The sequence below is a fragment of the Triticum urartu genome, chromosome 1, assembly GCF_003073215.2.
Source record: "Triticum urartu cultivar G1812 chromosome 1, Tu2.1, whole genome shotgun sequence".
In the NCBI taxonomy this organism is placed as follows: Eukaryota; Viridiplantae; Streptophyta; class Magnoliopsida; order Poales; family Poaceae; genus Triticum; species Triticum urartu.
This window is the reverse complement of record NC_053022.1, coordinates 257050315-257122403: the sequence shown is the minus strand read 5'-3', so window position 1 is coordinate 257122403 and position 72089 is coordinate 257050315.

Here is a 72089-nt window from a genome sequence, read left to right as displayed (position 1 = left end):
TGTAATCGAGTCTGTGAGCTATATAATAAAGATTAGTGTTGAGTCAAGGGCTTGGTTATCTTGCTATGATCTTGAGTAAATAAAAGAAAAGAGAAAAATAATAAAAAGAAACAAAGAGATCATATTGATCTTATGGATAGTAATGACTTCACATAGAAAGAGTATGATGATTAAAAGTTGTTGAGAGTTGACAAACATAGCTTTGGTCATCTTTGCAATTAATAGGAAGTAATAAAGAAAGAGAGGTTCACATATAGATATACTATCTTGGACATCTTTTATGATTGTCAGCACCCATTAAAATATGACATGCTAAAGAGTTGATACTGGAAAAGGAAGACAACGTAATGGGTTATGTTTTCTTACATCTGAGATAAAGTATATTGTCATGGATCATCCAACATGTTAATCTTGCCTTTCCCCCTCATGCTAGCCAACTTCTTTGCACCAAGTAGAGATACTACTTGTGCTTCCAAATTCCCTTAAACCCAGTTTTGCCATGATTGAGTAAGATCCTTCAAGTAAGTTGTCATCGGTGCAAGCAATAAAAATTGCTCTCTAAATATGTATGATTGATTGGTGTGGAGGAAATAAGATTTATACGATCTTGTGATGTGGAAGAAATAAAAGCGACGGACTGCATAATAAAGGTCTATATCACAAGTGGCAATATAAAGTGATGTTCTTTCGCATTAAGATTTTGTGCATCCAACCCTGAAAGCGCATGGCAACCTCTGCTTCCCTCTGCCAAGGGCCTATCTTTTACTTTTATCTTCTACCTTATGCAAGAGTCATGGTGATGTTCACCTTTCCTTTTTTACATTTTATCCTTTGGCAAGCACAGTGTGTTGGAAAGATCCTGATATATATATATATATATATATATATATATAGTGTTACTATTCATCATTCAGGGTGCAGAATAAGTTATTCTTCACCCGAGGTAATCTTATGATCATTTCATAATTAAATTACGTTTAGAATTCAAATAGTTACATTCCTATTGATTCACTACGTAAAATTTGACATAAAAAAATAAAAATATAGGTCATAAGACAAGAAAATTTGTAGTTTATGTGTATTTTAAACTATGTTTTTACGTTTGTAATTTTACATAACATAAAATATTTTTTACGGCGATTATATATTTTCTTACGGTCTCTTTTTACGTCCGAAATAAGACAAAACTTACGGAATGTAAAATTACGATGCATTGATGGTAAAATAGAGGGGGGTGAAGAATAACTATTCCTCAACCAGGGTGACGAATAGCGCGACTATATATATATATATATACACACACATCTGGGCTATTCTGTTACTAGTAACAGAATATTATTCTGTTACCCTTTTTGAACTAACGGTTTCAGGTGGTTGAACTGATGTTTTCGAAGCGGTTGAACTGATGCTTTCAGTTGTGTTTAACACATCGTCTTTTTTAGTTCAAAAACTTTTTGTAATTTTTTTGTCGAAACGTGGCGTGTAATATATCGTTGGAAAGCTCTTGAAAACCATATACTAACGGTTTCAGGTGGTTGAACTGATGCTTTCAGTTGTGTTTAACACATCGTCTTCTTTAGTTCAAAAACTTTTTGTAATTTTTTTGTCGAAACGTGGCGTGTAATATATCGTTGGAAAGCTCTTGAAAACCATATTTCAAGTATATTGAACGTTTCTGCAAAATCATTATGGTTTAAGAGCAGTTTTGAAAAAACCATTTTTTTCAAAATCGAAAATGTGAATCGTATTTTGGACTCAATTTTCAAACGGTTTGTCGGAATTGAGCAAATAAGATGGCATTGAAAGCTGGTGAAAATCCGCATCTTCCATATATGTATTGTTTTTTCTAATTCTATATGATTTAAAAGTAATTTGAAAAACGGTTTAATTCTGGACGAAACGTATTTTCGCGATTTTTTGCAAACGGTTTGTCGGACTGACGCAAATGATACGGCGTTGGAAAGCTATGTAAAATGCGCAACGTTTTCGTATAGAATTTTTTTTCTAATTCCTTACGGTTTAAAAACGAATTCGAATACGGTCAAATTTGATTTTGAACGCGATTTTTTTAAGAATTTTATCGAAATATGGCAAATAATATACCGTTGGATAGCTATAGAAAATGCGAAACTTAGTCATGTTGAATGTTTTCTCTACTTCGCAACCGTTTAAGAGTAATTTTGAATACGGCATGACGGTTTCCTGCTGTTTTCTCGTGTGAAAAACATAGTCGTACTGATATATATATATATGTATGTTTGTACCGAGCTATTTTTTAAGATTAATTTTGAATGGTTCCGAAAAAAGGTATTTGTACTGATGCTTGCATGGGTTTGTACTAAGCGTGTTTTCACTAACTAGACTTTGCTCTGTTTTTTGTTAATATTTTTCTCGTAAGTTTTCAACGGTTTACTGTATCGTCGCCCCTGTACTTGTATGGTTTGTATCATCGAACTGAATGATATTTTATTTAAAAATAAAATGTGTTTGTTTTGTTTCCTTTTTTAACTCAACATTTTTTTGACAACGTTGTTCTGAACTTCTCTCATTTTACGACTTGTACTGAGGTACTTACTAAGCAGGATTTTCATGGGGTTTCTTTTTTTTTGCTTGAACTTTACAATTTGAATTTCTGTCATTTCTTTTATTCCGAACGGACCACCGTTTTTAACTCGTACTGAGGTACTTACTACGCCCAAACTGGGGTGGCTATCGCGTGTCTCGGCGTGTTTTGAACTCAATGATATTTTTTCATCAATTTACTGCCCATTTTTTTCATCACACTTGAGAGTGATTAATAGGTTTACTTACTGGCCAGTAACACATGAACTCCTCAGGCAATAATACATGAACTCCTCGGGGAGGGGGTGCGGGGCGGCACGCTGGAGGGAGGGACTGCGGGGCTGCGCGCTGGGGGGGGAGGGGGTGGCGGGGCTGCGCACTGGAGGAAGAAGAAAGGCGGCGTAAGTTGGGGTCGCCGTGGCATGGGTCTGATCCGGCGTCATCAGGGTGCGTCTGGCGGGGGTGTCGCACGGCGGGGAGGGAGGAGGTGGCGCGCTGGCGAGGAGGGGGCAGTGCACGGCGGGGGAGGGAGGAGGCGGCGCACAGTGGGGGAGGGAGGGTGCGGCGCACCGGCGGGGGAGGCGCACGACGGGGGAGGGAGGGGGTGGTGCACCGGCAGGGAGGTAGGGGGCGGCGCACGGTGGGGAAGGGAGGGGGCGGAGCGCCGGCAGGGTGGGAGGGGGCGGCGCGCTGGAGGAGGAGTTGGGGATCGGGAGGGAGGTGGTGGGTTCGGTCGCCGTCGCTCCTATATAGGGTCGGAGGGTAACGGAATATTATTCTGTTACTAGTAACAGAATGTAAGTTAGCATGAACTATTATTGTTGACATTACCCATGAGGTAAAAGGTTGGGAGGCAAAACTATAAGCCCCTATCTTTCTCTGTGTCCGATTAAAACTCCGTAACCACAAGTATTGCGTGAGTGTTAGCAATTGTGAAATACTAAATGATAGTTGAGTATGTGGACTTGCTGAAAAGCTCTGACATAGACTCTATCTAATGTTATGATAAATTGCAATTGCTTCAATGACTGAGATTATAGTTTGTTGGTTCTCAATGGAGTTTCTGATTCATACTTCACATTGTGGATTGATTATTACGTGGGCATAAGAAATCATATGATGTTATCCATATATGTTGCTGTTATAAGAATAATCATGATTCCCTCATGTTCGTATTTTATTTTATCGACACCTCTATCTCTAAACATGTGGACATATTTATCGTTATCGGCTTTCGCTTGAGGACAAGCGAGGTCTAAGCTTGGGGGAGTTGATACGTCCATTTTGCATCATGCTTTTATATCGATATTTATTGCATTATCGACTGTTATTACACGTTATGTCACAATACTTATGCCTATTCTCTCTTATTTTACAAGATTTACGTAAGGAGGGAGAATGCCGGCAGCTGGAATTCTGGGCTGGAAAAGAAGCAAATATTAGAGACCTATTCTGCACAACTCCAAAAGGCCTGAAACTCCATGAAAGTTGTTTTTGGAAATAATAAAAAATACTGAGCAGAAGAAATACCAAGGGGGCCCACACCCTGGCCACGAGGGTGGGGGCGCGCCCCCTGCCTCATGGGCCCCCTGTTGGTCCTCCGGTGGCCATCTTCTACTTTATGAAGTCTTTCGTCTGAAGAAAAATCATAAGCAAGCTTTTGGGACGAGACTCCGCCGCCACGAGGCGGAACCTTGGCGGAACCAATCTAGGGCTCTGGCAGAGCTGTTCTGCCGAGGACACTTCCCTCCGGGAGGGGGAAATCATCGCCATCGTCATCACCTATGCTCCTCTCATCGGGAGAGGGCAATCTCCATCAACATCTTCACCAGCACCATCTCCTCTCAAACCCTAGTTCATCTCTTGTATCCAATTCTTGTCTCTAAGTCTGGGATTGGTACCTGTAGGTTGCTAGTAGTGTTGATTACTCCTTGTAGTTGATGCTAGTTGGTTTATTTGGTGGAAGATCATATGTTCAGATCCTATATGCATATTAATACCCCTGTGATTATGAACATGAATATGCTTTGTGAGTAGTTACGTTTGTTCCTGAGGACATGGGAGAAGTCTTGCTATTAGTAGTCATGTGAATTTGGTATTCGTTCGATATTTTGATGAGATGTATGTTGTTTCTCCTCTAGTGGTGTTATGTGAACATCGACTACATGACACTTCACCATTGTTTGGGCCTAGAGGAAGGCATTGGGAAGTAATAAGTAGATGATGGATTGCTAGAGTGACAGAAGCTTAAACCCTAGTTTATGCGTTGCTTCGTAAGGGGCTGATTTGGATTCATATGTTTCATGCTATGGTTAGGTTTACCTTAATACTTGTTTTGTAGTTGCGGATGCTTGCAATAGGGGTTAATCATAATTGGGATGCTTGTTCAAGTAAGAACAGCACCCAAGCACCGGTCCACCCACATATCAAATTATCAAAGTACCGAACGTGAATCATATGAACGTGATGAAAACTAGCTTGACGATAATTCCCATGTGTCCTCGGGAGCGTTTTCTTTTATATAAGAAATTATCCAGGCTTGTCCTTTGCTAAAAAAAGGATTGGGCCACCTTGCTGCACCTTGTTTACTTTTATTACTTGTTGCTCGTTACCAATTATCTTATCACAAAACTATCTGTTACCTATTATTTCAGTGCTTGCAGAGAATACCTTGCTGAAAACCTCTTATCATTTCCTTTTGCTCCTCGTTGGGTTCGACACTCTTACTTATAGAAAGGACTACGATAGATCCCCTATACTTGTGGGTCATCAATATATCAGGGTCTTTTGAGTACTCACGATTCGGCCCGGGGCTTATCTCGGGGGCGCAGCTCTGGGCTGCTATCAACGTCCCACGCGGAGTTATCGGGGCGGGGGGCTTCCCTTTCTTGGACGCCTCTGCCTCCAGATTTGTGGAGGCCGCTCTCTTCTCCCTTCTCCCCTAAGGGGGGAGTTGCTTTCTTCATCCTCCTCGTCGTCGTCTTCGGCGGCGGAGGAGTGAGTCTCGTTGTCTTCGGACATCACGTCCGAAGCACCCTTGCGGCGGAGGCCACTTATGGCCCCCTTGGCCTTCTTCTCTGGCGCCTGGTAAGGCGCCAGGACCAGCATCTTCGTCAAAAGCGGGATGGATGGTTCCTCGGGCAGTGGAGCCGAACACCTAATCTGCTCCGCCTTCTTTGTCCAGCCCTGGAAAAAATAAATAAATGGTGATGCTTAGGTATCTTCCCTGAATAAGCAAGTAAGGATACACCTTGAAATGCGAAAGACTTACCACACTGGCGGGATGGGCCAGGGCATGCCCACGGTCCTCGGTCGTCTCCGGCGGCGTCTCGTTGCCCTTGAAGAGCACCTTCCAGATATCTTCGTGCGTAGTTCCGTAGAACTGCTGCAAGGTCCGGTGCTCGGCCGGATTGAACTCCCATAAATGGCAAGTCCGGCTCAGGCATGGAAGGATCCGGCGAACTAGCATCACCTGGATCACATTGACGAGCTTGATGTTCTTGTCCACCATGCTCTGGATGCGCGTTTGCAGCGCTGTCAGCTCCTCCGACGAAGACCAATTCAGGCCGTTCTCTAGCCAGGAGGCGAGCCGCATTGGGGCTCCGGACTTGAATTCAAGAGCCGCGGCCCATGAGGCATCGCGGGGCTCTGTGATATAGAACCATAGTTTCTGCCACTCTTTGACGGTCTCCACAAAGGTACCTTTGGGCCATGTGACATTGGGCATCTTGCTCACCATGGCACCTCTGCATGTTGGCCATCCACCACCTACGGCTTCACATTGAAGATTTTAAGCCACAGTCTGAAGTGGGGTGGAATGCGGAGGAAGTCCTCGCACACGACAATAAATGCCGAGATGTTGAGGAAAGAGTTTGGGGCTAGATCGTGGAAATCTAGCCCATAATAGAACATGAGTCCATGGACGAAAGGGTGGAGAGGAAACCCTAACCCGTGTACGAAGTGGGGGATGAACACCACCCTCTCATTGGGCTTCGGGGTGGGGAAGATCTGCCCCTTGGCCGGAAGCCGGTGGGTGATTTGTTTGGCCAGGTACCCGGCCTCCCGAAGCTTGGTGATGTCCTTCTCCTTGACGGAGGAGGCCATCCACTTGCCTTGCGCTCCAGATCCGGACATGGTGGAGTGCTTTCTTGAGGCAGAAAAGATGTGGACTTGGGTGCTGGAGCTCGAGAATGGGAGGGCAGAGAGAAAGAAGGCGTGGGTGAAGGAAAGGAATCCTTATCTCCTTATAAAGGCGATGAATATCAAGCGCCTCCCCACTCGCCTTAGAACTCACCTATTCCCAAGGGTTATGCAGACGACACGGTTGGGTTACCCACGCCCGTATTGATGAGAATCCCGCAATAAGGGGACACGATCTCTACTTCGACAAGACGTGTCAATAAAACTGCGTCTCGAAACATGGATCGGCTGGCCAAAAACGGTTCAAAATAATAACCAGGCTGAGGCGTGATGTCACGCTACAAAAAGTTGTTAGCAGATTGGACTCGTGAAAAATTATACTCTCTGCGGATGTGTGTGTGGTACTTGTTTTGCAGAGCCGGACACGTTCGTTGCGTTCGAAGACTGTTTTGAAGTAATCGGAGGAGGAACCCGCCTTGCAATGCCGAAGACAATCTGCGCGCCGGACACCTCGTCATTGAAGCCTGGTTCAGGGGCTACTGAGGGAGTCCTGGATTAAGGGGTCCTCGGTGTCCGGACTATGTAGCATGGGCCGGACTGATGGGCTGTAAAGATACAAAGACCGAAGACTCTCTCCCGTGTCCGAATGGGACTCTCCTTGGCGTGGAAGGCAAGCTTGGTGACCTGATATGAAGATTCCTTTCCCTGTAATCAACTTTGTACAACCCTAGTCCTCTCCGGTGTCTATATAAACCGGAGGGCTTAGTCCGTAGGGGCAATCATAATCATACAGGCTAGACTTCTAGGGTTTAGCCATTACGATCTCGTGGTAGATCAACTCTTGTAATACTCATATTCATCAAGATCAATCAAGCAGGAAGTAGGGTATTACCTCCATAGAGAGGGCCCGAACCTGGTTAAACATCGTGTCCCCTGTCTCCTGTTACCATCGACCTTAGACGCACAGTTCGGGACCGCCTACCCGAGATCTGCCAGTTTTGACACCGATAGTCTTTGCCTGCCAAAGGCTCTGGTGGTGATGCAGCTATGGGCTCCATGATGACCTCCGTCCTGCCGTCCTGCTGGTCTTGGTCTTGTTGCACCAATATGGAAACCTTTGCTTGATGCCTCGGGACTCCTCGCCTAAGCCTGCCTCTTTAGCACCAAAGAGGAAACCGGTACTCTCGCCCACTGGTGCCCGCCTGGCCTTGGTCGTCATGGCTCATGTCACGGGAACCTCACGAGGTGCCCCCTGCCTTGATATCTCCGCTCCTCACGAGCCAGCCTAGTGTGGCTGCCCCTGAGGAGGTCTTGTGTCATCCACCTCGTGAGGCTTGGCCCCTCGCGAGGGTCTTGAGTGGCTGCTGATGAAGATGGGCCGTACCAGGCCGTTGGCAGAGCCACGCCGCGGGCCGCAGGCAGGCAAGTCTGGGGACCCCCGTTTCCAGAACGCCGACAAATCTCGTTACCGGAAAGTCTCTTTACTCATTCTGTAATGCATCATTCCGCAACTAACTCATTAGTCACATTTCTTGCAAGGCTTATAGTGATGTGCATTACCGAGAGGGCCCAAAGATACCTCTCCGATACACGGAGTGACAAATCCTAATTTTGATCTATGCCAACCCAACAAACACCTTCGGAGACACCTGTAGAGTATCTTTATAATCACCCAGTTACGTTGTGACGTTTGATAGCACACAAGGTGTTCCTCCGGTAATCGGGAATTGCATAATGTCATAATCAGAGGAACATGTATAAGTCATGAAGAAAGCAATAGTAATAAAACTAAACGATCATAATGCTAAGCCAACGGATGGGTCTTGTCCATCACATCATTCTCTAATGATGTGATCCCGTTCATCAAATGACAACACATGTCTATGGTCAGGAAACTTGACCACCTTTGATTAACGAGCTAGTCAAGTAAAGGCATACTAGGGACACTTTGTTCTATCTATATATTCACACGTAATAAGTTTTCGGTTAATACAGTTCTAGCATGAATAATAAACATTTATCATGATATAAGGAAATATAAATAATAACTTTATTATTGCCTCTAGGGCATATTTCCTTCAGTCTCCCACTTGCACTAGAGTCAATAATCTAGATTACATAGTAATGATTATAACACCCATGGAGTCTTGGTGATGATCATGTTTTGCTCGTGGAAGAGGTTTAGTCAACGGGTCTGCAACATTCAGATCTATATGTATTTTGCAAATCTCCATGTCTCCCTACTTGACTTGATCACAGATGGAATTGAAGCGTCTCTTAATGTGTTTAGTTCTCTTGTGAAATTTGGATTCCTTCACCAAGGCAATTGCTCCAGTATTGTCACAAAAGGATTTTCATTGGACCCGATGCACTAGGTATTACACCTAGATCGGATATGGACTCCTTCATCCAGACTCCTTCATTTGCTGCTTCTAAAGCAGCTATGTACTCCGCTTCACGCGTAGATCCCGCCACAACGCTCTGCTTGGAACTGCACCAACTGATAGCTCCACCATTCCATATAAATACATATCCGGTTTGTGACTTAGATTCATCCGGATCAGTGTCAAAGCTTGCATCGACGTAACCATTTACGACAAGCTCTTTGTCACCTCCATACACGATAAACATATCCTTAGTCCTTTTTAGGTACTTCAGGATGTTTTTGACCTCTGTCTAGTGATCCACTCCTAGATTACTTTGGTACCTCCCTTCTAAACTTATAGCAAGGCACACAAGGTCTGGTACACAGCATTGCATACATGATAGAACCTATGGTTGAGGCATAGGGAATGACTTTCATTTTCTCTCTATCTTCTGCAGTGGTCGGGCATTGAGTCTGACTCAACTTCACACCTTGTAACACAGGAAAGAACCCTTTCTTTGACTGATCCATTTTGAAATTCTTCAAAACTTCATCAAGGTATGTGCTTTGTGGAAGTCCAATTAAGCGTCTTGATCTATCTCTATAGATCTTGATTCCTAATATATAAGCAGCTTCACCGAGGTCTTTCATTCAAAAATTCTTATTCAAGTATCCTTTTATGCTATCCAGAAATTATGTATTATTTCCAGTAAACAATATGTCATCCACATATAATATTAGAAATGCTACATAGCTCCCACTCACTTTCTTGTAAATACAGGCTTCTCCAAACGTCTTTATAAAACCATATGCTTTGATCACACTATCAAAGCGTATATTCCAACTCCGAGAGGTTTGCACCAGTCCATAAATGGATCGCTGGAGCTTGCACACTTTGTTAGCACCTTTAGGATCAACAAAACCTTCTCGTTGCATCATATACAACTCTTATTTAAGATATCCATAGGAATGCAGTTTTTACATCTATTTGCCAAATTTCATAATCATAAAATGCGGCAATTGCTAACATGATTCGGACAGACTTAAGCATCGCTACGGGTGAGAAGCTCTCATCGTAGTCAACTCCTTGAAGTTGTCGAAAACCTTTCGGAACAAGTCGAGCTTTGTAGACAGTAACACTACGTTAGTGTCAGTCTTCTTCTTGAAGATCCATTTATTTTCTATGGCTTGCCGATCATCGGGCAAGTCAACCAAAGTCCACACTTTGTTCTCATATATGGATCCCATCTCAGATTTCATGGCCTCAAGCCATTTTGCGGAATATGGGCTCATCATTGCTTCCTCATAGTTCATAGGTTCGTCATGCTCAAGTAACATGACCTCCAGAATAGGATTACCGTACCACTCTGGTGCGGACCGTACTCTGTTTGACCTATGAGGTTCGGTAGTAACTTGATCTGAAGTTTCATGATCATCGTCACTATCTTCCTCACTAATTGGTGTAGGAATCACTAGAACCGGTTTCTGTGATGAACTACTTTCCAATTCGGGAGAAGGTACAATTACCTCATCAAGTTCTACTTTCCTCCCACTCACTTCTTTCGAGAGAAACTCCTTCTCTAGAAAGGATCCGTTCTTACAATGAAAATCTTGCCTTCGGATCTGTGATAGAAGGTGTACCCAACAGTTTCCTTTGGGTATCCTATGAAAACACATTTCTCCGATTGGGGTTCAAGCTTATCAGGTTGAAGCTTTTTCACATAAGCATCGCAGCCCCAGACTTTAAGAAACGACAACTTAGGTTTCTTGCTAAACCACAGTTCATATGGTGTCGTCTCAATGGGTTTAGATGGTGCCCTATTTAACGTGAATGCAGTCGTCTCTAAAGCATAACCCCAGAACGGTAGTGGTAAATTGGTAAGAGACATCATAGATCGCACCATATCTAATAAAGTACGGTTATGACGTTCGGACACACCATATGCTATGGTGTTCCAGGTGGTGTGGGTTGTGAAACTATTTCACATTGTTTCAAATGAAGACCAAACTCATAACTCAAATATTCTCCTGCACAATCAGATCGTAGAAACTTTATTTTCTTGTTGCGATGATTTTCCACTTCACTTTGAAATTCTTTGAACTTTTCAAATGTTTCTGACTTATGTTTCATTAAGTAGATTTACCCATATCTGCTCAAATCATCTGTGAAGGTCAGAAAATAACGAGACCCACCGCGAGCCTTGACACTCATTGGACCGCATACATCAGTATGTATTATTTCCAATAAGTCAGTTGCTCGCTCCATTGTTCCGGAGAACGGAGTCTTAGTTATCTTGCCCATGAGGCATCGTTCACAAGCATCAAGTGATTCATGATCAAGTGATTCCAAAAGCCCATCAGCATGGAGTTTCTTCATGCGCTTTACACCAATATGACCTAAATGGCATTGCCACAAATAAGTTGCACTATCATTATTAACTTTGCATCTTTTGGCTTCAATATTATGAATATGTGTATCACTACAATCGAGATTCAACAAAAATAGACCACTCATCAAGGGTGCATGACCATAAAAGATATTACTCATATAAATAGAACAACCATTATTCTCTGATTTAAATGAATAACCATCTCGCATCAAACAAGATCCAGATATAATGTTCATGCTCAACGCTAGCACCAGATAACAATTATTCAGGTCTAAAACTAATCCCAGGGGTAGATGTAGAGGTAGCGTGCCGACAGCGCTCACATCGACTTTGGAACCATTTCCCACACGCATCGTCACGTCGTCCTTAGCCAATCTTAGTTTAATCCGTAGCCCCTGTTTTGAGTTGCAAATATGAGCAACAGAACTAGTATCAAATACCCAGGCGCTACTGCAAGCATTAGTAAGGTACACATCAGTAACATGTATATCAAATATACCTTTCACTTTGCCATCCTTCTTATCAGCCAAATACTTGGGGCAGTTCCGCTTCCAGTGACCAGTCCCTTTGCAGTAGAAGCACTCAGTTTTAGGCTTAGGTCCAGACTTGGGCTTCTTCCCGGGAGCAGCAACTTGCTTGCTGTTCTTCTTCAAGTTCCCCTTCTTCCCTTTGCCCTTTTTCTTGAAACTAGTGGTCTTGTTAACCATCAACACTTGATGGTCCTTCTTGATTTCTACCTCCGTGGCCTTTAGCATCATGAAGAGCTCGGGAATTGTCTTATCCATCCCTTGCATATTATAGTTCATCACGAAGCTTTTATAGCTTGGTGGTAGTGATTGAAGAACTCTGTCAATGACACTATCATAAGGAAGATTAACTCCCAGCTGAGTCAAGTCGTTGTGGTACCCAGAAATTCTGAGTATGTCTTCACTAACAGAACTGTTCTCCTCCATCTTGCAGCTATGGAACTTATTGGAGACTTCATATCTCTCAATTCGGGCATTTGCTTGAAATATTAACTTCAACTCCTGGAACATCTCATATGCTCCATGACGTTCAAAACATCTCTAAAGTCCCGATTCTAAGCCGTAAAGCATGGCACACTGAACTATCGAGTAGTCATCAGCTTTGCTCTGCCACACGTTCATAACGTCCGGAGTTGCTCCTGTAGCGGGCCTTGAACCTAGCAGTGCTTCTAGGACGTAATTCTTCTGTGCAGTAATGAGGATAATCCTCAAGTTACGGACCCAGTCCGTGTATTTGCTACCATCATCTTTCAACTTAGCTTTCTCTAGGAACGCAATAAAATTCAAGGGAATGGTAGCACGGGCCATTGATCCACAACAACATAGACATGCAAAAAACTATCAGGTACTAAGTTCATGATAAATTAAAGTTCAATTAATCATATTACTAAAGAACTCCCACTTACTAAATAACTCCCTCTAGTCATCTAAATGATCACGTGATCCATATCAACTAAACCATGTCCGATCATCACGTGAGATGGAGTAGTTTTCAATGGTGAACATCTCTGTGTTGATCATATCTACTATATGATTCACGTTCGACCTTTCGGTCTCAGTGTTCCGAGGCCATATCTGCATATGCTAGGCTCGTCAAGTTTAACCTGAGCATTCTGCACGTGCAAAACTGTCTTACACCTGTTGTATGTGAACGTAGAGCTTATCACACCCGATCATCATGTGGTGTCTCGGCACGACGAACTGTAGCAACGGTGCATACTTAGGGAGAACACTTATACCTTGAAATTTAGTGAGGGATCATCTTATAATGCTACCGCCATACTAAGCAAAATAAGATGCATAAAAGATAAACATCACATGCAATCAAAATATGTGACATGATATGGCCATCATCATCTTGTGCCTTTGGTCTCCATCTCCAAAGCACCGTCATGATCTGCATCGTCACCGGCTTGACACCTTGATCTCCATCGTAGTGTCGTTGTCGTCTTGCCAACTATTGCTTCCACGACTATCGCTACCGCTTAGTGATAAAGTAAAGGAATTACATGGCGATTGCATTTCATACAATAAAGCGACAACCATAAGGCTCCCGTCAGTTGCCGATAACTTTTACAAAACATGATCATCTCATACAACAATATATATCTCATCACTTCTTGACCATATCACATCACAACATACCCTGCAAAAACAAGTTAGACATCCTCTACTTTATTGTTGTAAGTTTTACGTGGCTGCTACGGGCTTCTAGTAAGAACCATTCTTACCTACGCATAAAAACCACAATGATTTTTCATCAAGTGTGTTGTTTTAACCTTCAACAAGGACCGGCCGTAGTCAAACTCGATTCAACTAAAGTTGGAGAAACAGACACTCGCCAGCCACCTATGTGCAAAGCACATCGGTAGAACCAGTTTCATGAACGCGGTCATGTAATGTCGGTCCGGGTCCCTTCATCCAACAATACCGCTGAATCAAAGTAAGATGTTGGTGGTAAGCAGTATGACTTTTATCGCCCACAACTCTTTGTGTTCTACTCGTGCATATCATCTACGCATAGACCTGGCTCTGATACCACTGATTGGGAACGTAGTATGCAATTTCAAAAAAATCCTAAGCTCACGCAAGATCTATCTTGGAGATGCATAGCAATGAGAGGGGAGAGTGTGTCCACGTACCCTCGTATACCGAAAGCGGAAGCGTTTAGTTAACGCGGTTGATGTAGTCAAACGTCTTCACGATCCAACCGATCCAAGTACCGAACGTACGGCTCCTCCGTGTTTAGCACACGTTCAGCTCAATGACGTCCCTCGAGCTCTTGATCCAGTAGAGTGTCGAGGGAGAGTTTCGTCAGCACGATGGCGTGGTGACGGTGATGGTGATGTGATCCGCGCAGGGCTTCGCCTAAGCACTACGATGCTATGACTGGAGGAGTAAACTGTGGAGGGGGCACCGCACACGGCTAAGAGTACAATTGATGTGTTATGGGGTGCCCCCTGACCTCGTATATAAAGGAGGAGAGGGAGGAGGCCGGCCAAGGGGCGCGCCATGGGGGGACCGACTAGGACTCCAAGTCCTATTCGCCCCCCTTCCTTCCAACAGTGGGGAAAGGGGGAAGGAGAGGAGAGGAAGAGGGAAAGGGGGCCCGCGCCCCTCCCCTTCCTATTCGGACTCCCCTTGCGGGGGTGCCTCCCCCTTGTGGGCTATCCCCTCTTCTCTCCCATGGCCCATGAGGCCCATGATATCCCCCGGGGGGTTCCGGTAACCCCTCGGTACTCTGGAAAAATACCCGAACCACTCGAAACCATTCCGATGTCTGATACTACCTTCCAATATATGAATCTTTACCTCTTGACCATTTCGAGACTCCTCGTCATGTCCGTGATCTTATCCAGGACTCCGAACAAACTTCAGTCACCAAAAGACATAACTCATAATACAAATCATCATCGAATGTTAAGCGTGCGGACCCTACGAGTTCGAGAACTATGTAGACATGACCGAGACAAATCTCCGGTCAATAACCAATAGCGGAAACTGGATGCTCATATTGGCTCCTACATATTCTAAGAAGATCTTTATCGGTCAAACCGCATAACAACATACGTCATTCCCTTTGTCATCGGTATGTTACTTGCCCGAGATTTGATCATCGGTATCATCATACCTCATTAAATCTCGTTACCGGCAAGTCTTTGTACTCGTTCCGTAATGCATCATCCCGCAACTAACTCATTAGTCACATTGCTTGCAAGGCTTATAGTGATGTGCATTACCGAGAGGGCCCAGAGATACCTCTCCGATACACAGAGTAACAAATCCTAATCTTGATCTATGCCAACCCAGCAAACACCTTCGGAGACACCTATAGAGCATCTTTATAATCACCCAGTTATGTTATGACGTTTGATAGCACACAAGGTGTTCCTCCTGTATTCGGGAGTTGCATAATCTCATAGTAGAGGAACATGTATAAGTCATGAAGAAAGCAATAGCAATAAAACTAAACGATCATAATGCTAAGCTAACGAATGGGTCTTGTCCATCACATCATTCTCTAATGATGTGATCATGTTCATCAAATGACAACACATGTCTGTGGTCAGGAAACTTGAGCATCTTTGATTAACGAGCTAGTCAAGTAAAGGTATACTAGGGACACTTTGTTTTGTCTATGTATTCACACATGTACTAAGTTTCCCGTTAATACAATTCTAGCATGAATAATAAACATTTATCATGATATAAGGAAATATAAATAACAACTTCATTATTGCCTCTAGGGCATATTTCCTTTAGTAAAGACTTCGATCAAAAGGTATACTGCTCCATGATTGGCTCTTTATTGTATCTATATGCATCTAGGCTAGATATTATGCTCCGTGTTTGCATGTGTGCCCGTTTTCAAGCTACACCGAAGGAATCACACCATAAGGCTGTGAAACATATTCTTTGATATCTAGCTCATACTCCAACACTTGGATTATGGTACCCCAAGGGCTTGGCTTTTGATCTTATTGGATATTCTGGCTCTGACTATGCTAGTGATCGAGTGGATCGCAAGTCAACAGCAGGCACATGCCATTTCCTCGGACGATCCTTAGTATGTTGATCCTTGAAGAAGAAGAACTGTGTATCACTATCTACTGTTGAAGCTGAGTATATTGCTGCTAGTTCTTGCTGTGCTCAATTGATGTGGATGAAGCAAACCCTCAAGGACTATGGTGTGACGCCCCGAGACCGATGTGCCAGGTGTCTTCCAGTTATTCGCAGTTGTTGCCTTGTTGTTTGCTTGCGTGTCATGCATCTCATATCATGTCATCATGTGCATCGCATTTGCATACATGTTCGTCTCATGCATCCGAGCATTTGCCCCGTTGTCCGTTTTGCAATCCGGCGCTCCTATGTCACCCGGTGTCCCTTTCTACCTCTTTTCGTGTGCGGGTGTTAAACGTTTTCGGATTGGACCGAGTCTTGTCATGCGGCCTTGGTTTACTACCGGTAGACCACCTGTCAAGTTTCGTGCCATTTGGACTACGTTTGATACTCCAACGGTTAACCGAGGAACCGAAAAGGCCTCGTGTGTGTTGCAGCCCAACACCCCTCCAAAGTGGCCCAAAACCCACCAAAACCCCCTCCATCTTCTCGGTCATTCGAACACGATCGCGTGGCCGAAAACCGCACCTCATTTGGACTCCCCTAGCTCCCTCTACCTATATATTTGTGTCTCCCTCCGAAATTCGCGGTCTAACCCTAGTCTACCTCCTCCACAGCGCATCCGAACGCGTCCTCGCCGCGCCGGACATGTCCACTGCGCCCTCCACGTCGCCCAGCCAAATAGCGGCCGCCTCGTCAGCTCGCGTCGCCGCCCCGGGCCACTCACAGCGCGCCACATCAGCCTTGCCCGCGCCCACTTCGCTGCGGCCCGCGGAGCCCATCGCGGGCCAGCGCAGGCCCGCGCGCCGCCGCCGCTCGCCCGCTGCGGCCCGAGTCCCCGCCGCCCGATCCGGTTTGTGTCGCCTCCTGAGGGCCTCGTCACCGGCCACCGTCTCCGGTGAGCTCTCGCCGGAGCTCTGCCGCCGCGTCGACCCTGCCGCTCCTCTGCCGAGCACCTCGCCTCCCTGCGCCTCCCCGCGCCACCGCCATCGCCTCATCGCGCCGCGCCCGCACCACCACGCAGCGCCCCGCCGCCGTCTGCTTCCACCGCCATTGCCACCTTCGTTCATCGGCGACCCTGCACCGCCCCGTCACCGAGCATGGCCGCAGCTCGCCCGGCCTCGTCGTTGCCGGATCCGGGGGCCCCATGCCCGGATCTACTTGTTTTCTGCTCGCGGTGGTCCTCCCCTCGCCGGAGAGCCGCCAGGTTCCTGTCGGTCGCGCCCGCAAACTCCGGCGGCGTCGTCCTGCTCGAGGAGGACGACGTCCCCCGTCGCTCGACCTCGTGGGCCCGCTTGGGCCAACGCATCAGCCTAACTCGCACGGCCCGCCTCGTTCTCCTCCGTCCTAGGCCACAGCCCGCTAGGTGAGCCCCGTCTAAACCCTGCTCAGGCGACTGATAGCTATCTAACGCTCAGTTTCAGATCTGGGATTTTGGCTAAGTCTTGTATCCCTGTACATTTTTTATGCATACTTCATCATGTCATAACTTCATCACCGTTGCTCCGATTCGTGCGTGTAGCATATCAAAATGTTCGTCTCGACGAGTACATCATTTCATCTCATTGCATCATTTTCATTTGAGCTCATATTGATGCCCGAAATGCTGTTGGAAGAGGGCTATGTGATGATAGTTTCAGATCTGTTTCAGCAAATGCACTTTTGTCATTTTTGCCATGATTAATGTGTGCATGCTATGATCCTGAGCTCTACATGTGTTTTGATGTATGCCATGCCATCTTTACAGGGGTGTATGTCATGTATTTTTGTGATCTTCGTGGTGACTAGCACAAGCATGCAAAGTAGCTTACTCAATGATGCTGATTTCAGGGACTTAGAATTTCACTAAGTCCTTGCCCTGTTATTATTTTTATGCCATATGTTCATGTTGTTTCCTAGTGATCCGTGCCTCTTTTGAGCATGATCAGTAAGGAGTTTTGTAGATAATTTTGTGCTCTATCTATCCATGTGTTTGTTTGCAATTATGGAGCACCCTAGCTTGAGTCAATCGAGCTCTACTTTTGCTATAAAATGTTCCTGGCAGATTGTTAACATGTTTAGCGATTTTGCCGAGCTTGTTGTTGTTGATCCATGCATGCTATGTTGTTGTTCTTGCCATGTCTAGCTTCTATGCCATGTCTACTTGCTGGGTGTATGCTTAGCTTGTCATGCCATGTTTTGTAGTGAGTACATTGAGCTCGTAAACATGCCTACTCGTTATTTGTTTTGCCATGCTCCAGTTTTTCACTAAGTCTGAATCTGTTTATGTTTTTGCTATGTTCACGTGCTTGCAATTGTATTTTTTGATCCCTTTTGGCTTATGGTCACTAAGGGACTTTTGTTGTATGCTTTGAGTAGCTTCAAGCCATGCCTTGCTTTGCCATGATATGTTCCGGTAGCATGTAGTTATCGTGCTCTAAACATTGCTTCCTGATGATAAATTCCTGACTTGCTGTTAATTTCACTAAGTCTGAAACCTGTTATCTTTTGCACTTTTGCCATGCTTGTTTGAGCTTGCTATTGAGTGAATTAGCCGTAGCTCATTGTTCATCTTTTGTAAAGCATCTTGAGTGGATCCCTACCATGTATTTTGTTACTATGTTGGAGTGTTGTAGCTTATTTATCTTGATGCATTTAGATGGTCTCTTGCTGTTAATCGCAGACCGGTGCCATATTTGTTTTGCTTGTCATTTCCAAACCGTGCATCCGATTCCGGTGATCTTCATATTGATTTCAACCGAAATCAGCTCCTCTTTCCAGTGGCACTCTTGTATTTCCAAGTTGAGGCCAGGTTCAATCATTCCTTTCCAAATCATGCATATGCATCACATACCGCATCCCGCATATCATGCCATGTTCATATGTTGGTTGTTTACTATGTTGTGTGCTTCTTTCCGGTGTTGCTTCTTCGGGTTGGTTCTGATAACGTCGCGTTTGTGAGGACCCGTTCGACTACGTCCGTTTGACTTCTTCATGGACTCGTTCTTCTTCCTTGCCAGATTTCAGGCAAGATGACCATACCCTCGAAATCACTTCTATCTTTGCTTGCTAGATGCTCGCTCTTTTGCTATGCCTATGCTGCGACACCTACCACTTGCTTATCATGCCTCCCATATTGTTAAGCCAAGCCTCTAACCCACCTTGTCCTAGCAAACTGTTGTTTGGCTATGTTACCGCTTTGCCCAGCCCCTCTTATAGCGTTGTTAGTTGCAGGTGAAGATTGGAGTTTGTTCCATGTTGGAACATGGATATTTTGTTGGGATATCACAATATCTCTTATTTAATTAATGCATCTATATACTTGGTAAAGGGTGGAAGTCTCGGCCTTATGCCTAGTGTTTTGTTCCACTCTTGCCGCCCTAGTTTCTGTCGTATCAGTGTTATGTTCCGGGATTTTGCGTTCCTTACACGGTTGGGTTATAATGGGAACCCCTTGACAGTTCGCTTTGAATAAAACACCTCCATCAAGGCCCAACCTTGGTTTTACCATTTGCACTAACAACTTAGCCTTTTCCCTTGGGTTTCGCGGACTCAAGGGTCATCTTTATTTTAACCCCCCCCCCCCCCCGGCTAGTGCTTCTCTAAGTGTTGGTTCGAACCGAGTAGACTGCGGGGCCACCTCGGGGCAACTTGAGGGTTGGTTTTACTCGTAGGATGTCTCATCTGAGTGTGTCCTGAGAATGAGATATGTGCAGCTCCTATCGGGATTTGTTGGCACATTTGGGCGGCTTTGCTGGACTTGTTTTACCATTGTCAAGGATGTCTTGTAACCGGGATGCCGAGTCTGATCGAATTGTCTTGGGAGAAAGAATATCCTTCGTTGACCGTGAGAGATTGTGATGGGCTAAGTTGGGACACCCCCTGCAGGGTTTTGAACTTTCGAAAGCCGTGCCCGCGGTTATGGGCAGATGGGAATTTGTTAATGTCCGGTTGTAGAAAACCTGAAATCTTATTGTAACACCCCGGATGTAATTTACCTTATATGTATCCCTACTCTTGCCGTTTCCGGCGCTAAGTTATTTTATTTTCCTCGGGTTCGGGTTTTTGTCTTCGTGTGTTGTTGCCTTTGTCATGCATCTCATATCATGCCATCATGTGCATTGCATTTGCATATGTGTTCGTCTCATGCATCCGAGCATTTTCCCTGTTGTCCGTTTTGCATTCCGGCGCTCCTATCTCCTCCGGTGCCCCTTTCTACCTCTTTTTTTGTGTGTGGGGGCTAAACATTTCCGGATTGGACCGAGACTTTCCATTCGGCCTTGTTTACTACCGGTAGACCGCTTGTCAAGTTTTGTGTCATTTGGACTTCGTTTGATGCTCCAACGGTTAACCGAGGGACCAAGAAGGCCTCGTGAGTGTTATAGCCCAACACCCTTCCAATTTGGCCCAAAACCCACCAAAGACCCTTCCATCATCTAGAGCGTTCGATCACGATCGCGTGGCCGAAAACCACACTCCATTTGGAGCTTCCTAGCTCCCTCTACCTCTATAAATAGACCCTCCTCCGAAATTTTCGGGTCTTCTTCCCCCTAACCCTAGAAAAAACCCCTCTCGACCGCCGGACAACGTCCGCCTCCACCGGACAAGTCGCCGCCGCCAACCGGGGCATGCCACGTGGCAGCACGCGCCCACTTCGCCGCCGATCCCGCGCGGGCCCGCTCGGCCCGTGGCCGCCCCCCGCGGCTCGGGTATCCTCCGCCGCCGCTCGGGGCTTCTTCTTCCTCCGCCGCCGCCCGACGCCGCCTCGCCGCCCCATCGCTGGTGACCGATGCCGCCTCGCTGCGCCGGCGACTACCTGGAGGTCGCCGCCTCTCTGCCTGACGCCGGCGCCGCCTCGGCTTCGACGCTGGCAGGCTCCTCCGCCGGCCCCCTTCTCCTACTCCGGCGCCCGGCCCCGGCTACCTCCTCCTCGACCTCGACTCCGGCCACCGCGGTCAATAGCTCCGGCGAGCTCGGATCCGGTGACCTCGGGAAGCGTGTGATCTGGATCTAGAAATCCCGGGGTTGACTTTTCCCCTCCTAACCCTAGCTTTTTTGCATTTTTCCTCATGTCGTAACTCCGCATCCGTAGCTCCGTTTTGCACGTGTAGCATATCAAAATGTTCGCCTCAGAGAGTACATCATTTCATCTCATTGCATCATTTTCATTTGAGCTCGTTTTGATGCCCGAAATGCTGTTGGAAGAGGGCTATGTGGTTAAATTGTCAAATCTGTTTCATCAAATAGCTATTTGTCATTTTTGCCATGTTTAATGTGTGCAGGACATGCTCCTGAGATCTACATGAGTTTTGTTATATGCCATGCCATATTTACAGAGGTTCTTACCATGTATTTTTGTGATATGTGTGGTGACTAGCACAAGCTTGCAAAGTAGTGCAATCGTTAATGCTGATTTCAGGGACTTAGAATTTCACAAAGTCCTTGATCTGATTTTGTCAATATGCCATATGTTCATGTTGTTTCCAAGTGATCCGTGCCTCTTTTGACGATGATCAGTAAGGATGTTTTGTTAACATGGTGGTGCTCTCTCCATCCATGTCTTTGTTTGCAATTATGGAGCACCCTAGCTTGAGTCAATTAAGCTCTACTTTTGCTATTTCGTGATTCCTGGCAGATTGTTGTCTTGTTAGCAATTTTGCCAAGGATGTTGCTAGTGATCCGTGCATGCTATGTTGTTGTTCTTGCCATGTCTAGCTTCTATGATATGTATTCTTGATGGGTGTATGCTTAGTTTGTCATGCCATGCTCTGTAGTGAGTGCATCGAGCTCGTGAACATGCCTACTCGTTAACAGATTTGCATGCTCCAGTTTTTCACTAAGTCTGTAATCTGATTATGTTTTTGCCATGTTCACATACTTGCAATTGTATTTTTCGATCCCTTTTGGCTCAAGGTCACTAAGGCACTTTTGTTAAGTGCTTTGCGTAGCTTCATGTAATGCCTTGCTTTGCCATGTTAAGTTCCTGTAGCATATAGTTTTCATGCTCCAAAGTGTGCTACCTGATGTTAAATTCCAGACTTGTGTTAATTTCACAAAGTCTGAAACATGTTTATCATTTGCACTTTTTCCATGCTTGTTTGAACCTGTTAATGGATGAATTGGCCGTAGCTCAGTGTTCATCTTTTGTCAAGCATCATGAGTGGATCCCTGCCATGTATTTTGTTGTCATGTCTGAGTGCTGTAGCATAATTGTCTTGATGCATTTAGATGGCTACTTGCTGATTATCGCAGATCGGTGCCATATTTGTTTTGCTTGCCATTTCCAAAGCGTGCATCCGTTTCCGGTGATCTTTATATCGATTTCAACCAAAATCACCTCATCTTTCCAGTGGCACTCTTGGATTTCCAAGTTGAGGCCAGTTTCAATCATTCCTTGTCAAATCTTGCATATGCATCACATACCGCATCCCGCATAGCATACCATGTTTGCATCATGTTGTTCGAACTTTGCACGTGGTTGATTGTGTTCTGTTTTGCTTGTTTGTCTTGTTTGGGTAGAGCCGGGAGACGAGTTCGCTAACGAGGAGCCTATTGAGTTTGCTTACGAGGATCAAGTCAACTCTTACAACTTTGCAGGCAAGATGATCATACCCTCGAAATCACTTCTATCTTTGCTTGCTAGATGCTCGCTCTTTTGCTATGCCTATGCTACGATACCTGCCACTTGCTTATCATGCCTCCCAAATTGCCATGTCAAACCTCTAACCCACCATGTCCTAGCAAACCGTTGATTGGCTATGTTACCGCTTTGCTCAGCCTCTCTTATAGCGTTGCTAGTTACAGGTGAAGATTGGAGATCATTCCTTGTTGGAACATTGTTTAATGTTGGGATATCACCATATTATCTTGTTACCTTAATGCATCTATATACTTGGTAAAGTGCGGAAGGCTCGGCCTTTTGCCTAGTGTTTTGTTCCACTCTTGCCGCCCTAGTTTCCGTCATATCGGTGTTATGTTCCCGGATTTTTCTTTCCTTACGCGGTTGGGTGATAATGGGAACCCCTTGACAGTTCGCCTTGAATAAAACTCTTCCAGCAATGCCCAACTTTGGTTTTACCATTCGCCACCTAGCCTCTTTTTCCCTTGGGTTCCGCGGACTCAAGGGTCATCTTTATTTAAACCCCTGGGCCAGTGCTCCTCTGAGTGTTGGTCCAACCTATCAGCCGTCGGTGGCCACCAGGGGCAACTCTGGGCTGGCCTACCAGAACCTTGGACAATCCGGTGTGCCCTGAGCACGAGATATGTGCAGCTCCTATCGGGATTTGTCGGCACATTCGGGCGGTGTTGCTGGTTTAGTTTTACCCTTGTTGGGGATGTTTTGTAGAACCGAGATGCCGAGTCTGATCGGAATGTCTCGGGAGAAGGAATATCCTTCGTTGACCGTGAGAGCTTGTGATGGGCTAAGTTTTGACTCCCCTGCAGGGATTTGAACTTTCGAAAGCCGTGCCCGCATTTATGGGCAGATGGGAATTTGGTAATGTCCGGTTGTAGATAACATGTAACTTAACTTAATTAAAATGAATCAACTGCGTGTGTAACCGTGATGGTCTCTTCTCGATGGAGTCCGGGAAGTGAACACGGTGTTGGAGTAATGCTTGATGTAGGTTGTTCTAGGATCACTTCTTGATCATTGTTCTTCGTTCGTGCTTTGCCTCCTCTTCTCGCTCTTATTTTCGAATAGGTTAGCCACCATATATGCTAGTCGCTTGCTGCAGCTCCACATATTACCTTGCCTTACCTATAAGCTTAAATAGTCTTGATCGCGAGGGTGCGAGATTGCTGAGTCCCCGTGACTCACAGAGTACTTCCAAACCCGATGCAGGGACCGACGATACCGTTCCAGATGATGCGCTTGAGCTCAAGTGGGAGTTCGACGAAGACTCACGCCGTTACTATGTGTCTTTCCCAGATGATCAGTAGTGGTACCCAGTTGGGGCGATCGGGGACCATGTCGCAATGTTGGGGTTGATCTTTTACTTTGGTACCATAGTCGGACCATGAGTGTATTGGATGATTGTAATGTTATTCATGTATCTGTGTGACGTGGCGAGTGTAAGCCAACTATGTACCTTTTTCCCCTATTATCTATTTACATGGGTTGTTGTGAAGATTACCTTACTTGTGACATTGCTTTCAATGCGGTTATGCCTCTAAGTCGTGCTTTGACGCGTAGGAGATATAGCCGCATCGAGGGCGTTACAAGTTGGTAATCAGAGCCTTCCCCGACCTTAGGAGCCCCCCTGCTTGATCGAATAGCTGGCGTTGTTGAGTCTAGAAAAATGTTTTGAGTCATTTAGGAATTATATATCGGAGAGTTTAGGAATTCTTTTTACTCCCCAGTCCCTTCATCGCTCTGGTAAGGCATCCTGACGTAGAGTTTTGACTCTTCTCTTCTCAAATTTCACTAAAAAAAATTTAGGATCACGCAGGTATCTTGGAATCGTTCCGATCGATTTGTCACGAGAACATTGTTCTTGGTGCCTCCTGTCATTTAGGGGTTGTGGCAGTGTCCCGGGGAGTTGAGCTTCGAGGTGTTGTCATCACAATTTTATCGTTGCAGTTCTGGAATACCTGAGTTTAGGTTCGCCGACATCGAAAATCTCTTTTATGCAGTTGTTGGTGAGATAACCTCGACGCCACCCAGTACTGGGGCGGGAGTTCGGGAGTATTGCCATAACTTGTATAACGGATGCTTTTCGAAGGTTGAGGTAGACGATTTCCGAAGTTTTTCTCGGTTATGTGTTGAAGGATGGATACAGCTGGATGTAGGATTTGCTAGATTTGGGTGAGATATTATGCTTCCCCTGTATCCCCAACACCTGATTGCATAACTGGAAAGGTTCGGGAGTTTCATAGGTGGGAATTCTTGTAGCTCTAGTTCTTCTTCCACGGATATTTGGTTTGAGATTGGGTGATCTTTACCGAGTATTCGTTCTTGTTCCGTACCTTGTTGTTGTTTTTCTTCTACTTCAATTCTAAGTGGCTTCTCAATTTATGGATATGTGACCATTTCAATTGGAATGCATTCGTTCATTTTGTTCAGATGTGAAGACTATATGTTGCAATTTCAACCCGTTTGATTCAGTTTAAATACTTATCTGTCAATGTGCTAATGGATGTCAACCTCTTCAGGATGGCTCCTCTAGCGCGCACGACTCCGAATCCTGATCCGCCATCACCACCTCCACCTCCGGAGGCATGGCAAGCTGTGATGGCCGCTACCAATGCAAACACGCAGCTGATCATGCAACTTCTTCAAGAGCGCAACCAAGGGAACCAGGGCAACAATCAGAATCACTTTGCTACACTCAACCAGTTCCTTGCTAACCAGCCAAAGACCTTCAGCAATTGCGTTGAGGCAACTGACGCTGATGATTGGCTCGTGGACATATGCAAGCATTTCGAGTGCATTAACGTCAGGCCTGAGGACTTTGTCAAGTTCGCGTCCTTCCAACTCAAAGACCAAGCTGCAGAATGGTTTCAGCAGTACAAAGATTCCAGAGGAGGCCGTGTGATTACCTGGGATGAATTCCGTCAAGACTTCAAAGCTCATCATATTCCTCAGAGCGTGGCTGAAAGCAAGCGTGAGGAATTCCGCAACCTGAAGCAGGGCTCTATGTCTGTCTACGAGTACAACAAGATGTTTCAGAAGCTCGCCCGTTTTGCTAAGCAGGACGTCCCTGACGAGAAGAGCATGATATACCAGTTCAGGGGTGGTCTCAGAGAAGAAATCCAGCTAGCTCTTGTCCTCTTTGAGCCCAGGAGGTACGATGAGTTTTACAACATGGCTTTGAAGCAAGAGACTTCTCAACTGAAGTGCGATGCTTCCAAGAAGCGAGTCAGAGATGCTACTCCTTCTTCCTCAACCCAAGTGGCTAAGTAGCAGAAGTATTGGCTTCCTCCTCCTCCGTTCCGTCAGCCTTATCAGCAGAAGAGCAAAGGTGGCAGTGGATCTTCCCACCCACCCAACCCTGGCTTTCAGAACAAGACTTCGTCTCAAGCTCCAAGATCGAGTGCTCCGTATCACCGTCCGCTTTTAGAGGTCACGTGCAACAAGTGCCAACAGAAGGGTCACTATGCCAACAAATGCTTCAATCAGAGGCGTCTCCCTCCTCCTCCTCCTGTGAGATCAGCAAGTACGGCTGTGGTCAACCATAACCCCAAGCACGCCAAGGTCAATTTGATGAACGCAGCTCAGGCAGAGGACTCGTCAGATGTCATCATGGGTAACCTTCCTGTTAACGATATTCCAGCTAAAGTTCTTTTTGACACTGGTGCATCACATTGTTTCATCTCAAGACCTTTTGCATCTAAGCATGAGTTGGCTTTGCAAGTTTTGCCTAGACCAATAGCAGTTGTCTCTCCCGGTAGGCGCATGAATGCTAACTCCATTGTTCCGGATGTTACTATCACTTTGGGTGACTACAAGTTTTTGTCTTCTCCTACGGTTCTTGGTGACTCAGATATTGATCTTATTCTTGGAATGGATTGGCTTTCTAAGCACAAGGCTCAGCTTGATTGTGCTGCCAGGCAGATTCAATTGACTCATTCGTCTGAGGATGTAATTGTCTTTACTGCTCGTGATGATACAATCCGTCTATTTTCTCTCAATGAGAAGGGTGAACTGGATGCCATCTCGCAAATTCCAGTCGTTTGCGAATATCAAGACGTCTTTTCAGAAGAGCTTCCAGGAATGCCTCCGCACCGGCCAGTTGAATTCTTCATTGATCTTGAGCCTGGCACGGAACCTGTTTGCAAACGTCCTTACAAGCTTGGATCTGAAGAGTTGAAGGAGCAGAAGAAGCAACTCGATATTCAAGAGCGAATGGGTCTCATCCGACCTAGTTCTTCTCCATGGGGTTGTGGAGTTCTTTTTGTGAAGAAGAAGGATGGAACGGACGGACTCTGTGTTGACTACCGTCCATTGAACAAGAAGACTATCAAGAACAAGTACCCACTTCCCAACATCAATGAGCTGTTCGAACAACTCAAAGGTGCCCAAGTATTCTCCAAGCTTGATCTCCGTATGGGCTATCACCAGATTCGAATCCATGAGCAAGATATTCCCAAGACGGCTTTCAGAACAAGCTATGGTTCATATGAATACACTGTCATGTCTTTTGGCCTCGTCAACGCTCCTCTAACTTTTTCTCGCATGATGAACTTCATCTTCAACGCCTACACAAATGACTTCGTCTTGGTCTACCTCGATGACATTCTGGTCTTTTCGAAGAACAAGGAAGATCATGCCAAGCACTTGCGTTTGGTGCTCGATAAGCTCAGGGAACATCAGTTCTACGCCAAGTTCTCAAAGTGCGAGTTTTGGCTCGATGAGGTTCTCTATCTTGGGCATATCATCTCTGCCAAGGGCATAGTGGTGAATCCTGAGAAGGTGTCTGCAATTGTGAATTGGGAACCACCTCAGAACGTGAAGCAACTCCGTAGCTTCCTTGGTCTCGCAAGCTATTGTCGAAGGTTCGTTGAGAACTTTTCAAAGATCGCGAAGCCTCTTTCAAACCTTCTCCAGAAGCACGTCAAGTACGTTTGGTCTCCGGAATGTGACATCGCTTTCAACACTTTGAAAGAGAAATTGGTCACTGCTCCAGTTCTGACTCCTCCTAATGAATCCAAACCGTTCGAGGTCTTCTGCGACGCCTCTCTTCAAGGTCTTGGTGCAGTGTTGATGCAAGAGAAGAAAGTTGTGGCTTATACCTCTCGCCAGTTGAAGCCTAACGAGAAGAACTACCCCACTCATGACCTCGAGTTGGCGGCAGTTGTGCATGCTCTTTTGACTTGGAGACATCTCTTATTGGGAAGAAAAGTGGACATCTTCACTGACCACAAGAGTCGCAAGTACATCTTCACTCAGCCTAATCTCAACCTCAGGCAGACTCGTTGGGTCGAAATGATTCAAGAGTATAATCCGAGCATCGAGTATACTCCAGGCAAGGCCAATGTGATTGCTGATGCTTTGAGCAGGAAGGCTTACTGCAATAGTCTGATTATCAAGCCTTACCAACCCGAGCTTTGTGAAGCTTTCCGCAAACTCAATCTGCAAGTTGTTCCTCAAGGTTTCCTCGTCAACCTTCAAGTCTCTCCTACTTTGGAAGATCAGATTCGCGAGGCTCAACTTCTTGATGCTATGGTGAAGAAGGTGAAGATTGGGATTGCCAAGAGTCAACCCAAGTACAAGTGCTATCGCCTTGATGACAAGGATACTCTCTTCTTCGAGGATCGCATTGTGGTGCCAAAAGGTGAAATTCGTAAAGTTATTATGAATGAAGCTCACAATTCACTCCTCTCCATCCACCCTGGGAGTACGAAGATGTACCAGGACCTCAAGCAGGCTTATTGGTGGACTCGAATGAAGCGCGAGATTGCTCAGTTCGTGAACGAATGTGATGTCTGCAGAAGAGTGAAGGCAGAACACCAACGGCCAGCTGGTCTCCTCCAACCTCTTGCCATTCCAGAATGGAAGTTTGACCACATTGAGATGGACTTCGTGACTGGGTTTCCAAAGTCCAAGCGTGGCAATGATGCTATATTCATTGTCATCGACAAACTAACTAAAGTGGCTCACTTTCTGCCAATCAAAGAGTCTATCACTACAACTCAATTGGCGGAGCTTTATACCTATCGGATTATCTCTCTGCACGGCATTCCACAGTTGATCTCTTCAGACCGTGGCAACATCTTTACCTCCAAGTTTTGGGATTCTTTTCAGAAGGCCATGGGCACAAACATCCGCTTCAGCACAGCTTTCCATCCTCAAACTAGCAGTCAAGTCGAGCGTGTCAATCAGATTCTCAAAGATATGCTTAGGGCTTGCGTTATCTCTTTCGGCATGAAGTGGGAAGATTGTCTTCCATATGCTGAATTCTCCTACAACAACAGTTTTCAAGCAAGTTCGGGCAAGGCCCCATTCGAAATTCTCTATGGCAGGAAGTGTCGTACTCCTCTTAACTGGCCGGAGACCAGTGAACGTCAACTTCTTGGAAATGACTTGATCATAGAGGCAGAGGAGATGTGCAAAGTCATTCGTCATAACCTCAAAGCAGCGCAATCGCGCCAGAAGAGCTACTATGATAGTAAGCATCGTGATTTGGCTTTCGAGATCGGAGACCATGTTTACCTCCGCGTCTCTCCAATGAAAGGTACTCGTCGCTTCGGTATCAAAGGGAAGCTTGCCCCCTAGATACGTGGGTCCTTTCAAGATCGTCATCAAGAGAGGCGATCTCGCCTATCAACTCGAGCTTCCTCCAAACTTTGCAAATGTGCACGACGTGTTCCATGTCTCTCAGCTCCACAAGTGCTTCAAGACCCCTGACCGCACTGTCAACTTCGAAGACATTGATCTCCAAGAAGACCTTTCTTATCATGAGCACCCAGTTGCTATTCTTGAAGAGACTGAGCGCAAGACTCGCAATAAGTCAATAAAATTCCTCAAAGTCAAGTGGTCACACCATTCCGACCGTGAAGCCACCTGGGAACGCGAGGATCACCTCCGTTCTGAGTACCCGGCGTTTTTCCTGTCCTAGATCTCGGGACGAGATCCTTCCGTAGTGGTGGAGTGTTGTAACACCCCGGATGTAATTTACCGTATATGTATCCCAACTCTTGCCGTTTCCGGCGCTAAGTTATTTTATTTTCCTCGGGTTCGGGTTTTTGTCTCCGTGTTTTGCTGCCTTTGTCATGCATCTCATATCAAGCCATCATGTGCATTGCATTTGCATACGTGTTCGTCTCATGCATCCGAGCATTTTCCCCGTTGTCCGTTTTGCATTCCGGCGCTCCTATCTCCTTTGGTGCCCCTTTCTACCTCTTTTTTCGTGTGTGGGGGTTAAACATTTCCGGATTGGACCGAGACTTGCCATGCGGCCTTGGTTTAATACCGGTAGACCACCTGTCAAGTTTCGTGTCATTTGGACTTCGTTTGATGCTCCAACGGTTAACCGAGGGACCGAGAAGGCCTCGTGAGTTTTGCAGCCCAACACCCTTCCAATTTGGCCCAAAACCCACCAAAGACCCTTCCATCATCTAGAGTGTTCGATCACGATCGTGTGGCCGAAAACCGCACTCCATTTGGAGCTTCCTAGCTCCCTCTACCTCTCTAAATAGACCCTCCTCCGAAATTTTCGGGTCTTCTTCCCCCTAACCCTAGAAAAAAAAACCTCTCCACCGCCGGACAACGTCCGCCTCCACCGGACAAGTCGTCGCCGCCAACCGGTGCGCGCCACGTGGCAGCGCGCGCCCACTTTGCCGCCTATCCCGCGCGGGCCCGCTCGGCCCGTGGCCGGCCCCCGCGACCCGGGCCTCCTCCGCCGCCGCCCGGGGCTTCTTCTTCCTCCGCTGCCGCCCGACGCCGCTTCGTCGCCTCGCCGCCCCATTGCCGGCGACCGCTGCCGCCTCGCTGCGCCGGCGACTACCCGGAGGTCGCCGCCTCTCCACCCAATGCCGGCGCCGCCTCGACTTCGACACCGGCAGGCTCCTCCGCCGGCCCCCTTCTCCTACTCCGGCGCCCGGCCCCGGCTACCTCCTCCTCGACCTCGTCTCCGGCCACCACCGTCAATAGCTCCGGCGAGCTCGGATCCGGTGACCTCGGGAAGCGTGTGATCAGGATCTGGAAATCTCGGGGTTGACTTTTTCCCTCCTAACCCTAGCTTTTTTTGCATTTTTCCTCATGTAGTAACTCCACATCTGTAGCTCTGTTTTGCACGTGTAGCATATCAAAATATTCGTCTCAGAGAGTACATCATTTCATATCATTGCGTCATTTTCATTTGAGCTCGTTTTGATGCCCGAAATGCTGTTGGAAGAGGGCTATGTGGTTAAATTGTCAAATCTGTTTCATCAAATAGCTATTTGTCATTTTTGCCATGTTTAATGTGTGCAGGATATGCTCCTGAGCTCTACATGAGTTTTGTTATATGCCATGCCATATTTACAGAGGTGCTTACCATGTATTTTTGTGATATGTGTGGTGACTAGCACAATCTTGCAAAGTAGTGCAATCGTTAATGCTGATTTCAGGGACTTAGAATTTCACAAAGTCCTTGATCTGATTTTGTCAATATACCATATGTTCATGTTGTTTCCTAGTGATCCGTGCCTCTTTTGAGGATGATCAATAAGGATGTTTTGTTAACATTGTGGTGCTCTGTCCATCCATGTCTTTGTTTGCAATTATGGAGCAACCTAGCTTGAGTCAATTGAGCTCTACTTTTGCTATTTCATGATTCCTGGAAGATTGTTGTCTTGTTGGCGATTTTGCCGAGGATGTTGCTAGTGATCCGTGCATGCTATGTTGTTTTTCTTGCCATGTCTAGCTTCTATGATATGTATTCTTGATGGGTGTATGCTTAGTTTGCCATGCCATGCTCTGTAGTGAGTGCATCGAGCTCGTGAACATGCCTACTCGTTAACAGATTTGCATGCTCCGTTTTTCACTAAGTCTGTAATCTGATTATGTTTTTGCCATGTTCACATGCTTGCAATTGTATTTTGCGATCCCTTTTGGCTCAAGGTCACTAAGGCACTTTTGTTAAGTGCTTTGAGTAGCTTCATGTCATGCCTTGCTTTGCCATGTTAAGTTCCTGTAGCATATAGTTTTCATGCTCCAAAGTGTGCTACCTGATGTTAAATTCCAGACTTGTGTTAATTTCACCAAGTCTGAAACCTGTTTATCATTTGCACTTTTGTCATGCTTGTTTGAACCTGTTAATGGATGAATTTGCCGTATCTCAGTGTTCATCTTTTGTCAAGCATCATGAGTGGATCCCTTCCATGTATTTTGTTGTCATGTTTGAATGCTGTAGCATAATTATCTTGATGCATTTAGATGGCTACTTGCTAATTATCGCAGATCGGTGCCATATTTGGTTTGCTTGCCATTTCCAAACCGTGCATCCGTTTCCGGTGATCTTTATATCGATTTCAACCGAAATCACCTCACCTTTCTAGTGGCACCCTTGGATTTCCAAGTTGAGGCCAGGTTCAATCATTCCTTGTCAAATCTGCATATGCATCACATACCGCATCCCGCATACCATACCATGTTTGCATCATGTTGTTCGAACTTTGCACGTGGTTGATTGTGTTCCGTTTTGCTTGTTTGTCTTGTTTGGGTAGAGCCGGGAGACGAGTTCGCTAACGAGGAGCCTATTGAGTTTGCTTACGAGGATCAAGTCAACTCTTACAACTTTGCAGGCAAGATGATCATACCCTCGAAATCACTTCTATCTTTGCTTGCTAGATGCTCGCTCTTTTGCTATGCCTATGCTACGATACCTGCCACTTGCTTATCATGCCTCCCAAATTGCCATGTCAAACCTCTAACCCACCATGTCCTAGCAAACCGTTGATTGGCTATGTTACCGCTTTGCTCAGCCCCTCTTATAGCGTTGCTAGTTGCAGGTGAATATTGGAGATCGTTCCTTGTTGGAACATTGTTTAATGTTGGGATATCACCATATTATCTTGTTATCTTAATGCATCTATATACTTGGTAAAGGGCGGAAGGCTCGACCTTTTGCCTAGTGTTTTGTTCCACTCTTGCCACCCTAGTTTCCGTCATATCGGTGTTATGTTCCCGGATTTTGTGTTCCTTACGCGGTTGGGTGATAATGGGAACCCCTTGATAGTTCGCCTTGAATAAAACTCTTCCAGCAATGCCCAACTTTGGTTTTACCATTCGCCACCTAGCCTCTTTTTCCCTTGGGTTCCGCGGACTCAAGGGTCATCTTTATTTAAACCCCCGGGCCAGTGCTCCTCTGAGTGTTGGTCCAACCTGTCAGCCGTCGGTGGCCACCAGGGGCAACTCTGGGCTGGCCTACCGGAACCTTGGACAATCCGGTGTGCCCTGAGAACGAGATATGTGCAGCTCCTATCGGGATTTGCCGGCACATTCGGGCAGTGTTGCTGGTTTAGTTTTACCCTTGTCGGGGATGTCTTGTAGAACCGGGATGCCGAGTCTGATCGGAATGTCTCGGGAGAAGGAATATCCTTCGTTGACCGTGAGAGCTTGTGATGGGCTAAGTTGGGACTCCCCTGCGGGGATTTGAACTTTCGAAAGCCGTGCCCGCAGTTATGGGCATATGGGAATTTGTTAATGTCCGGTTGTAGATAACATGTAACTTAACTTAATTAAAATGAATCAACTGCATGTGTAACCGTGATGGTCTCTTCTCGGCGGAGTCCGGGAAGTGAACACGGTGTTGGAGTAATGCTTGACGTAGGTTGTTCTAGGATCACTTCTTGATCATAGTTCTTCTTTAATGCTTTACCTCCTCTTCTCTCTCTCATTTGCGAACAGGTTAGCCACCATATATGCTAGTCGCTTGCTGCAGCTCCACATATTACCTTGCCTTACCTATAAGCTTAAATAGTCTTGATCGCGAGGGTGCGAGATTGCTGAGTCCCCGTGACTCACAGAGTACTTCCAAACCCGATGCAGGGACCGACGATACCGTTCCAGATGATGCGCTTGAGCTCAAGTGGGAGTTCGACGAAGACTCACGCCGTTACTATGTGTCTTTCCCAGATGATCAGTAGTGGTGCCCAGTTGGGGCGATCAGGGACCATGTCGTAATGTTGGGGTTGATCTTTTATTTTGGTACCGTAGTCGGACCATGAGTGTATTGGATGATTGTAATGTTATTCATGTATTTGTGTGACGTGGCGAGTGTAAGCCAACTATGTACCTTTTTCCCCTATTATCTATTTACATGGGTTGTTGTGAAGATTACCTTACTTGCGACATTGCTTTCAATGCGTTTATGCCTCTAAGTCGTGCTTTGACACGTAGGAGATATAGCTGCATCGAGGGCGTTACACTTATCTTAACTAAAATGCACCAACCGCGTGTGTAACCGTGATGGTCTCTTCTCGGTGGTGTGAAATTTCCTTACCCATGAGCTTAAATAGTCTTGATAGCGAGGGTGTGAAATTGCTGAGTCCCCGTGACTCACAGATACTTCCAAAACCAGCTTGCAGGTGCCGATGATACTGTGCAGGTGACGCAACCGAGCTCAAGGAGGAGCTCGTTGAAGATCGTGTTCGTTATGTTGTTCAGTTTCCAGTTGATCAGTAGTAGAGCCCAGTTGGGACGATCGGGGATCTGTGTAGCTTTTTTGGGGTAGTCTTCTTTTATTTTGGTTCCGTAGTCGGACCTTGATTGTATCTGGTTGATGTAATGCTTTATTCATGTAATTGTGTGAAGTGGCGATTGTAAGGCAACTATGTATCTCTTTCCCTTATGTATTACATGGGTTGTGTGAAGATTACCTCACTTGCGACATTGCTTTCAATGCAGTTATGCCTCTAAGTCGTGCTTCGACACGTGGGAGATATAGCCGCATCGAGGGTGTTACATATGGCATCAATATGAAGAATGTGCCACTCTATTGCGACAACGAGAGTGCCATCAAGATTGCTCACAACCCAGTTCAGCACTCGAAGACTAAGCACATCCAGATTCGTCATCATTTTCTTCGAGATCATGTGTTGAAGAGCTACATCTCCATCGACCAAGTGAAGATTGAAGAACAGCTAGCGGATATCTTCACAAAGCCCTTGCATGAGAAGAGATTTTGCAAGTTGCGGTGTGAGCTAAATATATTAGAATCTGTCGGCGTTCTGGGAACGGGGGTCCCCAGACTTGCCTGCCTGCGGCCCACGGTGTGGCTGAGCTAGCGGGCATGTACGGCCCATCTTCATCAACAAGGCATTCAAGACCCTCGCGAGGGGCCAAGCCTCGCAAGGAGGACGACACAAGACCTCCTCAGGAGCGGCCTCACCAGGTTGCCTTGCGAAGAGTGGAGAGATCAAGGCAGGGCAAATCTCGCCAGGCTCCCTAGATGTGAGCCATGACGATCAAGATCAGGCGGGCGCCAGCACGCGCAGTGTCCTTGTTTCCTCTCTAGTGCTAAGGAGGCAAGAGCAGGCGCAGAGTACCAAGGCATCAAGCCAAGGTTTCCATATCGGTGCAACGAGACCAAGACCAGCAGGACGATAAGATGGAGGTCACCATGGAGCCCAATGCGGCGTCACCACCAGAGCCTTTTGCAGGCGAGGACCGCTTTTGTCAGGATAAGTTGTACTAGCTGTCCCCTTTCAAATCGGCCGTTGTTGGCTCCCTTCCCACTCAATATTTGGGAAGAGGACCAGGGCCTATATAAGTAGAACTAGCCACCACAGTAGGAGGCATCTCATCTTGAGGGAATCGAGTCCTCACCCACCCAAGTTGGCCAAGCACAAGAACACCTCAACCTCAGGAGGCTGTTCTTCCCTTTGTACTGTTCATCATCAGCCCAAGAGGCAATCCACCACCACCACAGTGGAGTAGGGTATTACACCACAACGGTGGCCTGAACCAGTATAAATCTTGTGTCTTTCGTGTTGTGAGTTCATCGAGTTCGTTCGCGAGATCTTAGCGAGCTAAGGCGTGGATCGGTAGGGAGGAAATCTTCGCGTGCACCCAAGTGTTCGAACCTTGAGGGTTTTGCCGGAACCCGTGATCCGACATTTGGCGCGCCAGGTAGGGGTGCGCCGGAGCCTCTTCTCCGCCAATCAACCCGCCGACGCTCCGCGGTCCTGATGTCCGGCGATCGTAGGGCCGACTCCAACCGCTGGGCAGCCTGGCCCGCCCGGGCGGCGCTGCCTGCCCACGAAGACCTCAACCCCATGCTCCAGGTGGCACGAGCACCACCTAGCGCTGCTGCGCGCGGGCGGCGTGGCCAGGCGCCGTCCACCCCCACTCCATGAAGCGTGAGCCGCTGCAAGGGTGGCAAGCCACGCCGCAGCAATGGCGCCACACACCCGGCGGGAGCAGGCGAACATGCGGGCCGCACTCATGGTGGTGCGAGAGTTGCTGCGGTGCCGGCTGATGGAGAGCGGCTAGGATGCACTGCTCGAATGCGTCGCTGAGTTGCTGGATGCGGCGGCATCAGGAGCGCCGCCCTTCTGTTATCTTCTTCCTTCTCAGGCCACTACGGGATCACATGGCGGGCCTCGCCGCAACCACGCGCCCTCAGGTGTGCCTGGGGGCTTCGTCGACACCAGCACGGCTGGCGGCGCCGGGGTCCCTGCCGCCTGCGACGAGCATGAGAACGAGCGTCGCCTCCCATGGTCCCAACGAGATGCCACGCTATCATCCTCAGGACGCCGCGCTGGGCCGGGCAACGTGGAGTGTGGGGCACTACGGCGAGGTGTTCGGGGTAACAGCCCCGGAAGCCTACGTGCCCCGCATGATGGACCAAGAGGACACGCCAGTGGACGACCCAGGCTCATTCCTCGGAGAAGGCTGGGAAGAAGAGGCGCTAGAAGCTGAGGCCTTCTGGGAGCCGACGGGGAACCACAACGACCGTGCCTGCAACAACAACTATAGGGTACCACTAATCTCTCAAGAGCAGGCTTACGCTAACCATGGGCTGCAAGTGAATCAGGTCACAACATCGGCCGACGACCCCAGCGCAGCGGCCCCCTTCCACCAGGGGAAGCACGCTGGGGGCTGCACGGAGGGAGCCAGGAGCAAGGCCCCTCCCACGGCGCGCAAAGCCAGGCGTCACCCGGAGGTAGGCCCCCTGCCGGGGAGGTGCCGGCGAGCCTTCCCCGGCAGAGGACCCGTGGTCACCGAGGGCGCGGCTGGCGTCCCCTTTCCCCCTTTGTGTCGTCCCGGTTGCCGGTCGGCTCAAAGGTGGTCGAGGGCAACGCAAGGCGGGGCCCTCGTCTGGTGATATGAAGCAAGGCCGGTACCTGTGAAGAAGGCCCAGTGCCTGTGAAGATCACCGCCCGTGAAACTCTCGCGTAATAATGAGTGGGGCTATACACGCCCCAGAGTCTCCGGAGAGCCGCCCTCGGGCCTCGGGGGCTCCCTCCCACGCCTAGTGGCAGCACTTAGCTCCGCGCTGGTGAGAAGACTTGAAGACAAGAAGACTAGACTAGGTGCTGGATGCGGCCATTTGCTTTGAATCCCTTTTCTGTAGCCTTGCCCTTTGGATTTGGATTTAAGTTGAAGTTGAGTTTTCATCGATGCGCGCTGGGGGTGTCTTTTCTCATTCGGAGCGATTTCTCGTTATCTGGTTCTTGCCTTATTTTGGACTCACGCACCATGCCTTCCACTCACGAGCCCCTCGCGAGCTGGATTGGGCGAGGCACACGTGTGCCGCGCGTGCATGCTAACGCCGCAGATGGCGCTCGCCTCTCACGAGGCCCCCTCGGGTGGATCGACGGGCTCTCCAGGAGTCCCGAAAGCTCATGACCTCACGATTCGGTTCGTGACCCGCCCCGACTAAGGTAAGCCACGATGGGAACTTGCCGCCAGATTTACGGTTTCGCAAAGGTGCACACTCAGTTCGACATAAGAGAATAAAGGCACCGGTTTGTTTACACGAGGGGCTCCCCCTCTCAAAATACTCTCACAATCTTTAGGGGCCACGCCCGAGTTTTTGCATACAGGATAAAACAGCAGGGGAACATGGGATCAGCCAGATATGTCGCTCGCCGCATGTCAGGACCCTGATTCCGAGTCACATCGATCTAGCCGGTAACACCTCATATCACTTTGCGGCCTCACGCACGGTACCCCACGGGTGTCGCCTTACCATGGCCCAGGACCGTTTGCGCCTTTTGGCTCACGTATATGATAGTGTCGCTAGCATCCATATGACAGAGAACCCGGGCCGACATGGCTAGTCGTGAACCCAAAGCGGCACAGACTTATGGAGATAGGCATACATGAATCGCATCGAGGATGTCGGTCATCAGCGAGTGATTCCGGGCTGTAGCACTGGGCTAACAGGACTCCGGGGAACCCGGGCTGTAGCAGGCTAGGCAGGACTCCGGAAATCACCGCGTGACATTTCCCCGAAGGAACAGACATAGGAACGAAGTGAAACACATGCCGGCCAGTCAAGTGTCCTGAACAGTAGTGCTGGGCTAGCAGGACTCCGGTGAACCGGGCTGTAGCGGACTACTATGGCTCGAGGAGCACTAGACTACATTTCCCCATAAGAAAGGCTGCCAAGGATAAACAACTAGATTGTCGGATCCCACTCATACCAAGCATTTCAATCATACACACAATATGCCCGATATGAGTACATACAACATGGCATCACAACAAAACTCTACAACTCAAGTACTTTATTTAAAGGCTCCAGGGAGCCATACATAACATGTTCATACAGATAGGGGTCACATGACCCGACACTCAAGTCATACAAACATACAAGCACATGCGGAAGCAACTAGTCTGAGTACAGACTCTAGAAAGAAAGAAAGCTTCTCGAAGCCTGTCTATCTACATAGGGCCCTCCATGGCCAGGATCACCACCTGGGTGGCTAGTCACTCGTCGACATCAAGGTCTACATAGAACCCGTCAGAGGGGGCGGTGTTGTCGTCTGAAAACAGTAATTAATCAAACATGAGTACAAAGGTACTCAGCAAGTCTTACATCAGAACCTACTAAACATGCTTATTCTCAAGAAGGTGGTGGGGTTAATGCAGCAAGCCAGCTTTGACTCTTGGCTAAGCTATCCTACGGAACTTCACCAGTAAAAATAGTTCGCACACGAGTCCACTACTCACCAACACAATACTCCACCGTGGATCCTCCCTCGTCATCCTACGAGAGGGCCATCCTCGATACTCACACTTATCTTGAGTCTTTTAGTAGTATCCATTAACTTGTCTATGAACTGTATAGGCAACCAAGTAGTACTTTACCGCGGACGCGGCTATTCGAATAGTTTTATACCCTGCAGGGGTGTACTTCGTCATACACGCTTTCACCACTTACCGCCATTTACACGACATGTACTCGGCAACCTTCAAGCGGAAGCCCAGCGAGGGTGTCGGCCACGGCCTACCTAAACACTTAAGTCTCTAGTCCAGGTTTATCGCCTATCCAGGTTCCATCCGCAGGGAGTCCGGACGAGGTTTCCACATACGGCCCCAAAAGATGTGAACAGGGTTCCCCGGACACCAAACGGGTGACTCGGTACACCGTGCCACGGTGTATCTACCGCAACATAGCCCACCCCTAGGGTCAGCGCTACGCACGGCCGCCAACACATAACCTACAAACACCAGAAACTAGTTGCAACTCCTGGACAGAGTACTAGGGTGGTTAAGAAGCCGAGAGGGTCAATTAAGGATCCCAATGCATGGTAGTAGCTGAATCTTAAATCGCACATACAGATCTCAGTTCTTAGGGATGGCCTCAATGAAACAACCCACCATGTACTCCTACATGGCCTCTCATCGATACCTTTACCAAAACATGTTCAACACATCCCTCACATTACCGACATAAGCATTTCCTCTAGCCCATCACCCAGATGAACCAGACCTGACACAACTCTAAGCATAGCAGGCATAGCAAGGTAGGAATCACATACATGGCTCAATCAACTCCTACACATGCTAGTGGGTTTCATCTAGTTACTGTGGCAATGACAGGTCATGCAGAGGATAAGGGTTCAACTACCGTAGCACACAACAGTTTGAATTGCGTTGTCTTAATGCAGTAAACAAGAGAAGAAGCGAGAACATGGGTTTGTATCGGAATGATCAATGGTTGCTTGCCTGATGTTGTGGTAGTGGGATACTGCCCTTCAGTTGGATACTCGTGAATATCCTCGGAGGCAGAACCTACCACGAAGAACACATCGGAACACAATCAACACATGAGGATATGCAACAATATGATGCATGCTATGACATGGCAATATGAATGTGTCTTGGCCTAATGCAAGTTATAATAGGAAGGAATGAACTCATTTGAATCAAAGATTCAAATATTAGCTCATTAAACATGGCCTTAATAGTGCATTTCCTTATTCTGCCTAAACAGCAAGGTAAACTTGTTTTATCATGCATGAAACCATTACAGATGGATAGATTGAATTTTTTTGATAATTTTTCATATATAAATTATTTCATTTGGAGTTACGGTTGAATTTCTATGATTTTTAGAAGTTTTAAACATTTTCTGGAATTTCCTGAATAAAAATAAATCCAGAAAATGCATTACTGCATCAGCATTGCGGCATGCTGACCTCAGCAGGTCAAAGGCGCCAGCCCAGGTCAAACCTGACTGGTGGGCCCCTTCTGTCAGCCTCTTAGTGCACTAACTACGTTTAGTTAGCCTAATTACTGGGCAGGGCCCACTGGTCAGTGACTATACTAATTAAACTAACTAATTTTAGTTAGAAACTAATCTGGATAATTAGCAGAGGGGGGGCCCACTTGTCATTGACTCAAAGGAGTCAACCTGGGCCCACCCAGTCCACGTCAGTGGTCAAACTACCGGTCAACAGGGCTAATCCCGCCGGCGTTGAGTCGCCGGCGAGGCCGAGACGGCGGAGGGCTTCGGAAAACGCCCTCAGGCGACCAAAACGACGGCGGAGAAGTGCTACGCGTAGCTGGGGAGCTGCCGCATCCAGTGGTGCAAGTTGTCGGACACGGGGACGCCGGAAACGACGCCAGCGAGCTCGACAGCGGCGGCCGGAGTTCGGCCAACAGTGGGTTAGGCGATGCAGGGCGCTAGGGGAGGCGCTGATGTGTGCTGCGTGCTCCTGGTGAGGTGTGGAGCACGGTGGTGTGCCCGGCTTCAAGCCATTGTGGCTCTGGCCACGACGGCGACGAGGCACGGCACCGGCGAGCTTCGGCCGTGGTGGAAGATGGAGCTAGGGGACGGAAACGGAGGGGGCAAGCACGGGGAAAGAAGCAGGAGCTCACAAGTATTCGTGTGGCGGTCTCAGCGGGCTCGGGGACGGGCTGGAGAAGAGGTGCGGTCACCGGCGATCTCGAATGCCCGAGGTTGAAGACGAGGGCGTAGGCGGCGTTGCAGGGCTTCCGGCGAAGCGTGGCTCGGTGGGGAGGTCGAGGGAGTCGAGGCGGAGCTGATGGGCTCGTCGGAGGGGCGAGGGGAGGTCTCTGGCGGCGACTACGGCGATCGGTGGCAAGGGACGCGCTCGGCCATCGCAGGAAAGGATGAGGGAGACGAGGGGGAGAGTGAGAGAGGATGAGAGGGAGACGTGGGGGTCGCGTGGCGTCCTCTGGGCGTCTCCCGGCGTCGGCAGAAGCAGGAGGTGGCCGGCGCGTGGCCCGCGCGCGGTGAGCACGCGCCCCTGCCTCCTGGCGCGAGGTAGGGGGTGACTGGCCGAGCCAGTAGGCTGGGCCGAGCCAGGTAAGGCCCAGGTGGGCTTCTTTCTCCTCTCTTTTTTTGATTTAGTTTCTGTTTTCTATTAAACTGCAACTGTTTAGCTTTATTAAAATACTAAAACATTTCCAAAAATCCTGAAAATAAATGTGGCCTCTGATTAGATTATTTCCAACAGGAAACATTTACTCCCAGAATTATTTGGGCATTTAAATTATTTTATAGCATTTAAATGCCCAAATTCAAATACTTATGATTTAATTCAATGACCTTCTGTTGACCTAGAAAGTTGTGCACCAATTTTTGCCAGAGGTTCTAACCTAAGACAAAGAGGGTGAACATTTTAGAAGGGCATTTTAGGTTCATTGAAATTATTTTTAGTAAACCCTAGTTGATTTCAAAAGGGGGCTGGGGGTTCTGCCTTCCCCATTTCAAGTTTCTGATGAAAAGTAAACATGATGCACACTCTAATGCATGGACTAGCTAGGGTGTGACACCGCATCGCCTTCGGACGCGTCACTCGCGTCATCATCGTCTACACCGGCATCATCGTCGCCTTCGGCGACGCCTCCATCGCCGCCGTTGACCATGTTACCTTCGTCTGCCGCGACTACCACCGCTTCATCTTCGGAAGTGAAGGCCCTGACCAGCGCGTCCACGTTGTCCTCCACCCATCGCGCCAGGTCACCATGAATGGCCTGCGGTACAGGGGCAATGGCGGCGTCGAAGTCGAAGTCGGGGAAGGAGTTCCGAAGATGGCCGAAGACACGGGAGAACGCACGCCCGAGTAGGCCCCGGCTTCTCTCTTCCACAAGCTGGCGAGCCCTATCAGACCGGGCTTCCAGGCGCGTCACCACGTTGATGAAGAAGTTCAGGTGATTGGCGTAGTCATTCGAGTGGGGTACGGTGCATTCTCATCACAAAGGTAGCCTAGGGCGATATTAGCCCTGTTCCGGAGGTCTTGAAGCATGGGGGCGTGCTCGCGCTCCAGCGTCCGCCGTTGAAGCACTTCCTCCCTGTTTTGACGCGCGACGGCCTCGGCGTCATCAACCCGTTTTCGAAGAGAAAGCAGCTCGGCGCGGGCGGAGGCCAAGTCCTCCTGCGCCGTGACCAGGGCGGCAGCCGTGGCCTCCTCACGCCTCTCTACCTCATCTAACCTGGGCCTAAGAGGGGCGGTCCTTCCCGTTGCCTCAGTTCCCGCAAGCTTCAGTTTCAAGTCGTGCCAACCTTCAAGATCCGCGCGAACCTCGGCCACCCGGCGATCGACTTCCTCCTGGACCTTGGCCTCGCGAGCCCCGGCGACATCTTCCGCTTGGGAAACTTGAGGCTCCCTCGTCTCCAGTTGCTCAAGCTCGAGGCTACGCTCCATGACTTGTAGAGCCAACGCCTCCTCGTGCTTCCGGACCTCCTCTTCCTCGGCGGGCGTCCCCCTCAGTGACGCAAGGGCGGCTTTGCGCGCCTCCACTTGCCGCTCGAGGGACGCACTCCAGGCTTGGAGCTCCCACGCGCGCTTCTCCGCAGCCTCGCGACGGCGGTCAGCCTCGCGAGCCTCCTCCAAGGCTCGGGACCAAGCCTCACAGAAAACCTTGAGGGACGCCTCGGCCTTCGCATTGTCAAGATCACGCTGGTAGCGGCCAAGGTTGATGGCCACCCTCAGCTTACGCCGTTCCTCCACTAGCCGAAGACCCTCAGCCTCAAGGCGTGAGTCGGCACCCGCGAGTTCTTCACCAAGTCGGCTCATCGCGCCATCGCCTCCTGGAAGAGCTCATGACGAACGACGCTCCGCCCGCGCTCGAACTCCAGCGCACGGCCCACCTCGTCCTCCGCCACGGGGGCTGCAGGCGGGACGTGAAGCGGCACACCCCCTCTTAGCAGGGGGCTGGTGCCGCTCCAGGCGCCAGCCCGACCTCACGAGGGGCCCCGGCCAGTCAGGGCCCGCTGCTTGAGGAGGAGCTGAAGACCGAAGCCAACCAGCTGATGTCCATGACCAGAGGAGGAGTCCGGGGAACGCCCGCCAAGCTCCAAGCAAGGCCGTGGAGGAAGGCCGACGGAGCCGCAGATTCAAAGCACCATGAAGGCGAGCGCACCTCCCCGGCCGGCCCTGCTCCAGGCGTGGCACGCAGGCTCGGGATGCTCAAAGCCAGCGGGGGAGCTGAGGAAGGAGAAGGTTGCTTCTCGGGGGACACGACGGCCCTGGCGGAAGGGGTCCTAGAGAACCGACATCAGGGAGGAAAGCAGCAATCGAGAAATCACAGGGTGCAGTGCTTACTCGTCGACGGTGATGTACTTTCGTCGCTTTAACGGCCCAAAGATACCGCTGCCTCTCAGAGATCCTTTCCTCTTACGGAGCTCCTCAAAGTCCACGCAAAGCCGACCAAAGCGCTGGACGTGGCGGCCGGCACGAGGTGCGGCCGGAGAAGTGCTCGAGAGGACAACTTCAGGGGTACCTGGCTGCGGAGAACAGTCGGGCACCGTCTCACCACGACCTCCCAAGGCCTCCGGAGTTTCGGCCTCGGGAGTCGCGTGCTGCATCGTCTCAGCAACCGACGTCCTAGAGGAAGAATCACGGGTTCCTGAGGACGACGCCCTAGGAGCCCAGGGCAGCATCTGCACCTCAGCACTCGTGCCATCAGCCTTCGGCAGTGCTCGTCCCCTGCATCCACATTCGGGACGAGCTCAGCACCAGCGACGAAGAGGGGAACCAGGTTGACAGGGTTCTCGCGGGACCCCACCAGGCCGTCCGGGCGCAGCCCCCACTCATCAAAGAAAGGCATGCTCCCAGCAAATTCGGCCTTGTTCTTGCAGCGGTACAGTAGACAGCTCTTCTCAGGCATGTCATCCGGCAAAGGGACACCTGTCAGGACCTCGAGCACCGTTTGCTGCATCTTAAGAGGGAGCCCAGACTCCTGAAACCTCATATGGTCCTGACTGCTGAGCAAGGTCCACATCGTGCGATAATGGCGCTGAAGCGGGGCGAATCGGCGCCTGACAAACTCCTTCACGACCATAGGCGTGGTCACGCCGCGGTCCTTCAGCCTCCTCGGCCTAAGCTAAAACAGGGACAAGACGGGGGCTCGCGAGCTTCTCGTGGCCCCAACCGGAGTTGGGAATGGCAGGTGCAGACGGAGAGTGGAGCAGAGGGCTGATCACCCCAGCATTGACGAATACCCACCGTGTCCGAAACTCGCTCGTGGATGGAGGAAGCTCGAAGTCGATCCCCGCGTCCGCCGTCGTGGCCACAGCTTGGAAGCTCACGCACCCCGAGCTTTGCCAAGGATCCATCAGATGCAATGAGAAGAAATGACGGAGAAGGGCCACGGAAGGAGCGATGCCCACCATGGCCTCGCACGCAAAGGCGAAGACGACGAGGAGAGTCACGAATTGGGGGTCGAGATGCAGCATGTGGATCTGGTAATGTTCAAGCACCATGTTGAAGAAGGCGGAGAAAGGGGGAATCAGGCCGGCCCAAAGGGCATCGATGAAGATTGGGACCTCAGTGGCTTCCCGGGTAATGCGAGTGTAAGACGCAGGCCAAGCCACTATCGTCCCCCACTCGTTGAAACTGGTGGCAAGCATGGGACGCACCTTGTCCATGGCCTCGTCGTTGAGCACCAAGGACCGGCCGACTGCAGGCTCGATGGCTGGAGGCGCACTTGGCGAAGATAGAGGCTTCTTCCCCTTGTCTGCTTGTTTCGGCGCCATGACAAAGAAGCGGGCAAAGCATGGGTTAGATTGGAGAGGAGGGGCAGAGTCTCGAGGAAGCAGAAGGATTGGGAAAGTAAGGCGTGGGCGATGGAAGAATAATAGGCAACGGGGGCGCATAGCCAGGCGGACTCCAAGGCAGCGTGGGGAAGCGGAGACGCCCACGTCCAATCAACCGCCACGCGTCGACCAAGGCCGCAGGCTTTTGGGGCCCGTGGCTTTCCGCACTTGACCTTTGGCTTCGCCTCGAAGCTAAGCCTGAGCGTGCCTTGGGCCCGGGGGCTACTGTCGGCGTTCTGGGAACGGGGGTCCCCAGACTTGCCTGCCTGCGGCCCGCGGCGTGGCTGAGCTAGCGGGCCTGTACGGCCCATCTTCATCAACAAGGCATTCAAGACCCTCACGAGGGGCCAAGCCTCGCGAGGCGGACGATGCAAGACCTCCTCAGGAGCGGCCTCACTAGGTTGCCTCGCGAAGAGCGGAGAGATCAAGGCAGGGCAAACCTCGCGAGGCTCTCGTGATGTGAGCCATGCCGATCAAGATCAGGTGGGCGCCAGCGCACGTAGTGTCCTCGTTTCCTCTCTGGTGCTAAGGAGGCAAGCGATGCCCAGAGTACCGAGGCATCAAGCAAAGGTTTCCATATCAGTGCAACGAGACCAAGACCAGTAGGACGGCAAGATGGAGGTCACCATGGAGCCCAATGCGGCGTCACCACCAGAGCCTTTTGCAGGCCAAGACTGCTTTTGTTAGGATAAGTTGTACTAGTTGTCCCCTTTCAAATCGGCCGTTGTTGGCTCCCTTCCCGCTCAATATTTGGGAAGAGGACCAGGGCCTATATAAGTAGAACTAGCCACCACAGTAGGAGGCATCTCATCTCGAGGGAATCGAGTCCTCACCCACACAACTTGGCCAAGCACAAGAACACATCAACCTCAGGAGGCTGTTCTTCCCTTTGTACTATTCATCATCAGCCCAAGAGGCAATCCACCACCACCACACTTGAGTAGGGTATTACACCACAACGGTGGCCCTAACCAGTATAAATCTTGTGTCTTTTATGTTGTGAGTTCAACGAGTTCGTCTGCGAGATCTTAGCGAGCTAGGGCGTGGATCGGTAGGGAGGAAATCTTCGCGCACACCCCAGTGTTCGAACCTTGAGGGTTTTGCCGAAACCCGTGATCCGACAGAATCTTCGAATGTTCTTTGAAAGGACACACATCCTAACATTATGCAAATTTGATGACTTAGATGTGCAACACGCGAAGTAACGTTTTTCTTCAATCAATGAAGACTAACCCTCTAAGTGTGAAGAAATTAATGAAGAATTTGATTCTCAAAGCCCTACAATAATTGTACGCGGTGTCTGAAATCATCATTCTTATATGGTGGGTCACGCCACCAACCAAAGTTGAAAATCTTCAAATTTGAGTTTTTCTTCATTTTGTAAATTCTTCAATTTTCAAATTCTGCAACTTTCCAAAGTCTTAAACTTTTCGACTGGTGTTCTTCATTGACTATATATATAGAGAGAGAGAGAGAGACACACACACACACATTTGAGTTTTCAATGTCCTCAACATCATTCACTTATTGCTATTTCTTCAAATTGATTTTTCCTCTAAGTGAATGTGATTGGACCCGTTCCCCCTCTATGCTAAACTCAACCAAGTCTATTTACAAATTCTTCATGTGCGTTCTTTTTGAAACTTATTCAAAGTCTTCATTGTGTCCTTGACAGCTGAAGAATTTGCGAACGGGATGTTAAAATTTTCATATCTGAATTTTCGGTTGTTGCCGCTCAAACCGTTCCACTTCCCACGACAAATTAAACAAATCACCCATGATCCTGCACGATCTCCACCTCTATATACATGGGTGACACATGTCGTTAGGACAACAAGGGTCAGGGCCATGTTCGTCCAAAATCTTCGAACGAGCAGTTTTTCACTTCGGCTATAAATACCCCTTACCCTCCTCATACTTCATTTACTCCTCTCGACCTCAACTCCCCTCGCTCGAGCTCTCAGATCTAGCGCCGCCGCTACACTCCATCATGGCCAGTGAGGAAGAGCTTCACTGCCTCGACCTCGTCGCCGTCGTACTCACGCCGACCGCGGAAATCTTCACTCCGCCGCTGCCGTAGCTGTCTCCCGCCGCCGAGTTAGGGCGTGGGAGATCTGAACTGATGAACTTCTCCATGTCCACTCCCGGTCCATCGTGTTCTTCATCAAGGGTAATTAAAATCCAATTTTACTGCCCTACTTTGATTCTTATGATTTCCACAAAATCCTCACGAGGTGTTTATTCTTCAACTTCCCACTCCTTAAACACCTGAATGATTCTGTTCCTTGATTTTTTTCTCTAAGCTATGTTTTTCTTTCAAAATTCCTCAATTGTGTGGATTTTATAATCTATAAAACTCTGGAACGTAAGTCAAGAACGCTAAGTGAAATTCTTCAAGACACCTATGGTCATATTTCTCAAACTTGATACTTTTGCAAATTTTCTGAGAATGCATATGACCTCTCCAAATTCTTTGCACCCATACTCTGTTCATAGGTACAAAATGTCTGCTGCTGAATCACTAGGTTCTCATCAACTTAACTCATTTGCAGCATTCCTCGAAGAAAATTTGCATACTTCCTCAGAAACATCCAAAGTTCAAGTCCTCAAGTGAGTAAAATGGCAGATGGGAAGAGACCTCAGAAGGGAGGCAAGAGGCCAGAAACAAACACTGCTTTTGAGATCCCTGAGGACATATATAATGAATATTGCACACCCGATGAAGAAACTCATGGGAAGGAAAACAAGAATCAGCACAAAATGCACATTCAGAGGATTGAGAGGAGATGGGCAAAGGAATGGAGGGAATACCGCTATGTTACTCCAAAATACATGAAGAAATTCACTGTGAACCCTCCATGTCCAAGACCACCCTTGGCTACTGGCCAAATAGTTGATCCCACTAGCGTCAGGCGCGGTAGGAATTTCCAAAAGAATGGGCCAAGCGCCAAGCCAAGCTTCACAAAGTTGCTGTAGAGGCAGTGAGGAAATTCAATGAGGATTCTCAAGCTACTGCCGCTGAGGCTTCTGCTAGTACAACAGCGCCAAAGAAGGCCATGCTGAAGAAGTTTGTTGTGAAGAAGTCTTCAAGCTCAATTCCCTCACGGCCAAGTTCTTCAACGGCAAAGCCCTCAGGGCAAATTCCTCAAGCAACTTCTTCAAGGGTTGTGCCAATCCCCTTAGTTGCTTCAAAATACTCAGTTGCTGCCACAAAGTCCTCAACACATGTGCATATTGCAACGTGTCAGCGGACTGCTAGCTTTTCTATTGCCTCAGGGGCATCTGCATCTTCCTCAGCTCAACCACAATCTTCAAGTGGTCCAACATTGCTAAAGGTCAAGACCACTGCTGGACATGGGAAGAGGCCAAGTCCTCACAAGAAGCATGTGGCATTCCATGTTCCATCTGATGATGATGATGATGAAGCTGGTGATGAACAACTGACTAAAATCATCAAGGATAGACTGGAAAGGGCTGCAAGAGTCAAAGGCAGCTATGTGCCTCTTATGCTGGATCCAAAGAAGATCCTCGATTTCATTGGCATATGGCACAAAGATCCCAACACGCCACTACCTGACCTTAACCTCACTCCTGGTCAAAGTCACATGTTGACCGCCTTCATAGGCAAAGAAAAATGGAAGTTTCAGAAGGCCAGGCAAGTCAAGAAGGCCCAGTACAAGGAGTGATTCCTGAGGAACAACGTTCTTACACTGGCTCCTGAAGAACGTGTAACTATTCAGAGGGAGATCAGAGACCTCGGTGATGAATTTGACAAATATCATGCAGATTGGCTCAGTGCCAAAGTCAGATTCGTCAAGATTGTCAAGAACCTCAAGGCAGACATTGCAACATCATCGCAACAACAAATTCCTCAGGATTAAGCATCTTCTTAGAAAACTGATGAAACTGAAAGTGTAGCTGATGAAAATCAAGTTTCTGAAGAAGCTACCAGGGCTGCTGAAGAAATTCCAATTCCTGAAGAACGTGCCAGGGCAACCACTAATGTTGCGCCTGAAGAACAACCCAGGCCAGCTGAAGAATCTGCCGTGTCTGAAGAAACCGAGAATACTAGGGCGACTGCATCAGGCGTGCCTAAAAAATGAACCAACTTCATCTCCTCCTCCAGCAAAATCTAGAAAGGTGAAGAAATCACTCTTCCTTCTGCATTAGAAGTGAAGAAAACGAACGCTGTAGAGAAGGAAGCCGCAAGGAAGAGGAAATCATCAACCTCTGCAGAGTCCTCAGCTCCCAAGAAAGTGGGGACTTTGACGAGCTCTTTCATGGAACCAATTGATGATGTTCCAATATCTATAGTGCCATCAAAGGAGCTCATTCCATTTGGTGAAGATTATGTCATTCCAGATGACACTTATGAAGAAAATCCTCCTGTTGCTTCCTTAGAGCAGTTGGATGAAGAAATTAATGTGGAAGATGTTGTTTCCACGCCTCTGGTATCATCGCATGTGCCTCAGTTCACAGCTGAAGAGGCGGGCGTCGAGGAAATTGAAGAAGATGTGGATATTGGCTCTACAACTCCTGTGTTGAATGATGACTATTGGGAAAATCTTCACATCAATTCACCATTGCCACACCTCTAAATCCAATTCCTCAGTCCCTTGTGTAGACCGAAGAACTTCTAACATGATCTGAAGGACGTCAAGCTTCACTTCAGTCCATACCTGAAGAAATTGAGAACCGGACTGCTAATACTGAAACTGCCGCTGAAATTCCTCAGTCTCAAGTTCATGAAGTTGTGACTCAAGAGGTTGTGAGGCCGTCAACTGCAAATCTTAAGACCAAGCCACAAAATCCTCATGCAAATAGGCCAAAATTCAAGGCTGACGATTTCTTCGTTGAACCTCATTTCTTCACTGATGCAAATCCATATGACTCAGCAAGACTTAGGCGCAAGAGGTTCTGGACTGCAAGCCAGATGAGCTTTTATGCATCTGTTTTGTTTGACAAGGACAAGTTATTTCAGCACCATCAAATTCCTCATGTGGATATGGAGTCCATTCCTGGCTTCTAACATGTTCTGAATGTTCTTCATGAAGCTGGACTCCTCAATTTCTATGTTGATATCTGTGATTGGAATGAAGAACTAATTCTTCAATTCTATGCAACTCTACACCTCACTGGCTTTTGGGGAACGTAGTAATTTCAAAAAAATTCCTACGCACACGCAAGATCATGGTGATGCATAGCAATGGGAGGGGAGAGTGTGATCTACGTACCCTTGTAGATCGACAGTGGAAGCGTTAGCACAATGCGGTTGATGTAGTCGTACGTCTTCACGGCCCGACCGATCAAGCACCGAAACTATGGCACCTCCGAGTTTTAGCACACGTTCAGCTCGATGACGATCCCCGGACTCCGATCCAGCAAAGTGTCGGGGAAGAGTTCCATCAGCATGACGGCGTTGTGACGATCTTGATGTTCTACCGTCGCAGGGCTTCGCCTAAGCACCGCTACAATATTATCGAGGATTATGGTAGAAGGGGGCACCGCACACGGCTAAGAAAACGATCACGTGGATCAACTTGTGTGTCTAGAGGTGCCCCCTGCCCCCGTATATAAAGGAGCAAGGGGGAGGAGGCCGGCCCTAGGAGGGGCGCGCCAGGGAGTAGGATTCCTACTCCTAGTTGGAGTAGGTTTCCTCCTTTCCTAGTCCAACTAGGAGAAGGGGGGAAAGGGGGGAAGAGGGGAAGGAAGGGAGAGAGGGGCCGTGCCCCAAACCCCTTGTCCAATTCGGACTGGGCTTGGGAGGGGCGCGCGCCACCTCCTGGTCCTTTCCACTAAGGCCCATTAAGGCCCATTGCTTCTTCCTCGTATTCCCGTAACTCCCCGGTACCTTCGAAAATACCCGAATCACTCGGAACCTTTCCGATGTCCGAATATAGTCGTCCAATATATCGATCTTTACGTCTCGACCATTTCGAGACTCCTCGTCATGTCCCTGATCTCATCCGGGACTCCGAACTCCTTCGGTACATCAAAACTCATAAACTCATAATATAACTGTCATCGAAACCTTAAGCGTGCGGACCCTACGGGTTCGAGAACAATGTAGACATGACCGAGACACGTCTCCGGTCAATAACCAATAGCGGAACCTGGATGCTCATATTGGCTCCAACATATTCTACGAAGATCTTTATCGGTCAGACCGCATAACAACATACGTTGTTCCCTTTGTCATCGGTATGTTACTTGCCTGAGATTCGATCGTCGGTATCTCAATACCTAGTTCAATCTCGTTACCGGCAAGTCTCTTTACTCGTTTCGTAATACATCATCTCGCAACTAACTCATTAGTTGCAATGCTTGCAAGGCTTATGTGATGTGCATTACCGAGAGGGCCCAGAGATACCTCTCCGACAAACGGAGTGACAAATCCTAATCTCGAAATACGCCAACCCAACATGTACCTTTGGAGACACCTGTAGAGCTCCTTTATAATCACCCAGTTACGTTGTGACGTTTGGTAGCACACAAAGTGCTCCTCCGGCAAATGGGAGTTGCATAATCTCATAGTCATAGGAACATGTATAAGTCATGAAGAAAGCAATAGCAACATACTAAACGATCGGGTGCTAAGCTAATGGAATGGGTCATGTCAATCACATCATTCTTCTAATGATGTGATCCCGTTAATCAAATAACAACTCTTTTGTTCATGGTTAGGAAACATAACCATCTTCGATTAACGAGCTAGTCAAGTAGAGGCATACTAGTGACACTCTGTTTGTCTATGTATTCACACATGTATTATGTTTCCGGTTAATACAATTCTAGCATGAATAATAAACATTTATCATGATATAAGGAAATAAATAATAACTTTATTATTGCCTCTAGGGCATATTTCCTTCACTGGCAATGTGGCTGATGTCAATTCATGGGTGCTAGACTGGATGACTGAAAACACTCACTATAAAGCTCCAGCCTCTGAATTGCTTCATGCCATCCCAATCAGTCCACCTGCTGAAGGCACAAGGCTGATCTATGAAGAACCTGAACTTCAAAATCATCTCATGCAAGTGTTGATGAAGCCTTTGTGCCTGGACAAGATCCAAGAACCACCTTCCCAGTGAAGGATTTGTTGTATGTGCCAAGGACAATATACCACATCTTGACCAAAACCCTTAGTCCGATCAAAGGCCACAACTCTAAAGAAAAAGAAGTTGTTGGCATCATGAAGAATCTGCTGATCAACATCATACATGGGATTCCCATTAACTATCATGATTTCTTCATGAGGGCTTTGGCGAATGTTGCACTGTCGCCGTTTGAATTGAATCCCTATACTCGTTGGATCATGAAATTCATCAGAACCAGGTCTTCTATAACTACAAGGCAGATTTTTAGAATCACCTCAGCTTTCTGCCTCCCATTGAAGTCCTCAAAAGGACTATTTCTTCAGTTGATGAAAAAGGCAAAGCTACTATTATTAATGAAGGCACTCGTCCATTGGATGGTCAGTTTCGGAAGGCTGCATCATATTCTACCAATGATGACTCTGCTACTCAAGATTCTGCCAGAGCCCCCACGAGTGATGACTGATCATGAGCTTCCTCTAAGTATACATCAGAAGGTCGATCACAATCACAAGTGGGTCAAGCGTCAATTTGGCTCAATTCTTCAGAACATGACTGTCACGCAAATCACTATGAAGAAGAATCACTATTATGCGCATGAAATCTTCGATCGCACTTGGGCTATTCTATCTCATCTTTACAGTGACAAAGACCTCAAGAAGATGGACTTTCAGCAGAACTTTGACTGGGCCCATCCTCGTTCGAAGAAATTCAAGAAGGTCAAAGTTCCTCAGCTGGTCACCAGTTCATATTCTTCATCACGCGAGACAGATGAAGCTGAAGATCTCAACGACACTACGGTAGGCCCTACATCGACAAACGACCCTAACAACACTGGCGCTCCTCCATCGACATCATGATGATATTCTCCAGGGGCGTTAGTCCTCATTTTTCGATCCTTTTGGTCATTCGATGACAAAGGGGGGAGAAATTTGAGTTAGTCTTCAAGCGGGTCTTATATATGGGCTATTTTTTGTTAAGTTACAACTCTCGCTCTTCTGAAGTGTTTGTTGATTGAGTTGTAAACTTAAGTCCGATGGTGGTCTGATACTTGAACTGCTTTCTGCATGCTTATTTCCTCAAGTACCTTAATGCGCGCATGCTGAATTTCGTTAGAAACCATTTTCCATCATGCATTTCAAATTCTTCATATTATATGTTAAATGCGTGTATGGATTACAAGATATAGGGGGAGATCTCCATGATATTATTCTACAATGTGCATTTGCAATCCAAAGCAAATTCCTCACTATGCACATCTTCAGGGGGAGTTCTTCTATATCTTGGAATCAAACTCCTCAATACAAGTATTTGCACTTCATATGTTTATCCCCGTTGAAAACTTAACCTATTTGTCATCAATCACCAAAAAGGGGGAGACTGTAAGTGCATCTAGTGCACCTTAGTGATTTTGGTGTATTGAAGACTTATAGGTTAAGGGACTAATGTGTTTATGAGTGTCACAGGTTCTATAAGTCTCCGAGGAGTTTGATATTTCCGAAGAAAGTCAACCCTAAAAATGAATGTCTACATTTGAAGAATTTAGTTTTCTTGAAGACTTTGAAAATGAGGAAATTGGTGTGACCATGAAGATATTGATATCTATGCGAGGATTATGAAGCGTGAAGACTTTTGTTTTCGTAGTTTCGTTTTTCCTTTCTTGAGTCATAGGAAACACCGTACTGTTAAAGGGGGTCGAGGTAAAACTAAGGAAATATTTCCAAGTGATGCTCATCTCAAATCCTATACCTACCCAATCCTTCGAGTGAAGCCTTTGGAAATCTCATACAGTTCAGTCAATTTCTTTAGTGACAGAGACAAAGATCTTCTAGTCTCTGAGGAATTTGTTCTGACTGAGGAGTTAGAAATTCGCTACTACAGATTTCCTACAAGTGAGGAACATGGTAGCCCTGAGGAATTTGAGAGCTCAAATTTCCAACCGTTGATGTGCTACGCGTCAGCTGTCCCAAATAGCTTATCCACCAAACGGTCATATCATTGAAGGGCATTTATGTCTTATCATATCGGGCTGCTCCCCGGCTATAAATAGCCGCTCCCTTAAACAACTAGTTGGGTGGCTGCTCCGTGAGAAACTGACACTTGTCATTTAGAGCATCCCATCCTCCAAGGACTTTGAGAGAAAATCATTAGTGAGGAAAAACCCAAAACCCAAACACCTACAACCCAAAGTTATTGAGCATCACTAAAGAGATTGTTCCTGTGTGGAACCTACGCTTGTTACCTTTGAAGACTGTGCATCTTCCAGATGATTAGGCGTCATGGTCTAGAGCATCCAAGAGGAATTGTGGATCACCGAGTGACCAAGTCTGTGAAGGTTTGGAAGTCACCTAAAGACTTACCACGAGTGATTGGGCGAGGTATGTGTGACCTTGGCTCAAGGAGAATACGGTAAGAACCGTGTGTCCTGGGACTGTGTGTCTTTTGGTTTAAATACCAAGCCGCTCCAACCAGACGTATGATAACCCACAAGTATAGGGGATCACAACAGCTTTCGAGGGTAGAGTATTCAACCCAAATTTATTGATTCGACACAAGGGGAGCCAAAGAATATTCTCAAGTATTAGCAGTTCAGTTGTCAATTCAACCACACCTAGAAACTTAGTATCTGCAGCAAAGTGTTTAGTAGCAAAGTAATATGATAGTGATGGTAATGGTAACAAAAGAGTAATGAAAGCAAAGTAATATTTTTGGTATTTTGTAGTGATTGTAACAATAGCAACGGGAAAGTAAATAAGCGTAAACCAGTATATGGAAAGCTCGTAGGCATCGGATCAATGATGGATAATTATGCCGGATGCGGTTCATCATGTAACAGTCATAACATAGGGTGACACAGAACTAGCTCCAATTCATCAATGTAATGTAGGCATGTATTCCAAATATAGTCATACGTGCTTATGGAAAAGAACTTGCATGACATCTTTTGTCCTACCATCCCGTGGCAGTGGGGTCCTAACGGAAACTAAGGGATATTAAGGCCTCCTTTTAATAGAGAACCGGAACAAAGCATTAGCACATAGTGAATACATGAACTCCTCAAACTACGGTCATCACCGGTAAGTATCCCGATTATTGTCACTTCGGGGTTAACGGATCATAACACATAATAGGTGACTATAGACTTGCAAGATAGGATCTATAACTCTCATATATTGATGAAAACATAATAGGTTCAGATCTGAAATCATGGCACTCGGGCCCTAGTGACAAGCATTAAGCATAGCAAAGTCATAGCAACATCAATCTCAGAACATAGTGGATACTAGGGATCAAACCCTAACAAAACTAACTCGATTACATGGTGAATCTCATCCAACCCATCACCGTCCAGCAAGCCAACGATGGAATTACTCACGCACGGCGGTGAGCATCATAAAATTGGTGATGGAGGATGGTTGATGATGACGACGGCGACGAATCCCCCTCTCCGGAACCCCGAACGGACTCCAGATAAGCCCTCCCGAGAGGTTTTAGGGCTTGGTGGCGGCTCCGTATCGTAAAACGCGATGATTTCTTCTCCCCTATTTTTTCTCCCCGAAAGCAGTTATATAGAGTTGGAGTTGGAGTCGGGGGGTCTCCAGGGGGCCCACGAGGTAGGGGGCGTGCCCTAGGGGGGGCGCGCCCCCACCCTCGTGAGAAGGGTGTGGGCCCCTTGGTCTTCATCTTTGGCGAGGATTTTTTATTATTTATTGTAAGATATCCCGTGGAGTTTCAGATCATTCCGAGAACTTTTGTTTTCTGCACACAAAACAACATCATGGCAATTCTGCTGAAAACAGCGTCTGTCCGGGTTAGTTCCATTCAAATCATATAAGTTAGAGTCCAAAACAAGGGAAAAGGTGTTTGGAAAAGTAGATACGTTGGAGACGTATCAACTCCCCCAAGATTAAACCCTTGCTTGTCCTCAAGCAATTCAGTTGACAAACTAAAAGAAATAAAGAAAAACTTTTACAAACTCTATTTGCTCTTATTGTTATAAATATGTCAAGCTAGCATTCAAGTTTTCAGCAAAGATTATAACTAACCATATTTGCAATAATTCTCAGGTCTCATGTTTACTCATATCAATAGCATAATCAACTAGCAAGCCATAATAATAAACTCGGATGACAACACTTTCTCAAAACAATCATAATATGATATAACAAAATGGTATCTCGCTAGCCCTTTCTGAGACCGTGAAACATAAATGCAGGGCACCTTTAAAGATCAAGGACTGACTAGACATTGTAATTCATGGTAAAAGATATCCAATCATAGTCACACCCAATATAAATTAACAGTAATGAATGCAAATGACAGCTGCGCTCTCCAGCTAGTGCTTTTTAATAAGAGGGTGATGACTCAACATAAAAGTAAATGGATAGGCCATTCGCAGAGGGAAACAGGGATTTGTAGAGGTGCCAGAGCTCGGTTTTGAAATAGAGGTGAATAATATTTTGAGCGGTATACTTTCATTGTCAATATGACAACCAAGAGATGGCGATATCTTCCATGCTACACACATTATAGGCGGTTCCCAAACAGAATGGTAAAGTTTATACTCCCCCTCCACCAACAAACATCAATCCATGGCTTGCTCAAAACAACGAGTGCCTCCAACATACATCAGGTCCCAGGAGGAGTTTTGTTTGCAATTATTTTGATTTAGTTTGCATAAAGCATGGGACTAGGCATCCCGGTGACCAGCCCTTTATCTCGTGAGTGAGGAGCGGAGTCCACTCCTCTTGAGAATAACCCGCCTAACATGGAAGATACGGACAACCTAGTTGATACATGAGCTATTCGAGCATACAAAACAGGATAATTATTTGAAGGTTTAGAGTTTGGCACATACAAATTAACTTGGAACGACAGGCAGATACCGCATATAGGAAGGTATAGTGGACTCATCTGGAATAACTTTGGGGTTTAAGGAGTTTTGATGCACAAGCAGTATTCCCGCTTAGTACAGGTGAAGGCTAGCAAAAGACTGGGAAGCGACCAACTAGAGAGCGACAACAGCCATGTACATGCATTAAAATTAATAAACATTGGATGCAAGCATGAGTAGGATATAATCCACCATGAACATAAATATCATGAAGGCTATGTTGATTTGTTTCAACTACATGCGTGAACATGTGCCAAGTCAAGTCACTTAAATCATTCAGAGGAGGATACCACCCTATCATACCACATCATAATCATTTTAATAGCATGTTGGCATGCAAGGTAAACCATTATAACTCATACCTAATCAAGCATGGCACAAGCAACTATGATCTCTAATTGTCATTGCAAACATGTTTATTCATAACAAGCTGAATCAAGAACGATGAACTCGTCATATTTACAAAAACAAAAGAGGTCGAGTTCGTACCAGCTTTTCTCATCTCAGTCAGTCCATCATATATCATCATAATTGCCTTTCACTTGCACGACCGAATGATGTGAATAATAATAAGAGTGCACGTGCATTGGACTAAGCTGTAATCTGCGAGCATTCAATAAACAGGAGAAGACAAGGCAATATGGGCTCTCGGTTAAATCAACAATAAAGCATATAAGAGCCACTTCAACAATTTAATCATGGTCTTCTCCTACCGACCCCCAAATAAAAGAAAAGAAATAAAACTATTTACACGGGAAAGCTCCCAACAAGCAAAAGAAGAACAAGAAATATTTTTGGGTTTTCTTTTTAATTAATACTACAAGCATGGAAAGTAAATTAATTAAAGGCTACAACTCATTTTTTTGGTTTTCTTAAGGTTTATTAAACACACAAGAAGAAAGCATAAAAGAAAATAAACTAGCATGGATGATACAATGAAAAAGTATGAGCACCGACATCTAGCAATGAGTGTGTGTGAACATAAATGTAATGTCGGTGAGAAATACGTACTCCCCCAAGCTTAGGCTTTTGGCCTAAGTTGGTCTATGGCCACGGCTGGCCTGGCTGATATCCATAATAATAGTTGTTGGGGTCGTACTGTGATGCAGCAGCTATCGCCTCCTGAGCTGCAGCGTGGCGACGAGCGGCCTCCGCTCTCCTCTCGTACTCATCTGCCTCCTCTCTGGTAATAGTATATCCTCCTCTTGCCTGATAATCAAAGAAAGCAAGAGCAGGGAGAGTAATATGGACAGCATGGCGTCTGTCAAAGATTAATCGATACTGGAGAGGTGATTCGATCCTCTCGACAAAATGGTGGGAAACCGTAGAATCAAAATCTAAATAAGCAGGAGGCAACTCCATGTCTCCTTCACGAACGTCTATCTCAAGAAATTTAGCTAAGCAGGTTGCATAAATTCCTCCAAAGAAATCTCCATTATGTCTATTATGATGCAACCTACAAGCTACAATGGCTCCCATATGATAAGATTGGTCTCCTAACACAGCGCTCCGGAGAATGCTAAGGTTAGGGACACACATGTGACATGCTTCATCCTTAGCATTTATGCACCTACCTATGAAGAGAGCAAAATAGTGTATAGCAGGAAAGTGAATGCTCCCTATGGTAGCTTGCGTTATATCTCTAGATTCCCCTACAGTTATACTAGCAAGAAAGTTTCTAAATTCAGATTTAGGGGGATCCCTAACACTACCCCATTGTGGAAGTTTGCAAGCAAAAGTGAAATCCTCTAAGTCCATGGTATAAGATTTGTCATAAAGATCAAACATGACTGAAGGAGAATTACGAGAAGATGAATACTCAAACCTCCTCACAAAAGAGCTTGTGAGCTCATGATACTGGGGGAATTTGTCTGCCTCAAAGTCCTCAAGATCGGCATTACGCAAATATGCGTTAAATTCTTCTTTAATTCCTGCTCGATCCATAAAATTTTCAGAAGGCCATTCACAAGGACGCACTGGAGCGTCTCTTGGTGGCTCTTCGTCAGCATCACGCATTGCAAGCCTGGGTCCTTGCTTCTTTGAAGAACCACCTTGGAACATTTTCCTAAGCATATTTCTTCCTCTGAAAAATTCTGAATTTTTTTAGTAACTTCAAAATAAAAGTAAACCAAACTCAATAATATTGATAGCAACTACTCCTACAAGTGCCTAGAGCCTATATCATGCATCAAAACTACTTTTGACCATATAAATTTGACATGCAAGCTCAAGAACAGGGTCACCTAAGCAGCAAAAATTTGCAATGAATAAAGCATTAGAACAAAAACTAATTGGACCAATGGAGGAGTCACATACCAAGGAACAATCTCCCCAAGCAGTTTTGTGAGAGGTGCTTTGAGCAAGGAGATCAAAAATGGCAGCAAAACGAGCTTGGACTCGGGTTTGAGCTGGTTTTTCATGTTTGGGGGAGGAAGATGAAGTGTGTGGCTGAAAGAATAAGTGGAGGAGGGCCACCGTGGGCCCATGAGGCAAGGGGGCACACCCTAGGGGGTGGGCGCGCCCTCCACCCTCGTGGCAAGGTGGTTGGCCCCCCCTGGTGTGTTCTTTGTTCCATAAATCCTCAAATATTCTATAAAAAATCATATTTAATTTTCAGGGCATTTGGAGAACTTTTATTTTCGAGGTATATTTATATTGCACGGATAATCAGATAACAGATAGAAAATTATTTATTTTTATTTTATTTCAACTAAATGACAGAAAGTATAGAGAGGGTACAGAGGGTTGTGCTTCTAGTTTCATCCATCTCATGCTCGTCAAAAGGAATCCACTAACAAGGTTGATCAAGTCTTGTTAACAAACTCATTTCGATTAACATGAAACCGGAGAAATTTCGAATAACACTAGGTTACCTCAACGGGGATATGCACATCCCCAATAATAAGTATATCATATTTCTTCTTGACAGTAGGAAGAGGAAATTCAAAACCTCCAAATATAATCGATGGATTTTTTCCGATAGAATTGATACTATGAACTTGAGGTTGTTTCCTCGGAAAGTGTACCGTATGCTCATTACCATTAACATGAAAAGTGACATTGCCTTTGTTGCAATCAATAACAGCCCCTGCAGTATTAAGAAAAGATCTTCCAAGAATAATAAACATACTATCGTCCTCGGGAATATCAAGAATAACAAAGTCCGTTAAAATAATAACGTTTGCAACCACAACAGGCACATCCTCACAAATACCGACAGGTATAGTAGTTGATTTATCAGCCATTTGCAAAGATATTTCAGTAAGTGTCAACTTATTCAAATCAAGTCTACGATATAAAGAGGGAGGCATTACACTAACACCGGCTCCAAGATCACATAAAGCAGTTTTAACATAGTTTCTTTTAATGCAGCATGGTATAGTAGGTACTCCTGGATCTCCAAGTTTCTTTGGTATTCCACCCTTAAAAGTATAATTAGCAAGCATGGTGGAAATTTCAGCTTCCAGTATCTTTCTTTTATTTGTAATAATATCTTTCATGTAGTTAGCATAAGGATTGGTTTTGAGTATATCAGTTAATCGCATACATAAAAATATAGGTCTAATCATTTCAGTAAAGCGCTCAAAATCCTCATCATCCTTTTTCTTGGATGGTTTGGGAGGAAAAGGCATGGGTTTCTGAACCCAAGGTTCTCTTTCTTTACCGTGTTTCCTAGCAACAAAGTCTTTCTTATCATAACGTTGATTCTTTGATTGTGCGTTATCAAGATCAACAGCAGGTTCAATTTCTACATCATTATCATTACTAGGTTGAGCATCATTATGAACATCATCATTAACATTTTCATTCGGTTCATGTTCATTGCCAGATTGTGTTTCAGCATCAGACATAGATATATCATTTGGATTATCAGGTGGTTCAGCAATAGGTTCACTAGAAGTTTGCACAGTTCTATCATTTTTCTTTTTCTTTTTTTAGAAGAACTAGGTGCATCAATATTATTTCTCTGAGAATCTTGCTTAATTCTCTTAAGGTGGCCTTCAGGATACAAAGGTTCCTGAGTCATTCTACCAGTTCTAGTAGCCACTTTAATAGCATAATTATTTTTCTTACTATTCATCTCATTGAGCAATTCCTTTTGAGCTTTAAGTACTTGTTCTACTTGAGTGGTAACCATATAAGCATGTTTGCTAACAAGTTTAAGTTCACCTCTAATATTAGCCATATAATCACCCAAGTATTTAATCATATCAGCATCTTGTTTTAATTGTCTACCAAAATAAGCATTGAAGTCTTCTTGCTTAATCATAAAATTATCAAATTCATCCAAGCATTGACTAGCAATTCTAGCAGGAGGGATTTCAGCTTTATCATATCTATAGAGAGAATTTTCCTTTACTACCTATGTCGGGTTATCGGGGTCTGGAGGTTCTTCAATAAATAAGGGATCAAGATCATATGTTTCTTCAACAGGCGGTAAATTAAGACCATGTATTTATTCAATAGGAGGTAAATTCTTAACATCTTCAGCTTTAATACCTTTTTATTTCATAGATTTCTTTGCCTCTTGCATATCTTCGGGACTAAGAAATAGAATACCTCTCTTCTTCGGAGTTGGTTTAGGAATAGGATCGTTAATTGGAGCAGGAGCTGGCTCTGGAGGTGTCCAATTATTTTCATTTTTCAACATATTATTCAATAAGATTTCAGCTTCATCCGGTGTTCTTTCGCTGAAAAGAGAACCAACACAACTATCCAGGTAATCTCTAGAAGCATCAGTTAGTCCATTATAAAAGATATCAAGTATTTCATTTTTCTTAAGAGGATGATCAGGCAAACCATTAAGTAACTTGAGAAGCCTCCCCCAAGCTTGTGGGAGACTCTCTTCTTAAATTTGCACAAAGTTGTATATTTCCTTTAAAGCAGCTTGTTTCTTATGAGCAGGGAAATATTTAGCAGAGAAGTAATAAATCATATCCTGGGGACTACGCACACAACCAAGATCAAGAGAATTAAACCATATCTTAGCATCACCCTTTAATGAGAACGGAAATATTTTAAGGATATAAAAGTAGCGAGATGTCTCATCATTAGTGAACAGGGTGGCTATATCATTTAATTTAGTAAGATGTGCTACAACAGTTTCAGATTCATAGCCATGAAAAGGATCAGATTCAACCAAAGTAATTATATCGGGATCAACAGAGAATTCATAATCCTTATGAGCAACACAGATAGGTGAAGTAGCAAAAGCAGGGTCAGGTCTCATCCTAGCATTTAGAGATTGCTTATTCCATTTAGCTAATAACCTTTTGAGTTCATATCTATCTTTGCAAGCTAAAATAGCTAAAGAAGCATCTTGATCAAATAAATAACCCTTAGGAATAACAAGTGATTCTTCATCATCACTTTCATCTTCATAATCAGATTCAATATTTTCAATCTCTCTAGCCCTAGCAAGTCGTTCCTCGAGAAAATCACTAAGTGGCATAGTAGTATCAGGCATAGAGGTAGTTTCATCATAAGTATCATGTATAGCAGAAGTAGCATCATCAATAACATGTGATATATCAGAACGAATAGCAGAAGCAGGTTTAGGTGTCGCAAGCTTACTCATAACAGAAGGTGAATCAAGTGCAGAGCTAGATGGCAGTTCCTTACCTTCCCTCGTAGTTGAGGGATAGATCTTGGTTTTTGGATCTCTCAAGTTCTTCATAGTGTCCAGCAGATATAAATCCCAAGTGACTCAACGAATAGAGCTATGCTCCCCGGCAACGGCGCCAGAAATTAGTCTTGATAACCCACAAGTATAGGGGATTGCAACAGCTTTCGAGGGTAGAGTATTCAACCCAAATTTATTGATTCGACACAAGGGGAGCTAAAGAATATTCTCAAGTATTAGCAGTTCAGTTGTCAATTCAACCACACCTGGAAACTTAGTATCTGCAGCAAAGTGTTTAGTAGCAAAGTAATATTATAGTGATGGTAATGGTAACAAAAGAGTAATGAAAGCAAAGTAATATTTTTGGTATTTTGTAGTGATTGTAACAATAGCAACGGGAAAGTAAATAAGCGTAAACCAGTATATGGAAAGCTCGTAGGCATCGGATCAATGATGGATAATTATGCCGGATGCGGTTCATCATGTAACAGTCATAACATAGGGTGACACAGAACTAGCTCCAATTCGTCAATGTAATGTAGGCATGTATTCCGAATATAGTCATACGTGCTTATGGAAAAGAACTTGCATGACATTTTTTGTCCTACCCTCCCGTGGCAGCGGGGTCCTAACGGAAAATAAGGGATATTAAGGCCTCCTTTTAATAGAGAACCGGAACAAAGCATTAGCACATAGTGAATACATGAACTCCTCAAACTACGGTCATCACCGGTAAGTATCCCGATTATTGTCACTTCGGGGTTAATGGATCATAACACATAATAGGTGACTATAGACTTGCAATATAGGATCTAGAACTTTCATATATTGATGAAAACATAATAGGTTCAGATCTGAAATCATGGCACTCGGGCCCTAGTGACAAGCATTAAGCATAGCAAAGTCATAGCAACATCAATCTCAGAACATAGTGGATACTAGGGATCAAACCCTAACAAAACTAACTCGATTACATGGTGAATCTCATCCAACCCATCACCGTCCAGCAAGCCAACGATGAAATTACTCATGCACGGCGGTGAGCATCATGAAATTTGTGATGGAGGATGGTTGATGATGACGACGGCGATGAATCCCCCTCTCCGGAGCCCCGAACGGACTCCAGATCAGCCCTCCTGAGAGGTTTTAGGGCTTGGCGGCGGCTCCATATCGTAAAACGTGATGATTTCTTTTTCCCTATTTTTTTCTCCCTGAAAGCAGTTATATAGAGTTGGAGTTGGAGTCGGGGGGTCTCCAGGGGGGCCACGAGGTAGGGGGCACGCCCTAGGGGGGGCGCGCCCCCACCCTTGTGAGAAGGGTGTGGGCCCCCTGGTCTTCATCTTTGGCGAGAATTTTTTATTATTTATTGTAAGATATCCCATGGAGTTTCAGGTCATTTGGAGAACTTTTGTTTTCTGCACATAAAACAACATTATGGCAATTCTGCTGAAAACAACGTCAGTCCGGATTAGTTCCATTCAAATCATACAAGTTAGAGTCCAAAACAGGGCAAAAGTGTTTGGAAAAGTAGATACGTTGGAGACGTATCAGCGTACAACTGTCACAACAGTTGCAACTGGTCTACCAAATCATTGTGTTCACCGAGCTACTGGTTCTATTTCCTCAACCCTTTCATTTCCTCGCTCATGTGTTGATGAAATTGATCGTTATTGTTTGAAGACTTTGACTGAAGACTTTCTCAATTTCCTCAATCATATTTCTTCAGTTACTTTGTCTTCTGCCTGCTTATCCTGTTTACATGCTATCTGTGCTCTGTGTATGTTTCATTTCATCATGTTGCCCATGCTACTGTCTTGTTATGCATACACCTAAGTACTTATTCTGCTGCTTGTAGTTCGTCACTTAGCAAATTCCTCAAGTAGTATTTCCTTAGTGACCAATTTGTAAAAATCGCCTATTCACCCCCCTCTAGTCGATATAACGCACTTTCAGCGGCGACAGATGAGTTCGGGCGACAGCTTCGAGCGAGGAGAGCGAGTGGGAGGGAGAGGGGAATGAAACTAGGGTTTCTCACAGGGAGAGAGGAGGCTCGAGGTTGCTCTTAACCTAGCTCCAGGACCGCGGGATGCACGCCACGTGCGACATCTCGTGCGCGGGCGGCCATGGCGCCTCTGCCTCCTTCCCAGGTGGGAGGTGGAAGAAAGGGCCGACCTAATTGGGATGGGCCACAGTGTGGCGATCTAAGGCCCAGGTGTGCAGTAGGTTTTAGGTCTTTTCCTTTTTCTTTCTTTCAATTTAGTTGTTGTTTTGTATTTTATTTAGCTATCAAATGACATCTAAAAAATATGGGACTTGTCACTTAATTTACATTGCATTATTTAGCACTGCCACAAAAAGTTTAAGCATTATTTGAAGTTGTTTGAATTTTACATAAATGAAAAAGTATTTGAATAGGCCGATTTGGTACTGTTTTAATTGCTAGAGACAATTAAGCAAATAAGTGATGTTGTTTTCCTTAACAAATAATTGTTATGGAATATTCACTAGATGATGAACTATTTTGCAACTATGTTTGTGAAACATTAAATTTCACTTGCAATCTGAATTTTGACTTTGACTTTGATTTTTATCATATGGCAATTAGCAAACATGATGACAAGACATCATTAGCATGAGATCACTGTAGCATGACACTATGAGTGTTACAAGCGGCGCTGACCGTTTTAGTTGGAGAGCGCGCGGAGGCGAGGAAGGGGTTAATGATGGGCCAGAGCAGTTAGAAGCGGACATGCCGAGTGGTCCGGACGCCCGCAAAGCCTCCTAGTTTATCTCCGGTTTATAAAAAAGGAAAAACTAACGCCCACACGTGTGGGCGTTTGCACATCGCCCACACGCCTTCATCACCATAAGCAATTAGAACCACCAAAACGTTTTATATTTAGGAACAGAAGGAGCAATTATTAGCCGCTCTTGTACTCCTTCCGTTCCTAAATATTTGTCTTTTTAAAGATTTCAAATGCACTACCACATACGGATGTATATAGACATATTTTAGAGTGTAGATTCACTCATTTTTGCTCCGTATATAGTCACTTGTTGAAATCTCTAGAAAGACAAATATTTAGGAACGGAGGGAGTACATAGCAGAGTTCACTTATGTAAGATATAAAACATTTAGGTATAACTTGTATCACCTCCGTTCCAAAATTCTTGTCTTAGATTTGTCTAGATATGGATGTATCTAACATTAAAACGTGACTAGATACATCAGTATCTAGACAAATCTAAGACAAGAATTTTGGGACAGAGGGAGTATATGTTTATATTTGTTTAAATCTTCGAGGTTATACAGTCTAGAACCACCAAAATCAACTGTTTGGATTTTTTTATATTTAAATTAGATACAACTACTTTATTTTCCCCAAACATGCCAAATATCGGTATACGTGCTATTAAAATAGAAAGAAAGGGAGTTAATTAGTTAGTTCACTCTACACGTCTATAATCATAACCCACCAAAATTAATGGTTTGCATTTTTCACAATTAAAGACTAAATTTCCTTTTTCTATCATCATTTAATAATAGTGTAACAGATAGATGCAGTAATTCGTTCGACGCGGCCTCTCTGCATTGCACTGTGCAGGGGTAAGGCTTGCCTCATATAATCCTTCCCTAGCCACCACCTGGTGTGGGAGCTTCTAGCACTGGGTCTGTCTTTTTTTATAGATGCAGTAGCTCATTAGATTATTCTTTCTAGGATCAAAATTAGAGCTTAGTATAAGCCTGGTACTTGTTAGAGCTCAGAGATGTTTTCCTAGAAATGTCTTAGTGATATACTTTAGCTCAAAAGACGTTAGACTTGGATCTAGAACAGAAACCTAACTAATTTGATTATGTGATGCCATATTTTGCCATATATTAGAGGATGTATGCACGTAATTAGTATATAAACTTTCTTATGATTTGCAGGTATGAAGCGGATATGGAGATAGATCAGCCCATGCTTTTCTCCATTGCTGATACCACCAAGTTCTGGGGCATGGTAATCCTTGTACTCTGTATATTCTAGAAGTTGGAACTCATGATTAAATGCATAGAAGATGACTCTAGCTTATAATTATAACCACATGCGAGGGCTTCCTTTTTTGACTGTCTGCATTTATCTGACTGATATGCATCGCGCATGTGCAGCCTTTGGAGGATGTGCATCTACAGTATGTTAATGCCGATCTAGATGATGACGGCTTCTCCAATCACCAAGGTTCTTTCTGATCTTAGGAATTACCCTTGTGGTTACTTACTTCAGAGATACTATTTTCTAACTCTAGGCTCTTGTCTCAGTTGAGGCATCCAATGTTACCCTGGCTGATTTTTGGTCTGGACTTGGAGAAACTGATCCGTCGAATCGTTTTGAGAGGTAAATCAGTGTTACGTCCTTCATTTAGTTTACCATTGTTGTTTATTGTCTATGCTTCTTATATTTGGTGGCCTGTACGGATATTCATTGTGCAATGGCACCTTTCCACCAGATTTAATATAGTAGGTGACGGCACCACAGTCAACATCACTTCTGTTGAACACACAAAGATTCCAAGTGAACTTGTTCCTTCTCCACCTAGGCAGGAAAACCCTCCTCAACAAGAGCTATCTAATGCTGCCTCGCATCCTGCTGAAAAAGGATCTCAACAAGGTTAAGTCATTCACATTATTTAGTCTATTTGATGATATTAGTCCATTAGTAAGTCATCCTGCTTCTTACTATATTGGTGGTATGTTTTATTTGGGCAAGTAGCTGAAAGATTATCTTCACTCATTATCTCACTTTGCCTCATTATACAGCCAAATAAATACAGTAGGACTATATTGTTGGATTAAGCGGCTAGTTGATGATGTCTTCATGTCACTTCCACCTTAGGTTCTTTTGGTGATGTGATGATATAGGACAAAAATTTCCTGCAACCGGGTGTAGTTACACTGCTCATAAGTTGTAGGTAATATATATACCACATCAAAGTGTATATACGCATAATATGTACTCCCTCTGTAAACTAATATAAGATCGTTTAGATAACTAAAGTAGTTATCTAAACGATCTTATATTAGTTTACAGAGGGAGTAGTATATAAGAATATGTAGGTACTCTCTCCGATCCAAATTAATTGATGCAGCTTTAGTACAAAGTTATTATACTAAAGTTGCATCAATTAATTTGGATCAGAGGGAGTAGTGTGCCATACTTTTAGGCTAAAAGTTTGTACGTAAAATGGAAAATACGTACACATTTGTATGTAAAAAGGATTATGCTAAAAGTTTTTTTTAAGACGTGGGTGTAACTACCACCGTGTGTAGGATGTATTTTCCCTACACACACACACACACACACCCATCATTGACTCTAGTTTGTGACTGATAATTATTGGTAACAATTCTGATGATAATTTGAAATTATGCTGAATTTGAACCTTCTCTACATGATAATAGAGCATGCACATTATTTGTACATTTGTTATGCCATAGTGGAGTGTCTTGTTGCAATCTTAATAATTCTTCTGCAGGGGATTTGTCGCAGCAGCAAAAGAAGATGATGAAGGTTAGTATGATTTATCAATTGGCTAGCTCTAGGTTAAGACTCGCACCGTGCAGGTAGGGAAGCAGAGTTTTGGAGCATGGGGGCATTGGAGCATATCATTTTGAAAGGCTAAAAAATAGTATTTAAAAGTTTATCTTTTTTTTTACACAAATAAGTGGATCTTCTCTTCATGCCTGTTATTTTGGTTCAATAATTACTAGTAAGCGTGCACGTACAAATGCACGTCTCAACTAATATATAAATATCCTTCGCAAAAAAAAGACTAATATACAAATTTTTCTTTCTTTTATATTATTAGGCAAACAAGCCTGCTTACCTGCTAGGTCTCCATGGCCTTCACTGAGAGTGTATTCAGGAAAAAAAGGCCTTCATGTAAAAGAACTTGAAAAGTGTGTTCAGATTGTAAAGCAAAAATAACTCGTACATTGAACCACACCGAAAAGTGTGTTCAGACTTCTCAAATTTCACCAAATAGGGGCTGAAAAACAGTATTTTCAAATCTGTTTGCCAAAAAAGTCTTCAACTTACCCAAAATTATCAATAGTATATTAGACAAAAAACAGTTGGCATCATTTAGGCATTGTTAGACCACCATGGGTATACCATATGTGCAAAAACCCAAAAAATTGACAGAACTTAGTTAGGCCTCACATTACAGAATTGTCACACATAACTTTGGTCTCACAATATATAAGTCTCACATATCATTATCACACATTACAAAGCAAAAGGCTCAGAATCCATAAGTCTCACACATGAGCTCAATCCAATGCCATATTTCAAGCACAACATTGAGCAGAAATGTACAAGATATATGCAAGATCAGAAGAAGGAAAATAGACTCTTGTAACCAATCCTTGCGGTGGTCTTCGAATCCTGAGAGGTTGAACTACGGGTAGGAGGTGGCTGCTGAAACAAATCTTGCTGACTGAAGGGCAAGCGAAGCACAACAGGTATAGTGTTTTCTCGCATCGTGTTACCTTACCTCCGTTATCTTATTCAAGGAGTAGATCAATGTTGGGAACCTCTCTGTAGCCATAAAAATATTACCTTGGAAAACTTATACTAAGAGAAGGTTCAAAGAATATGGTTGTATATAGAATAATAAGGAAGATAAAAATCTGACATGTGATCAATTGAACATAGTGGTTCTCTATTGACATAAGGCAACCTTGCAAGGAAAGGACTAAAGAGTGGACTAATGCCCAATCAGGCAAGTGTTCTGAGATGAGCACACCAATGAGATGAATAGTACTGATAATTTTCGTCAAGTTTTCTGAGATGAGTACTACTGATTATTTCGGGTAAGTTTAAGCAACTGGTCTGTAGTAATTCAACTAATTGTGTACTAATTCTGTAAAATACAATTCTCTATACAATATATTAATTTTATAATTTTGTAAAATATAATTCTATAAAAGCATTAGGCATTGACACATGTACTAATTGTGAAAGTATGAAAGCACATGGTCGGTACTAATTCTGTACTAATTCAACTCATCTGTCAAAAATCATCAAATATAAATATAATAAATCTGTAGTTATACATCAGTCATAAAAATAAAGCACCTGGTCTGTTATCCACATAAGTAATTGCCAGCCATGCCCAGCAACGATCTCACATTCTGCATCACTGCAATAAATTTAGCATCACAGAGGATTCATTGAACAATTTGGACCATCAATAGACAAAAATATATAAATACACAACAAAGGTACAAAAAGTAAAACACAACAATGGAAACCGATTGCATAGTCTAAAATTAGGTAAAAAGGTAGTGGAAGCATGAAAGTAATGATCCGCAGTGCAGCTTACCAAATATAGATCCTATGTGCTGCCAACAAGTGGGAGCACACCAAAAGCTGCAATTAGAAACATATAATGTTAATTCAAAATAGTTATCATATGTACGGTGGGTTCTGGCCTATTGAAGGAGCATGTGCCCGTGCTACCTGCGCATAATTAACACTACCCATGGTTGCAGCCTTCTTTGCTGCTGGGCGACACTGCGCTTCTCGAGGAATTCCTCTTTCTTCTCATCAAACATTCTGGCATACCAGGATTGACTACTTCTCTTTTTAGGTTTCTGAGTATGAGTACTTTTTGCATTCCCATTTACAAATGAGTTTGTTAGGTCCTCCAACGGGACGATCCCCTGACCCATCTTCATTTTGAAAGCATAAATGTTAAACAACTTATAACGGATGAAAAAACAGAGGCAAAGGAGTCTCAACCCTGATCCGACATTGGAACCATGATCTAAATATATGACAGTAAAGAACTGCAATTTCCAACTCTTTCCCACACACAACATGCCATGTACACTCGACATGCCATGGGTACAACATGAATAACTCCAAAAAAATAGTCAGAATTTGAAAACAGTTAATTGAAAGTATAGCACAAATAGTATTAGAACAGAAGCAATGCAAGAACCAAAAATTGCCGAGGGTTAAATACAAATGGATAATACAATAATGAAATATTATTTTTAAGTATAGCACTTTCACAACAACTGGAAATTATATGGGCTTAAAATAGACTATGATCACAACCAGACAAACAAACAAAAACAACGGGACAATTTTTCTTTCTTACGTTACCTCTGCAACCGAATTTGTATTCTGCTCTTTCCAAGTGCCAAACAAAAGCTACAGAATGACTCACATTACTGCAATAGTGACTTTATCCATAATTGAAAGCCATATTTAAACTGACCAAAATTGATCTTCAATAGCCATATTTAAACTGACCAGAATTGTAAAAGGAGGTAAATAATTGCATGTTTAAATTGATAGTTGAAGCTAGGAAGCATCGGTAAATTACCGGTGGTCAGAAGGGAGGAGCAAGGTGACCATCGTGGTTGTGGGCGACGGCTCGACTTGGTCCAACTGGAGGCAATCTGGGATCTTAAGAGACTAAACATTTAGCATTTGAGAACATGCAACCTGAGAATATCGCAGGCACTCGCACATGCCAACTTGAGTTCATTCTGAATTTCAGTTACACACAAATCACCATGGCACGACGGAAGATAACAATGATATGTCATAACAGGGCTGGGTCAAACGAAAACGAAGTATACAGATAAGGGATTCCAATTTTGCTAAATCCCGAAACATTCAGATCGCTAATTGTGACCGAAGAAAATAAACAACACGAAAAAATTGGCACCATCAGATCAGAACCCACGTAAACAGAACTGAAAAATGCATCACAAGTTGTATGCTCGCCCTGTCGTGCTTCTCTCCCGATGGACCAGACCCGCTGTTCTGGCCGATGATGTAAAACATCACGCATGAGAATGAAAATACGATGAGCATCAGAGAAGCGCCAATAACGACGAGGATGTCGTTGATCCTCCCACTCCCGTCGGGATCTCCAGGCACGTCAGCTGATAACGATGATGCGCCGCACGAGGCTCCGAGGCATCTGATCGCGGGCGAGGCTCGCGTCCCTGGTCCTCAAAATCTCGACATTGCGCAGGCGCTTAGATTGACATTGACAAGTGTCCTCCGTCCTGACGTCCCTTGCCCAATCGAAAGCCGAGGAGCCATGGGCATAGACGAGAGGAACCTGTCGTGGACGATGTTGCTCTAGCGAGCTTTGGCGCCGACCATGGCGGCCGTTTCCTCCGGATGAAGTTCTTGGGGTGGAGCTGCATCCTCCCTCGAGCAGGTGAAGTTTGGTTGCCTACGGCCGGTGCGCGCCGACCGAAGTTGATGCCCACGCGCCGAAGAAGTGCTTCAGGATATTGCTACCTGCGTCCGACAACAAGCGGCGATAGGAGTCGGGCGGCGAGGCGAGCGCCATGAGTGATCAACAACGTGGCACTGACAAATTAGATGAATTAAGAAACGTAAACACGAACTGGATGCATCGGATTGTTGGTCT